General features: G+C 41.6%; 2 protein-coding genes and 1 pseudogene across 4 annotated transcripts; 1 reads left to right on the top strand and 2 right to left on the bottom strand.

Annotated features, from left to right (window-relative positions):
- Window positions 1-5,318: 5,318 nt before the first annotated feature.
- On the bottom strand, window positions 5,319-22,751 carry IL26 (interleukin 26). Its single transcript, XM_004006486.6, has 5 exons — window positions 22,524-22,751; window positions 22,381-22,437; window positions 22,073-22,207; window positions 5,797-5,862; window positions 5,319-5,711 (listed from the first exon to the last, which is right to left on the bottom strand). Exons 1-5 carry the CDS (start codon window positions 22,692-22,694, stop codon window positions 5,625-5,627), a joined length of 516 nt encoding a protein of 171 aa, XP_004006535.1. The 5' UTR covers window positions 22,695-22,751; the 3' UTR covers window positions 5,319-5,624.
- A 17,813-nt stretch (window positions 22,752-40,564) lies between these two features.
- LOC101107009 (small ribosomal subunit protein uS5-like) lies at window positions 40,565-43,531 on the top strand (annotated as a pseudogene).
- On the bottom strand, window positions 43,127-48,189 carry IL22 (interleukin 22). Of its 3 annotated transcripts, NM_001260478.1 has the most exon segments (5): window positions 43,127-43,381; window positions 45,698-45,763; window positions 46,687-46,833; window positions 46,942-47,007; window positions 47,961-48,156. In NM_001260478.1, coding segments are annotated over 5 exon segments (573 nt in total). In that variant the 5' UTR covers window positions 48,147-48,156; the 3' UTR covers window positions 43,127-43,273.
- Window positions 48,190-72,089: the final 23,900 nt, after the last annotated feature.

The raw sequence follows: 72,089 nt of genomic DNA, 5'->3' as shown, positions 1-72,089 counted from the left end.
GGGGTTGCAAAGAGTCAGATACAACTTAGCAACTAAGTACACACACTCACACACACACAGAGACATGCTCCTAGGAAGTCCAGATTTCAACACATTTCTGTCTTGGCGAAAAGGAGATGCTAGAATCTCAGTACCGTTTATTTTTCTGAATCCTTATTTACACTGCATGCCTGCTTGCAGTGCAATGCACCACTTCAGGGGTGTCTGACTCTTTGTGACCCCATGGACTGTAGCCCACCCGGCTCCTCTGTCCATGGGATTCTTCAGGCAAGAATACTGGAGAGGGTTGCCATTTCCTCCTCCAGGGTGTGTTTACCTTATCAGTTGAAAATGTAAAATCCTAGAATCATCCTAGGCTATTTCCTCAGCACTGATTCCCCGTAAACCAGTTGGTCACTGAGTTATATCAATTTTACCTCCTAAATACCTCCAAAATCCATTTCCCTTCTCCAGTCTCACTGGCATTGTTGTTGTTGTTTTTGTTTTTTTGTGTTTTTGTTTTTTTGCATTGTTCCATTCCAAAAATACTTCCTGAATGTCTGCTTTAGGACAATGCCATACTCAGCACTGAGGACACGATGTTGAATAAGACTCAGTCTTCAAGAAAGATATGTGAGCAAATAGAAAATTACAATATGATGTGGTAAAAGCTATGCTTTGCAAGAGACCTATAACCCAGCCTGAGAGTCAGGGCTTGGAGGAGAGAACATAGAAGGCTTCCTGGAAGAGGCAACACCTGAGGTGAGTCTTAAAGGCTTAATTATCGAAAACTTCATCCGTTAGTGCCGTGTGTCCTGACCTCCACTCCACTGCACCTTCTCCACGGCTCCATTATTGCTTATATTTCACCACATGATTGTTTACCTATCTCCATTCCCAAGTCCCAAATTGCTAAAAAGTAATCATGAGTTTCATTGATAATTATGACCCCACTCATGACCACGAGGCCAGCAGACACTAAGCATTTGATGACTATTTACAGAATTGATTGGTTTTCATTTTAGTGAGCAACTCTCAGCCCTAACGAAGGATACGATTCTCCTGACTTCTTAGGATGGGTAGTAACTCATAGCACCGTTCTGAAAGTACTTTTTAGTTTCTGCAGCTCCTTCTACTCAGCCTGACAGAGCTTTCACTTTTTCTTCCTGGCGCTGTGTGCACATCTGACCTCTCCAGAACCTCCCTAACAGGGACTCCCATAGCTTCCCTCTCTGGGAAGCCGTGTGGACCATGGCTACCTGGACAGAGACTGTTCTCCCTGAGGGTCGACAGGGGCAGGACCAGGGCTGCACCACCTTCTAGCATCCCTCGTGGTGAGCCACAGTCATCAGCCCAGCGGAATGACTGACTGGGTGAGTGTGCTTTCGTACCACCGTCTCTGGAAACAATGACAGGAGCTCTGAAACCAGCTTGAAACCTGAACATCGTGGCTTGACTTTTTCTAAACTGGTCTCTGTGGGTAGGTTAAAATGATCATGTTCGAATTTCCAACTATTTTTCTAAGTTGGACCAGAATGAGGCAGTGGAAATTCATTAAAATGCAGTGTTTCCCAGTGACTGAGACACGCTCCGCCTGGGGTTAGGAAGATGATTCTGCAAGGTACACAAGGGAGCATGTTTTAGTTGAGACTATCTTTGTTTAAGTTGAATGACCTGTGTTAAAAGTCATATATTTATTTGCAGCCGCCTCTGAGTTGGGGCGAGTAAAAGAGTGTGTTGATTTCAGTTCCTTGTTGATGTAAATAATGACACAGATGCACTTAGAGGACATGGGTAGAGAAGCACTGTTCTATCACAAGCTTCACATTTCATACCAACCAGTGATGATCCTGGCCGCTCATATGCCAGAGCTGAAAGAAACCTTGGAAGTTATCTGCTCCAATTTACTACTTTATTCACTTATTCACTCAACGAATATATATCCAGCACTTACCGTTTAAAAGGATCTGGGTAGAACTGCAGTGAATCAGAGAGGGACAGTCTAGTGGGAGAAACAGATACTAAATCTCAAAGGAATTATAAAGACAGGTTCTGGGAAGAAGTAAAAAGTGTATGAAACCATTAATGGCAGGATGATATCTGAATGAAACCTTCAAGGATTAGGAGAAATGAAGCAGGCAGAGCAGGGCTTGAGGGTGGTATTGGGGACAGGTGGGGGAAGAGAACGGAGTGTGTGAGGTCCTTTGAGGGCATGTATCTGGCGTAAAGGAAGACCTCAGTCCCTCACTGGGCGGATATCTGTACCGATCACCCATGGTAGCTAATTTCAGTCAGGATTCATCCAGAAACACAGGCCCAGGAAGTGAACTGACCTGACATTACACCTCCTGAGAGAAGCAGGGCGCAGGCCTCGGTCCAGTCTCTCAAGAGTTCACGCGTTCACCTTGTGCTGATGTCGTGCCCTGCATTTAGACCCCCTTCTGGGTGCTGGAGACCCTCCAGGGAACACAACAGATAAAGGTCTTGCCCCCACAGAGCCTATATCCTGACATGGTGGAGAGTCAGTAAGTAAACAAGTCAAGCCGAGCACATCAGTGAGAGAGAAGTGGTTTAGAGAAAAGTGAGGAAGGACGTGGCTGATGCTTTGGATGGATGGCCCTCTGAGGATGCATGCAGAGACTTGAAGGCAGTTGGGACAAATCAGGTCTCTTGGTCTCACTGAGGGCTTGATTTTACCACTCCAGGCTGTGTGGTAGTACTCAGGCTCTTTCTGCTCTCCCCGTGCTAAGAGCAGAGTCAATCCCTTAGCTCTGATTATATGCTGCCAGACAAAACATTTTAATAGGAAATGTAGTCTCCTAGGTGTGATCCAGGAGGGATCTGCCAGAAGGAATCTTCCCCTGGGAATGCTAAATTGCTTGGGGATTCTAGAGCATCCTGTGGGCATTTGGGGTATGCAGCTACTTCCCAGTATGCAGCCATCACTGGTTCTGGTAAAGTCTAGAGTGGGACCTGTAATCAGAGGGAAACTCTTACCCTAAGCCCACAGTGACGCACCCGATATAGTTTCCTCCCTGTGCACCAGGACACCAGCTCCTCTCTTCTTAACTGCCTTTTCAAAATACTAGTCTTTACTCAAACACACTAAAAACCATGCTTTTCCCTTTGGTATTCGAAAAAAAGTTTGTGATTAGACACCAGCACAAAGATATTGCTTTCTTGTTCAGTGATGATGTTTAAAATCCTACAGCGCTTCTGAGTTTAGCAGCTTTTTAACTGTTCTAGGCAAGCAAAAGAATTTAAGAAACAAGAACATCTAATTCATCAACAGGGAAGGGACATACGTCTACTTGTGGCTGATTCACGTAGTTGTACAGCAGAAACTGATACGACATCGTAAAGCAATTATCCTCCAATTAAAAATAATTTAAAAACAACTTTGAATTCAATTACTCCAAAGTATTAGAACAGAGGTGAAATTTTATCCCGAAGGACCTAAAGTTGTCTGATTGGTACATGTAAATATTTCACATCCCCTCCAATACCTGGAGTTCCAAAGTAATGAAACAGCCTAAGAATGGTAACCAAGATGGGAGACTCTCAGCTCTGTGGAAAGTGAAAGTGAAAGTGAAGTCGCTCAGTCGTGTCCGACTCTTTGTGACCCCCTGGACTGTAGCCCATCAGGATCCTCTGTCCATGGGATTCTTTTTTTTTTTTTTTTTTTTGTCCATGGGATTCTCCAGGCAAGTATACTGGAATGGGTTGCCATTTCCTTCTCCAGGGGATCTTCCCGACCCAGGGATTGAACCCAGGTCTCCCGGATTGCAGGGAGACACTTTAACCTCTGAGCCACCAGAGAAGCTGGGCTCTGTGGAAGCACAGCACAAATTCAGCTGTGAGGGTGCCTGTTCCTGGAAAACACGGAGGGCCCTGAAAGTGAGGCAATGAGAGGCCATGGATGGTTCACCACTTCCTCTTGGGTCCATGGGAAAGCCAGGGGGCAGATTCCTGACCCCCAAGATGCCAGCTATTCCAAATATTTCTCAACAAGGAAGGCTGCCCATTACTGATGGCCTCAGAGCCTGCCCTGGGAAGCCCTAAGTCAACAGCATGAAATGAAAGCAGAGTCCTCCAGGCTCCCTACCCCCAAACCCCTCCACTCACCACACCTTTCCCTGCCTGTGGACCTGTCTGATAATGAGGTCCCCAGTGGGATTCAATTGAATTCAATTACTCCAAAGTATTAGAACAGCGGTGAAATTTTATCCCGAAGGACCTAAAGTTGTCTGATTGGTACATGTGAATATTTCACATCCCCTCTAATACCTGGAGTTCCAAAGTAATGAAACAGCCTAAGAATGGTAACCAAGATGGGAGACTTGTGCACCCAAGGGGGAAGGCAGGAAGGAGAAGGGACAAGAGACAAAGGGATAATTTTGGAATATGAAAGAGAAGGTAGTCCCCAGTGGATAGATACATGACTGCTGCTGCTGCTGCTGCTGCTAAGTCGCTTCAGTCGTGTCCGACTCTGTGCCACCCCACAGATGGCAGCCCACCAGTCTCCCCCGTCGTTGGGATTCTCCAGGCAAGAACACTGGAGTGGGTTGCCATTGCCTTCTTGTGACTGAAAAGACTGGATGGTGGGAAAACAAGAGAAGAGATCCCAAGGATGAAAACCACAAAGGCCTTCAGGACACCCTGTCTATTCCTATCACAAAACACCAAGTCCCGGAGTCGTCCGTGTGCAGCAGAGGCAGAATGGATGCTTTGTGGAAATGGATTAGCCATCACACAAACTGCTCTCTGAAACTGCCCGTGATTACTATGCTGAAGCAGGGCCCGTTTGGTGTAAAACAATACTCGGGCTGTATGACTCATTCAGCTGAAGGGCTGGCTGTATGGGTAAGGTTTTTAGATAGTGTGGCAAGTTTCCTGTGGTAGAATCTGAACTGCATTCAGACTTCTATTTGGCCTCTAATAACATTCTTAACTGCATGGCACCTGGAAGGAACATAATCAAGCTTTAGCATCATTTGCACTTAGTTCCTTGTAGTCTATGCAGCTTGAGTTATCTGTCGAAAATGTGTCTAGTAAACCATTCCAAGCAGTTAGTTTACATGTGCAACCATTTGATCTGATCTGATGCTTACCCACTGTACTGAATGAAATTCTAGCATACTGTCTTGGAAAGGACATCCAGAACAAAGAAACACGACTTATTTCATTAGAATCAAAATCTGCTAGGGGCTAAGATCACACTGGGCATAATTAATTATCATCAAGCCCTATGCTATGCTATGCTTACTCCTTAAGTAGACAATAATTATATACATGGCATCTATGTAAGTCTCACTATATTGTATCCCAGAAATCTGTCATTTTCTTTGAGCAAATACTACATGATTTAATTATGGTTATACACTTTTAGATTAAACTCATACAATGCACTCGGGAATGACAAAACATGTTCAAGATGAAAGCATTCTTTGAAAATACAGAAAATGTGCCTATTAATGACAACTTATCTCCAAAATGTTATTGCATTAAATTCCTCTAGTCATCTAACTTGCTGTTAGTACTATGTACAAAATATTTAAAAGGAAATACACTGCTGTAAATTGATTTCTGGCTGTGCTCATTATATTTCAAAATAATAATCAAATCAATCCACTTGGCTCCTTGAATTACTTAATACTTTCCAAGAATTGTTTAATCCAGGAAAGAAGAATATCCAGTTCACTGATGGCTTTGTAGATTCCTTTCTTTCCCATCTGCAGATAAAGTAGAAATATTAGAAGCAGAAATATTTCATATCTTAGAAAAAAGTGCTCAAAGACAAGAATTTGGTATACTAACCTCATAAAATGTTCTTTTCATCCTGGTAATAGATTTCATCTCTCTAGTTGATGAAACACAGGAAATCTAAGAAATTAGCAGTAAATACAGAAATATTGCTGAAGAAGGACTAGTATTCACTCTTCCATCCACTCAACCAGCCATTTTTGAGCATGTTGTGGGCATGAAATACGCTGGCAAATAAATAATACCTGGCCTCTGTCCTAACAGAGTTTACAGTTTCATGAGAGAGAATAATGATAAATTTTTAAAAAACAAATGAAAAATTAAAATTTACAAACTGAAACTAAAGCTGTGTTTGTAATGCACGACTCTATGATAGGGATCTACAGAAATGACCCTCTTTCAACTGGATGGTCAGAGAGGGTTCTTTTGAGGAATGACACTTAAATTAAGGTCTGAAAAGGGGGTGTGTGGCAGGTGTATGAGGAAGTGAAGAAAGAAAAGAGGGATTTGGAAAGGATACCCAGGTGGAATAATTAAGGGAACCTGAGCGAAAGGTGTGCAAATGTCCTGAGGCAAGAAAGACTATGCCTTCCAGAAACTTAAAGAAACCGTGGCTGGAGCAAGAGAGATGCTAGAAAACACAAGAGATGTGGGAGTGATGAGGAAAAAATTCTACTTTTTGAAAAATTGCCCTGGCTATTTAAATATTGATGTTGATTCCCAGGAGAAAGCACCAGGAAATGAATATTAGTTTCTACATTAGGAAGAAGAGTAAGCTAGTGTCTTGAGAAGACAGCATGTAGCCTGACTTGGGGTGGAGAGATTGGGATATGCTGGTCTCCTTTGAGGAGGTGAGTTTTCAAATATGAGCACAAGAATCACTTAGGAGTCATGGAGGAAGAAATTCTCCATCCTCCTTTCCTCATCTTCTTTCTCCCATAGATTCCCATAGGGAACACCTTGCATAGGAAGGTAGAAATTCTTCCTGTGAAAGAGGCTTTCGTGATGAGGCATGGAAGAGCTGCACACAGAATGTGAAGGTTCCGTCTGCAGGACTCACAAGCACAAGGGCTGACCCTCCCTGTGATAAGAGCAATCAATTCAGATCAGATCCTGTGAGGCCGAAATAACGTGGAACCGATCCAGGACAGTGGGAGCCAGAATCAGAGCATACAGTCAGAAAGAATTCATTCCTTTATTAAACAAGCATTCATGAAGTGCCTACTAAGTGTCAGATCATGTGCCAGGCACTAAAGACATAATAATGAGCAAAACAGCTAGCAAATAGATAGTGGTAGATGGGAAAATCAACAAAATACAAGATCAAAAATAGAAGATAAAAATCCAGCAGTTCTTCTTTATCCCAATTTCCCTCCATGTGAAGATTGTTCAAAATAATAGTAGTCAATGTGTATTTTGTTAGCATTCTGTGTCAGGCACTAATATGAAGGCTTTGGTCATATTAACTCATTCAGTCCTCAAAACAACCTTATGAGGTAGGTACTATTATCACCCTCATTTTACAGGTTAGAAAACCCAAGCATTGAAGTTAATATTCTGTCAATGTTCACATAGTATTAATAAGTGGAAGAGCTGAGATCCAAACCCAGGTATTTTGACTCCAGAGTATGTATTTAAAAGCCACTATATTACCTTATTTATACACTATTATACTATTTTTTATGTTAAAAATCCTGTAAAACTTGGAAAAGATATTCCAGCCAAGCCATTCTCCTGTTGAAATTTTTAAATATCCAGTTCCAAAGAAAGATTAGTTCAAAGATCTCTACTCTGTATTATCCCAGGGGAAATACTGGGTATGCCTCTAAAAGCCTAAGCTAATTGACAGATCAAGACACACAGAGACAGAGACTCCAACCTGAAAATGCACAGTGTGATAATAAACAAAAGACAAAAACCTCTGTGTGTATGTGTTTGCTCCCTTTGTTCATTTGTTTTCCAGATTGGAACTGCAAAAGTAAATTCTAGAAATACCGAGTCTAGGTCCAGCCAGGAGAGTAGTTCTGGAAATAATTATTATAGAGAAGACTGCCTATCACTTTTTAAATGGAGAATTTGGCTAGATGCTAAATCTGTCCAGTCAGAAATTATCTAGTATAAATGTAGTTGGCCCAAACATTGCAACTGGAAGAGAGGACTTCATGAGGATAATCAATACTTGCTGATTCCAATATATCCAAAGTTCTTAGATGCAGAGAGCAGTCACAAGGAACTGAATAAGCAAGTCATAGGGCACAACACCAAATATGGCTGTGTCAGGATTTAAAATTTTAACACTAGAATCCACCTGCCAATGGACCTCTCATCCAGGAAGATCAGCAACTAAGCCCATGAGCCATAACTACTGAGCCCTGCGCTCTAGAGCCCAGGAACTGCAACCACCGGAGCCTGCGCACCCTGCAGCCCTTGCTCTGCAACAACAGAAGCCACTGCAATGAAAACCCTGTGCTCTGCAGCTAGAGAGTAGCCCCCACTTGCCACAACTAGAGAAAAGCCCGTGCAGTAACAAAGACTCAGCATAGCCAAAAAGAAATAAATATTAAAAAAAAAAAAAAAGATTTAACACTGAAAATGTGAAACCAAAGAAGCCAACCAAATTCTGGACATTACAGAAATTAAATGTCATTAAGGTATTCCTTAATGACGAGGCCCTCTCCCCAGACAGCTTGGGCCTACAGGGCCTCCCATAAATAGGGTAGGAATTACAAGAAAGATTTCTGACTTCACTCCATCTAAGGCACACGCTAACCTAAGAAGAACAAAGAGAGTAGAAGAGGGGAAAAACAAGGTTTGGCAAAAAAATAAGAACCCATCACTTAATAGCGGCAGTGTTTCCTCTAGAGCTCTGTAGGTTTATGGGATTCTTTCTGGTGCCTTGAGATCGTTTACTATAAATGACCCCTAGTAAATGCAAGAGGTTTTCATTTTCCTCACTGTTATAAACATGTCTATAGACCCAGTAGGATAGCCTGATTTTACTGCTAATTCACATTCTTTGCTTGGAAGGAGGAATTCACAAAACAGTGATTCCCTTTACCTTATATTTCAAGGTATAGTTCCATTTGCAGAAAACAGCATGGAAAACCAAAGGGCAGCAGTTTTGTTCTAAGAATGGCTGCAGGATTTGAGAGACTCAGGCAAAGCAGTTATGATCTGGACAAGAGGAAATGTATTAGTAGGGCTGGAATAACCACGGCCTGGCTCAAAAACAAAAAAATAATGCGTGTGTGATAGTCACAGAATAGCAAACACAAGGCAACAGCCTAATCATTCACCATTAAGTCAATGGATATTTATTGCATACTTACTATACGCTAGGCATGTAATCGTGTCTCTGACCACATAGCATTGATTTTACTTAATTTATAAAAGTGCCCTAAATGCTGAAAACCGCCTTGGGGCACAAGCAATGGCTCATAACTGTCAGAGACAGTGAAGGAAAATCACAATACTACGTGATGAATACTGTGATTTAAAAAAACAAAAACCCGTTCTGGGGACACAACAGAGGCCATCCAACTGTGGGATCCCAGAAGGCTTCCAGAAGGAAAAAGCAAGAGAGTTGCATCTTGAAGGGTGACTAAAATGAAGTGGAAGAAACAGAAAGAAGGGATGAGTAGGCAGAGGAAGCCTGATGCTCGAAGGGTGGAGAGAACAGAGATTATTTATTGTTTAATTTGTGATTACTGTTATCATCTGGGGGCCACACCTGGCAGCATGTGAGATCATAGTTCCCTAACCGGAGATCGAACCTGGGCTGCCTTCATTGGGACCGTGTAGTCTTAAGCACTGGACAACCAGGGAAGGCCAACAATAATAATTCAAACACCTTCTGGTCTCAGGTTCAGTTACCTGGATATGGCCCCCGACCTCTAGCCCTCAGCTTCCTCTTGTTTGCCCCCTTCATGGCATCTATCAAAATCTGAGAGTTGCTGAAACTGACTGAGAGCATTCTCAAAAGAGTTCTGTACAGAAAGAGATATTATCTATCAATTTTTGTGGAATTTCCAGCATCTGGAATAGTGTTCAGCAACACTAGATACTCAGTGCTTGTTTAATGACTGAATCACTGAATGAAATGCAAGCATCAGCTTAGAGCTTTGGGGTTCACAAAGCCCGCTGGTTTAATATTAATAGCAGTCTGAAGTATATACTGGGCATTAGGGAGCTCTGTTTAAAACAGTTTGATGAAAAAATGGATGCAATCCTTAAATTTGAATGCCTAATATCCAAAACATGTTTGAAAAATCATGAAAATATGTATTGTGTATTATATGCTGCTGCTAAGTCGTTTCAGTCCTGTCCAACTCTGTGCGACCCCATAGACGGCAGCCCACTAGGGTTACCCCCGTCCCTGGGATTCTCCAGGCAAGAACACTGGAGTGAGTTGCCATTTCCTTCCCCAGTGCGTGAAAGTGAAGTCGGTTAGTTGTGTCCGACTCTCAGTGACCCCATGGACTGCAGCCCACCAGGCTCCTCCGTCCATGGGATTTTCCAGGCAAGAGTACTGGAGTGGGGTGCCATTGCCTTCTCCGAAAGCAAAAATGAATAATCCCTCTCCACTGATAATTCTGAGGAAATGAAGTAGCTTGGCCAGGGAGTGGACAGCTGTACATGTCATAGTCTCTCACCCTGAATTGTCACAAATAATGACCTCAAATTCTTCCTACAAAAAGACTTTTTCTATACTATAGTCTTTTATGAGCATGTACTATAGTCTTTTATGAGGCTTCCCAGGTGGCACTAGTGTTAAAGAACCCGCCTGCCAACACAGGAGACCGTAAGAGATGCGGGTTCAATCCCTGGGTTGGGAAGATCCCCTGGAGGAGGGCATGACAACCTGCTCCAGTTTTCTTGCCTGGAGAATCCCATGGACAGAGGAGCCTGGAGGGCTACAGTCCGTAGGGTCGCACAGAGTCGGACACGACTTAATTGACTTAGCACAGCACAGCACAACTAAGGAATAACTTTGTCAGAAAAGAAATTCTATAATATAATTAGAAAATATATTTGCCAAAGTTAAAACTGATGACTTATAAATGATCTCTTTATCTTTCCCTTAAAGTAGCAGCACTAATATTAGGCTCTAAGTAAAACACTAACATTAGGCACTAAAAAGATATTTGACTGTTTAAGAGAATCTCTCCTTTGGAAATTGTTGAGAAAATGTAATTGGAAGAAAATTAGTGTTCTGAGTATGGAAAACAGTAAGGAAAGATACGAACAGTTTTACAGAACTACTACGTATTAGGCACTTTGACATAGTATCTTATTTAATTCTTCCAAAAACCACATGATGATATTATTAGTATTGTTAAAGACAAGTTTAGGACTTCATAGTCAATGAAAGAATAAACCAGGATTAGTCTTACTTCCTGCTTCAGTTTTTATCAGTTCAGCCAAATATGATTTTTAAAATATTCAAAATTGCAAACATAAATAATTGGCAATGCTTCACAACTTGATAAGCTAGTTGCAACTGATGATACAAATTAGTTATCAAACATTCTACAAGAATTAGAGACACAAATATTCTATTTGACAAGACTTACAAACTTAAAAATTAATCACATACAATTAATGTAAAGAAACAGAGCTCTCTAATTACCAATTACTATTTAGACTCTCAAAATATTAATTAAAGTAGATGATGAATCTTGAAAACTACTGTACTCTTTTTCCAGTTTCAACTTGGAGTACTAGCAATTAGGCGAATTATCCTATGAATTCAACTAAGCAACTATTAAATTCCCTTTCAAGTCTGAGAGTTTTTCTATAAGAATCTTTAAAACATCTTTTTACAAAGAGGCACTTTCTAAATATCATTTAGACAAATACCATGGAATCGCAAAGAGTCAGACACAACTGAGAGACTTCAACTTTCACTTTCACTTTTCAGGGCTAACAAAGATTAAAAATAAAAATATGTATGTTATCCATTGTTTTTTTCTTTAAACAATTATGCCACCTGAATTATCCAAATCAGACTTATTAAAATGTATAATATTTTACTAGGTGCTGCAATACCTAGAATGTTCTCAGAAAAAATAAGATGACACTCAAATATAGTGGTGCTGGGAAAAGAATGGCTCAGAAAGATGCCAGTTTCAGTGGATTTATAGAGAAACCCTAAACTTTAAAGACCATCCCCATGTAAAAGATGTAAAAAAGCAAAATAGTTGTCTGGGGAGGCCTTACAAATAGCTGTGAAAAAAAGAGAAGTGAAAAGCAAAGGAGAAAAGGAAAGATATAAGCATCTGAATGCAGAGTTCCAAAGAATAGCAAGAAGAGATAAGAGAGCCTTCCTTAGCGATCAATGCAAAGAAATAGAGGGAAACAAGAGAATGGGAAAGACTAGAGATCTCTTCAAGAAAATTAGAGATACCAAGGGAACATTTCATGCAAAGATGGGCACGATAAAGGACAGAAATGGTATGGACCTAACAGAAGCAAAAGATATTAAGAAGAGGTGGCAAGAATACACAGAAGAACTGTACAAAAAAGATCCTCATGACCAAGATAATTACGATGGTGTGATCACTCACCTAGAGCCAGACATCCTGGAATGTGAAGTCAAGTGGGCCTTAGAAAGCATCACTATGAACAAAGCTAGTGGAGGTGATGGAATTCCAGTTGAGCTATTTCAAATCCTGAAAGATGATGCTGTGAAAGTGCTGCACTCAATATGCCAGCAAATTTGGAAAACTCAGCAGTGGCCACAGGACTGGAAGAGGTCAGTTTTCATTCCAATCCCAAAGAAAGTCAATGTCAAAGAATGCTCAAACTACCACACAATTGCGCTCATCTCACACACTAGTAAAGTAATGCTCAAAATTCTTTAAGCCAGGTGTCAGCAATATGTGAACCGTGAACTTCCAGATGTTCAAGCTGGTTTTAGAAAAGGCAGAGGAACCAGAGATCAAATTCCCAACATCCGCTGGATCATCGAAAAAGCAACAGAGTTCCAGAAAAATATCTCTTTCTGCTTTATTGACTATGCCAAAGCCTTAGGATCACTAAAAACTGTGGAAAATTTGGAAAGAGATGGGCATACCAGACCACCTGACCTGCCTCTTGAGAAACCTATATGCAGGTCAGGAAGCAACAGTTAGAACAGAACAGGGAAAAACAGACTGGTTCCAAATAGGAAAAGGAGTACATCAAGGCTGTATACTGTCACCCTGCTTATTTAACTTCTATGCAGAGTACATCATGAGAAATGCTGGACTGGAAGAAACACAAGCTGGAGTCAGGGATGCCGGGAGAAATATCAATAACCTCATATATGCAGATGACACCACCCTTATGGCAGAAAGTGAAGAGGAACTAAAAGCCTCTTGATGAAAGTGAAAGAGGAGAGTGAAAAGTGGGCTTAAAGCTCAACAGTCAGAAAACGAAGATCATGGCATCCAGTCCCATCACTTCACGGGAAATAGATGGGGAAACAGTGGACACAGTTTCAGACTTTATTTCTGGGGGGCCTCCAAAATCACCGCAGATGATGACTGCAGCCATGAAATTAAAAGACGCTTACCCCTTGGAAGAAAAGTTATGACCAACCTAGATAGCATATTGAAAAGCAGAGACATTACTTTGCCAAAAAGGTCCATCTAGCCAAGGCTATGGTGTTTCCAGTGGTCATGTATAAATGTGAGAGTTGGACTGTGAAGAAAGCTGAGCGCCAAAGAATTGATGCTTTTGAATTGTGTTGTTGGAGAAGACTCGTGAGAGTCCCTTGGACTGCAAGGAGATCCAACCAGTCCATTCTAAAGGAGATCAGCCCTGGGATTTCTTTGGAAGGAATGATGCTAAAGCTGAAACTCCAGTACTTTGGCCACCTCATGCGAAGAGTTGAGTCATTGGAAAAGACTGATGCTGGGAGGGATTAGGGGCAGGAGAAGAAGGGGACGACAGAGGATGAGATGGCTGGATGGCATCACTGACTCGATGGATGTGAGTTTGAGTGAATTCCAGGTGTTGGTGATGGACAGGGAGGCCTGGCATGCTGCGATTCATGGGGTCACAAAGAGTTGGACACAACTGAGCGACTGAACTGAACTGAACTGAAACTTTAAAGAACTAGAAATACTTCTCAAAAATGAAAAAAGAATTTATGTCCGTTAGTTAATAGTGAAGCTAAGAGAAAATAACAACTCATTGATCACCTTGAAAGAATATTAGAAAAATCAATCCTTATATTGAAAACTGATAAATAAAGAAAAAGAATTACATGTTTCTTTTTAACAGTACAGATGGAATTGTTGGAACAAATAAAATGACAAGTTTTAATTAAAAATATAATGTCATCATTTGGTAACTTAAAAATATCTCATATATTTGCATAAACAGTTGACCATAAATAAAATTGCACACTATCTAGAAAATCACAATCTTTAAAACAGTAAGAAACAGAATTACATGTTTATTCTGACTTTCCTATATGATAAGGTCCTCAGGACAGCAAAACAATTAGTTAGGGGGAGATTCTCTTTACATAATTATCCCTCAATTCAGTTCAGTTCAGTCGCTCAGTCATGTCCGATTCTTTGCGACCCCATGAATCGCAGCACGCCAGGCCTCCCTGTCCATCACCATCTCCCAGAGTTCACTCAGACTGACGACCATTGAGTCCATGATGCCATCCAGCCATCTCATCCTGGGTCATCCCCTTCTCCTCCTGCCCTCAATCCCTCCCAGCATCAGAGTCTTTCCCAATGACTCAACTCTTCGCATGAGGTGGCCAAAGTACTGGAGTTTCAGCTTTAGCATCATTCCTTCCAAAGAAATCCCAGGGCTGATCTCCTTTAGAATGGACTGGTTGGATCTCCTTGCAGTCCAAGGGACTCTCAAGAGTCTTCTTCAACATCACAATTCAAACGCATCAATTCTTCGGCGCTCAGCCTTCTTCACAGTCCAACTCACACATCCATACATGACCACAGGAAAAACCATAGCCTTGACTAGACAGACCTTAGTCGGCAAAATAATGTCTCTGCTTTTGAATATACTATCTAGGTTGGTCATAACTTTTCTTCCAAGGAGTAAGCGTCTTTTAATTTCATGGCTGCAGTCACCATCTGCAGTGATTTTGGAGCCCAAAAAAATAAAGTCTGACACTGTTTCTACTGTTTCCCATCTATTTCCCATGAAGTGATGGGACCAGATGCCATGATCTTCGTTTTCTGACTGTTGAGCTTTAAGCCAACTTTTTCACTCTCTTCTTTCACTTTCATCAAGAGGCTTTTTTAGCTCCTCTTCACTTTCTGCCATAAGGGTGGTGTCATCTGCATATATGAGGTGATTGATATTTCTCCCGGCAATCTTGATTCCAGCTTGTGTTTCTTCCAGCCCAGCATTTCTCATGATGTACTCTGGATATAAGTTAAATAAGCAGGGTGACAATATACAGCGTTGATGTACTTTACCTTTTCCTATTTGGAACCAGTCTGTTGTTCCATGTCCAGTTCTAACTGTTGCTTCCTGAACTGCATATAGATTTCTCAAAAGAAATAGAATTTTCAAAGCATTATTTTGCAATGCTTTATGAATTAATATATCTAAACAGTAATTATCAGAGACTGATAAGAGAAATAGAGGTGATATAGTACATTCTAGAAGCTAAAGGATGGAGAAGGAAATGGCAACCCACTCCACTACTCCTGCCTGGAGAAGCCCAGGGACGGGGGAGCCTGGTGGGCCTCCGTCTATGGGGTCGCGCAGAGTCGGACACGACTGAAGTGATTTAGCAGCAGCAGCAGGAGCTAAGGGAAAGGTGGATCATGTGAGGCAGGAAAAGGGAAAATATTAAAAAGAACAAATTCAGACTTCTAGTAACAAAGGCCATGATGTCTAAGACGAAAAATATACTGAATGGGACTAACATAGGTTTGATATTACAGACTAAAAGATTTGTAAATTTTGTAAACTTGAAGATATAGCAATAGGAACTATCCACAATAAAACACAGAAGAACATTGCCATTGACCATAAAAATGAGAACAAGGATGCGGAACAGTTTTAACTCCATACACTACTGGTAGAAATGTAAGCTGATTCAGCCACTCTAGGAAACAGCTTGGCTATTTATTGCATAGTTAAACACACACCTAACCTATGATCCAGCCTAGGTGTTTACCACTGCTACCTCTCAAGTGTTTACTCAACAGAAGTGTGAATCTCTCTCCAAACAAAGACCTGCATGGCATTTCTCCAGGCAAGATTACTGGAATGAATTGCCATTTCCTTCTCCAGGGGATCTTTCCCATCCAGGGATTGAACCTCTGGTCTCCTACACTGCAGGCGGATTCTTTATTGACTGAGCCACTGGGGAAGTATATAAATATTAATAGCAGCTTTATTTGTGATAATGAAAAACTGGAAAAAATAAATAGCCATCAATAGATGAATAGATAAAGTGTGGTATATCATTACAGTGGAATGCTAATTGGCAATGAAAAAGGGAGAAGTAATTGATACACTCAATAAATGAATGAATCTCAAAATAATTATACTGGGTAGAAGTCAGACTTTAAAGAATATGACACACATATAGATTTTTCACCTTATAATTGTCTCAAGTCCTAATAAACCTATTGTTAGTTGAAAATATCTTAAGTCAAAAATGCATTCAAGGGACTCCCCTGGATGTGAGAGTTGGGCTATGAAGAAGGCTGAGTGCCGAAGAATTGATGCTTTTGAACTGTGATGTTGGAGAAGACTCTTGAGAGTCCCCTGGACTGCAAGGAGATCCAACCAGTCCATTCTGAAGGAGATCAGCCCTGGGTGTTCTTTTGGAAGGAATGATGCTAAAGCTGAAACTCCAGTACTTTGCCACCTCATGCGAAGAGTTGACTCATTGGAAAAGACTGTGATGCTGGGAGGTATTGGGGGCAGGAGGAGAAGGGGATGACAGAGGATGAGATGGCTGGATGGCATCACTGACTCAATGGACGTGAGTCTGAGTGAACTCCGGGAGTTGGTGATGGACAGGGAGGCCTGGCGTGCTGCGATTCATGGGGTCACAAAGAGTCAGACATGACTGAGCGACTGAACTGAACTGAACTAGCAGTCCAGTGGTTAAGACTTCTTCTTTCAACGTAGGGAGTATGGGTTCAATCTCTGGTCAGGGAGCTAATATCACACATGCCTCAAGGTCAAAAAACTGAGACATAAAACAGAAACAAGGTTGTAGCAAATTCAATAAAAACTTAAAAATACGCATAGTATACCTAACTTTCCAAGCATCATAGCTTGGGTACAGAGCAGTGGTGAGGGAGTTGGTTGTTTACCCTCGTGATCTCATGGCTGACCAGGAGCTGGGGCTGCCTCTGCTGTCCAATATCAAGAGAGAGTACCATGCCAGGAATCACTAGCCCAGGAAAACTGGAAACACATACCTTTTGTACCTCTATACAGTCAAAAATCACACCATTGTAAGTTAGGGATCGTCCGTAAAACCTTTTACATTAAATCCTAGGAAATGCAAATAAATCTACAGTGACAGCTGATCAGTGGTCCTCTGGAACCCGTGTTGGGGAGGGAGAAGGAAGGAGATCACCAAGCTACACAAAGAAACTTTGAGGGGTGATGGATGCGTTCATCATCTACATGTGATGGTGATTTCACAAATATACACATATGTCAAAACTACCAAATAACACACTCTAAATCCATTCAGTTAACTGCATGCTAATTATATATCAATAAATCTGTTAACAAATACAGCATAAATATAAACATACAACATAAATATAAACTTCATAAATATAAACAACATTTTCACTCCTATGATTGTATTTATGCATGGGATTTGTCAAACTTTTAACAGACCTAAAGCAATTTATTAACCTTTCTCTAAGCTTTTTCCTTCTGATCTCATAGTGAATGACACCACCAACCAGCCAGCTTTCCAAGTAGAAACCTTGGGCTCATCTCAGTCTACTGCTGCTGCTGCTAAATCGCTTCAGTTGTTTCCGACTCTGTGCGACCGCATAGACAGCAGCCCACCAGTCTCTTCTGTCCCTGGGATTCTCCAGGCAAGAACCCTGGAGAAGGTTGCCATTTCCTTCTCCAAAGCAGGAAAGTGAAAAGTGAAAGTGAAGTTGCTCAGTCGTGTCTGACTCTGTGCGACCCCATGGAGTGCAGCTCACCAGGCTCCATGGGATTTTCCAGGCAAGAATACTGGAGTGGGGTGCTGTTGTCTTCTCCGCATCCCAGTCTGGGCTTCCCTAATGGCTCAGATGATAAAGAGTCTGCCTGCAATGCAGGAGACCTGGGTTTGATCCCTGCAGAAGGGAATGGCTACCCGCTCCAGTATTTTGCCTGGAGAATTTCGTGGACAGAGATGCTTGGCGGACTATAGTCCATGGGGTCAAAGAGCCAGATACTTCCACTTTCATCCCAGTCTGCTCTCTTCCTCAGACTCTCCTTGTCCTTCCTTATGGCACTAGTGTGCACACTTTAGTCCAAGCACATTATTGCAGTGCTCTTTTCATTGTTTCTTTTGCCTGGAGTCTCACCCCTGCAGACATACAGATGGCCAACAGGCATGTGCAAAGATGCTCAATATCACTAACCATTAGTGACATGCGAATCAAAACTATAATGAGGTATCACCTCACACTGGTCAGATGGCCATCATTGAAAAGTCTATGAATAATAAATGCTCGAGAGGATGTGGGGAAAAAGGGATCCTTCTACAATGTTGGTGAGAATGTAAATCGCTGCAGCCTCTTTGGTTTTCCATTTTAAATACAGCAGTGTGTACATGTCGACCCCAAACTCCCTGACTATCCCTCCCTTCCCTCGACTCTTTCCCCCTCTGTGAGTCTGTTTCTGTTTTGTAAAATAAGCTCATTTGTATAATTTCTTTTTGGATTCCTATAAGGGATATTATACAGATATTTCCAGAGATTCATTCTTCGGTCAGAATCACCACACCTAGGAATGTCTGCATCCGATAAAAAAAGAATATCCACTGGAGTGGATAATAGATGCTATTTCTGGTTTTCTTTTTCTAACTCCAGATTCTATAGACCAAGACATGGATTTAGTCTCAGAATCAATTCCTCGAAAGTCTGCCCAAGATTCAGTAAGAGAGTGAGGAGGGCTTTAAAGCAACCAGCAGAGCCACATGGAAGGGGGAGAAGAGTTTCTGCAACTTGCAAAGCTTTGATTCATTGGCATATTCGAGAAGTAATGCTAGCCTGAGGTCCCTGGCTGGAAGGGGGAAAGAAGAGACAAAGCGACAGTCACACATCCGGCGGAGGGCGCGGCTGCTGGGCCTAGGAAAGCTGCCCCCACGCCTACCTCCCCAAATTAAAGCAAATGTTCCAAAAAGAAGAAAGGGAAATATCACACGGAAATAAATGTCACCTACTTCGCATTTTATAACTTCTCGCTCCTAACCTCTGCCCCATCCACTGATTCAGAATTCCCCATAGAGCGGCAAATGCCCAGTTAATTTATATTGCACATACTTGCTTCTGTAGCCAAGAAGGAAAAATGGTGATTGACAGAGAAACTAAATGCAAGCCTGTTACTAAAATCAAGCCTGATATTGATAAAATTAAACTGATAAAATTAAACTCAGATATTGCTAACTAAAGCAATATCCGAGGCGACTTTCTAAAGCTCAGCTTAATCCTTCGACTTTCTTTTTCACAGCTTCACGGAGGCGGTTTGTTTACTCCAGCACATAAACTCCTCACCTTGTGAGCCAAATTAACGAAAGCTAATAAGGGTTGTATTGGGAGGGGAGATTAGAAGGAAAGACCAGAATTAGGTGGCCCTCAGGATGGTTGGCTAGGCGATGTGCTCATATTTGGCCACAAGGGGGAGCCAGCCGCCTAGGAAAGCATCCACTATCAGCCTGAGAGGTTGTGCCGCCCTACTTTGTACCACCCTACTCCCATCCCGCAGTAGCCAAAGCCTCTCAAGAAACTCTCTTGACAAATTCAGGTCCCTTTAGGAAATGACTTCTTCCACAACAAGTCAAGGAAAAGCAGAATTCCTAGATAGCTCTATGGTTTCTAAGTTTTTCGTCTGAAATATTTCTCAGTTTAGGTTGTAACTATTATGTGGTCTTTAGCTATATGAGCTGAAGAAATAAAATAAATGATCAAAGCAAACGTGGCTTTTGGGAGTTCCAGGTGTCCAGATATACTGTACTGTATCAGACAAGGATTTCTAGTACCTCAGCATCATTAACAAACGTCATTTACAATAATATTATATTTAATTGGATGGCTCTGTACCTTATTATTTTAATGGAATATGAGAGTTTTGGGGAAACTATGCAGCTTATTTAACTTACATGAAGAGTACATTATACAAAATGCCAGGTTGGATGAAGTACAAGCTGAAATCAAGACTGCTAGGAGAAATATCAATAACCTCAGATATGCAGAGGACACCACCCTTATGGCAGAAAGTGAAGAACCTCTGATTTAAGGAGCCTCTTGATGAAGATGAAAGAGGAGAGTGAAAAAGTTGGCTTAAAACTCATCATTCAGAAAACTAAGATCATGGCATCTGGTCCCATCATTTCATACCAAATAGACGGGGAAACAATGGAATCAGTAACTGACTTTATTTTGGAGGGGCTTCAGAATCACTGCAGGTGGTGAGTGCAGCCATGAAATTAAAAGATGCTTGCTCCTTGGAAGAAAAGCTATTACCAAACTAGACAGCATATTAAAAAGCAGAAACATTACTTTGCTGACAAAGGTCAGTCTAGTCAAAGCTATGGTTTTTCCAGTAGTCAAGTATGGATATGAGAGTTGGACTATCAAGAAAGCTGAGTGCCAAAGAATTGATGCTTTTGAACTGTGGTGTTGGAGAAGACTCTTGAGAGTCCCTTGGACTGCAAGGAGATCCAACCAGTCCATCCTAAAGGAATCAGTCCTGAATATTCATTGGAAGGACTGATGCTGAAGCTGAAACTCCAATATTTCAGCCACCTGGAAAAGACCCTGATGCTGGGAAAGATTGAAGGCGGGAGGAGAAGGAGATGGCAGAGGATGAGATGGTTGGATGGCATCAGCAACATGATGGACATGAGTTTGAGTAGGCTCCGGGAGCTGGTGATGGACAGGGAAGCCTGGCGTGCTGCAGTCCATGGGGTCACAGTCGGACACAACTGAGCGACTGAACTGAACTGAATGCAACCCAAGTCCCAAAGGAGGATATAACTTAAATACAAACTAACAAAAGAGAACATAAATCTGATGTATTTTTTACCCTACTGACCAGCTCACCCTGATAAAAATTCTCTGCACTGTAGGCTGGAATTTGGATTACTGTGTACTTTCACGGACCACAAGAAAAAAGATGTCCTGATATTTTAAAACTGAAAATCTGCTACCAACAGCCCAGAGTTAAAGTTTCATGACCCTGATGCCCAAGGATAGAAAGCTCATTACCTTCTGGCGACCCAAGGACTGTAATAACCTTCTCTACCCCCTACTTTGTACCACCTACCAGTACAACCACAGGAGACTGGAGACGGCATACTTAGAACAAAATCCACGCCACAGAAAAGACTCAACACTTCTCACAGAGGCAAGCCAACTAATATTGCACAGATCCTGGCTTGGTTGCTTTGCTTTGTTTTGTTTTCTATGCTGATCTTTAATATCATGGGTGTTAGAAATATGGTCACTTCTGCCTTCTTAATTAGTGCCCCATTGCTCAGGGTGATGGTGGCCATACCACAGCATCAAATAATTTAGGTGCCAAAGAAGAACACGCTTCTTTTATCATTTTCTTTTGATTGAGACTTTGCCTTGTAAAGGATACAACTCTATACTTACACAAATAAATAAGAAAAAGTCAATCTAAAAGCACTTATCAATATGGAAAAGAAAGAGAGAGAGGAGGTAAGAGAAAGAGAAAAAAGAGAGAGAGAAAGGAAAAAAGAAAAGAAAGGAAAGAAGAGAAACAATGACATTCTAGAAAAGTGTTTGGCACGTCATTGGTGCTTCAGAAATATCTGTTAAATGAATGAATTAGTTGGGATTTGCACAAAGAAAGACTGATCTGAAAAACTAAATATTGACCTGAGGCGCATCTCATGTTCATTTAGCTCTCTTCAACTTATTTTACATGTCATTCCTAAAGAAATAGTACGTAGTGGCATGACAAGTTACACAGGATTATTTGATATCGTTTCCCTGGTGATGGATTCTCCATTTGGACTACAAGCCAACAATTAGAAAACCCCTTTACTCACCCTTTGGGGTGAAGACAAAATATGCTATCTTCTAGCTGGATGTCTAGGATCAAAATCATATTTGCTGTGCATACTTACACAGCGGCTCAATTTCTGCCTAAGGCTATGAAAGTCTTCCACAAAGTGCGTTTCCTTGCAAACTTGTAATTGGAGTTGACCAAAAACATCTTCCATGAAGAAGGACAGAAGTTGTTCCTGGAATCTGCAGTTTTTCTATAAATAAGATGGGGGGAAATTGTATAAGGTAAACCATGAGCAGCTTTTGTAAAATGAACCAAAATATCCCCCTGATTATTACTTCATGACCATCTGGAAAAATTAAAAATGCAAGGAGAAAAGCATGCGACAAGTAGAAATGTGAGAGAGAAAAGCACCCCCTGGCTTACCATAAATAGCTTCTTTGTTTTCTTTTTTAATAACCGTATATTTTTTATTCGATCTTCCTACAATAAAACAAAGAGAAATAAGATTTATCCAGCATTTCAAATGTCCCTTAGGTCTTCGTTTCTAAGCAGAGCCTAATACTTACTGGAATCGTTGCTCTGAGGCTTGCTGCCTTGACATAGAGAGTATCAACGGCTTGGGACAGGGTTCCCACTGGGTAACAACTTTCAGCAAAGGATGATTGCTTGTGCTTAGCAATGGCAAGAGACAGAGTGACAAACAGCAACCCAGATCTCAAAATGCAACTCACCCACATTTCCCTCCACCCCACTCAGCTCGTGTCACTACAGTAACCAGACAGTTACTTCTGCTGGCTAGACGGGAGGGTAACCTACTTACTTTAGCCCTCAAGGTCGCCTCTCCAATGAGATGCTGTGAAAGATAACTTACAGTTTAGAAAGAGGAAGATCACTTTAGTTCTAATTTTTTAGAGCTTGCTTCATAATCAAAAAACATTGACCACACCATACTGTGACATTAAGTAAAAGCTCAAATTTACTGGCAAGGTTGGGGCCCTGTTTCCAAAAAGAATTCAGAACCTCAGAGGTGTCTCACAACAGATTTCATTATTTTAAAAGCCAAGCAATGCCAGTAAAAGAATCTTGATCTCCTGGAGGCTGTGTGACTGTTTTTAAATATGAAAAAAAAAAAATCTGCTTTTGTAACTAGTATCCCAGAAAAAGTGTAGAATGAGCAGCCCTGGGAAGCCTGCTCATGGCCTCATATGGGTTTGACATTTGTCCTTTGCCAGATCCTTCACCTGCCCGCCCGTACCCCACCAGAAGCCACCATTCTGCAGCCCACCATCAAGACTCAAGAGAAAAATTTTCCAACTGTTTTCAAGAATTTTTCCACCTCATACATTGTAACTCCCTCAACATATTCAAGATTTTTTTGAACCAGGACCTGGAATTAAGACCTACTTAATTAACCTACCTAATTAACCTATTAATTTAATAGGTTCTCTATCATCTGTCCATGGGATTCCCTGGTGGCTCAGATGGTAAAGAGTCTGCCTGCAGTGCCAGAGATCCGGGTTCTATCCCTGGGTCAGGAAGATCCCCTGGAGAAGAAAATGGCAACCCACTCCAGTATCCTTGCCTGGAAAATTCCATGGAAGAAGGAATCTGGCAGGCTTCAGAGTCTGACACGACTGAGTGACTGCACTTTCTTTCTATCTTTCTTTATCATCTGTCCAAGCTAACCACCCAGACTTTTCCTTTAACTCTAAATTTCCAATAGAGTGAAAATTCCTTACCTTTCCATCTCTGAATTCTCAGTACCTACTGTGATGCCTCAGGTAAAGAAGCAGCATGTTCAGTATTAGCTGAATAGTACTTCCCTTTCCACATTATGAGATGCTGCTATAACTGCTTTATTTTTTCGTTTATTCCATTAACAAATTTTTACCAAGCATCTATCTGTACAAAGAACAGTGCTTGGAACCATGGGCCCACATGCTAAAGTAGACGCTCCATGGACTTCTGTCCTCTGCTCTGTCCCAGTTCTTCCCATGGCGATAAGTATGGTTCCTTTTGCATAGCATCCCCAGGATAAGACGTGGACACAGCTCAGAATCACATGCTGAGAAGCAGCGCTAGGTCACCAAAGCCCAGACAAATGGCACCAACCTCAATCTGGGCAAGTTAACACTAAAACTCTGGTTGTGAGTAAGAGATTCGTCAAAACTAGGAAGAATCAGTAAACAGGCATCAGAACACAAAAGTGAATCCAGGGCGTCAAAGGAGGAAAGAGAAAGTATAAAGTAAAAATTCCAAACACACTCCCAAACACCGAGAGTATTTTCCACTGTTTCAAAAAGTAGGTGGATCAGGACTTCCTTGGTGGTGTAGCTGCTAAGACTCTGGGCTTCCCAAGCAGGGAGCATGGGTTCGATCCCTGGTGAACTAAGATTCCCACATGCTGTGTGGTATGGTCACAATAAAGTATAAATTAAAAAACAAGCATGATTCTAACTTATGAACAAGGTCAATTTTTTAAAAAGTGACTTAAAAGAAATAAAACGAGAGTTGATTTTTAAAAAAAATAAGTGGATCTCTTTGGAGAGTCCAAATGTCATTTCCACAGAAGCGCCTCTGCTAATTAAGGACACTCCCTGTGAAATGAGATACGAACTCTTCCCAAAGACCTACCAGAAGACTGTCGATCAGGAGTGCAAAGTGGATTGACTGAAGTTTTATAAGAGTTCAGGAAAAGGAAGAACGGGTTTTTTTCTTTTTTAACTAATTAATTATTTTAATTGGAGGCTAATTACTTTACAATATTGTAGTGGGTTTTGCCATACATTAACATGAATCGGCCGTGGGTGAACATGTGTCCCCCATCTTGAAGCCCCCTCCCAACCCCCTCCCCATCCCATCCCTCAGGGTTGTCCCACTGCACCAGCTTTGAGTTTTTAACTGGGAGTAGCTTAAAGGATGTTGGAACTGGGTATGGAATATCTTAAGGGTTTCTTGGTTTGGTCTTGATTTTTCAAGCAGAGTGATGCCTACTATTCAAAGTTCTTTTAGACAAAAGAGTGCGATCATTAGGAATCAAAACCCCAAGTGCTTTCAGCAGGCGTGGGATTAACACACTGAGTGGGTAGACATAGACCTCAGGGACTTGTACATGGCCACCAAACGTACAGTCTACCCAGTCGTATAGCCTGTAGCAATAGAAACAGCGTACAGAATACTGCCAGGAGCCATACACTGCCTTGAGCAGCTAAAATCTGGGGGCCCCGATATGTCCCAACAGAACATACATGCAACTCCAGTTGCTAATATTGACAGTCAGCGGGGTTGCTGTTTTTTTGACCTCTGATAGTTGCACTTCCATAAATATTTTGTCTCTCAAATCCTCATGATCCAAGAAAGATCATATATGTCCCAAGAGTGCTTCTGCTTTAGCTTTCAGCCAATTTAAGAAAACCAGTGTTTTCATGACTGAAAACTGTGTCACCCCAATGATCACAGTTATCCTACACCTTAGTCAGCAGACCTGCCTCGTTAGAGTGCATTAAAGGCTCAAATCTGACCTCACAGGATGCCTAGTGAACAGGGTACTCAAAGCACAGATCCTGAAGACAGTTCCCAAGGTGTGTTCCAAAAGTCCTAAACTGTAGAAGAACCATTAGAAGGAGTACACAGTGTCCTTCGGGTGCCAATTTAAAAGAGAAATTTCTGCTCATTTGGATTTATTTTTATTACATCGCTTCCACAATTTTCTTCTACAGACTTGCATAAAAATTGCTGCTAATTACAAGGAGATTTGGTTTTGAAACTCAGATCCACTTCTCATTAGTTATTATGGCATTGGGAAAGTTACTAATCCTCTCTAAGCTTCAGTCTGTGTCATCGTTAAAACAGGACAATAATTACACCTACTGCAAAGGGTTATCATGAGCAAGAAGTACAACAGTATGAATAGAATGGTTAGCACAATGCCAGCGATAGCAGCTCTCTGAAAGTGGTAGCTACTGCATTATTATTTTTCAAATAATAAATATGTCTTAGTCCGTTCAGGTGTTCTAACAAAACACCACCCTGGGTAGGTTTCAAAGAACAGAAATTTATTCCTCACAGCTCTTCAGGCTGGAAGTCCAGGATCCACAGGCCAGCATGGTCACTTTCTAGGAAGGGTTCTGTCCTGGGTTGCAGTCCGCTAACCTTTCACAGTGTCCTCACGTGCTGGAAGGAGTGAGGAGCTCTCTGGAACCTCTTCTTTAAAGGCAGGAATCCCATTCACCATGGCTCTGCCTTCATGACCAGATTACCTCTCCAAAACACCATCGCCTTGGTGTCTAGGTTTCAACAGACAAACTGGAGGTAGGGGCAGGGGGTAAAAACCCAAATATGCAGACCATGGCAAAATGCACGTGTAACGCTCTGAATAACGTTCATGTTCATTACAAGCCTTGAGAAGCCCTGAGAAACGGGTGAAGAAAGTGAGAAAAGTGAAGGATGAACACCCATCTGACAGCATTTCAGAATGTGTGCGCTTGAAGCATTCCATTTATCCCACCCACACCCAGAGGGCAGACTAGGACCAATGAAGTGAGTATTTCAAGGCTGCCACTCCTACATAATACACAAGAGACCATTCAAACACTTTATCTGCCCCAGTGCACAGTGAATGCCCCAGTTCCTAAAGGCCGACATGACAGCCATTTCCCTTGAAATTTAAGTCCCTTCCCTCCCAGAAGAATGCTAGCAGCTAGCAGCTTGATTTTCAAACATGTCCAATAAGCAAAATGAGCTCACCAGCTCCTGCGGAGAGTCACAGCTCACTCTGAGTGCTCAGTGGTGCATCTGCTCCTCTGTAGGAGGAAAAAAAAAATGGGGATTTTTAATTTGCTACATCGTTTTGTTGACTCTCAGATGCTTTGTTTTCACATGTTAATATCTCTGAAATCCTAGCTTGTTTTCTAATCCATGGAGTCTTACAATTACATCACTGAATCAGAGTCTGTACAGTCGTCTCTTTCTAATGGCGTCATCACTTCAGTTGAACTGTGTGTGTAGCTATTACTGTGGGTATTGAACTTAAGTGCTGTTCAAATGCCTTTGGAGAGGTTATCCTAAGATTTGGCCTTGACACTAAAGTTAATGTGTTTATAGAAAGGCGCAGAGCAACAGTGGACTACAAATCTGCTATTAGAGAAGTAAATATTTGTCTTTGGAAGAATGACCAAAAATACATATTTTCTTGCAAAGCAACAGCCACATGCTAAAAGTTAAGAAAGCATTATATTGTAGTTTATTCAGCAACATGTTTTTTCCCTTTCTCTCCATGGTGAATGAAAGAATACTGCCACTTTCAATATATTGCATCTTAAATTTGTTGATATTTGATGTTTAACGACCACAAAGATTGGTATGATCCTCAGGATCATAAACCCTAAAATCAACACAGACGTGAATAAGAAGCAGATAGATCTATTCAAACCAGTCATTCAAAGAAAACCAAAAGACACTGAAATCCAATGTTTTTCCCAGGATAGAGTCAGAAGATACAGACATGAAATAGTTATAGATAGATAGTTTGTTCAGTACAATGATAGCTTGATTTTTGTCCCCTCAGAAATGGTAGGTCCTGCTTTACTGAACCATCCAAGAAACCTGTTTATCTTATATTTACATCCTTATAGGGATGGATGAGAACAGGTTAGAGGGAGGAAGAAGAGTGCCGCCAATGGTGTGCGTGGAAGAAAGGCGGCTATTGACATTGGATACATGAGCAGCATAAGGAAGAATCAGCTTGGAAATTCACTGAGGGTCTCCCCCTATGTTCCAGGCGTTGTGCCAAGCAGCTGGTATTCTATGTATTCACTCTTCATCATTAATTCATTCATTCACCAGACTCTTAAACTGAGTGCTTGTCATCCCCCAGGCTTATTGGAGGTTGTTGGGAGAAAAACGATTTTATATCCTAATGTTCAGGGTATAACTAAATACTTCCCATTATACTTGAGAATGTAGTTAGTCTTAGAGCATCTGGTGTTGCTCCATTTTACAGAGAAAAAAATCTGAGGTCCAGGGAAGTTGAATCACATGCCTGGTGACAGTTCAAAAAGGCAGAGAATTCCACCCATGTTTGTGAGACTCCAAAGCTCATGTGTTTTCCACTCCGTGTGTGGGCTCCCTCCACACCAGAGAGCGGGACACAAGGAGTGTTGGAGGCTGTGGTGGACACCACAGGAAACGGGAGGTGGGAAAACAGTGACCTAAGGAGAAAAGAACAAAAGACAAAAGTAAGGAATAATATAACAAACCTTTGTGACATTGTATAACCCTTGCATATTCACTATAGGAATATCTAATCTTATATCTAACCATAAATATTTTCCTTTACTTGATCTTCCCAGTACTTCTAAAAAAGGTAAAGGAGCTCTTCTTTTTTTCTTGGTTTACAGGTAAGAGAGCTGAGACTGAAAGAAGTTAAATGACTAGTCTGAAGGTGCAAAGACAGGAAGCAGCAACCTGGGCTTTGACCCAAGTCTTTGAACAGCAAATCCAATGGTATTTCCACTGTACCATTTTGACTCCAGATTAATAAAAAAACATTATGTATGATTGAGTTCAAGATCTTTTGATGGACAGTGAGAAAAAAACAACACACCAATCAAAAAAAAAAAAAAAAGTATTATCCATCCCAATAGCTATCAGGCAGTATCCCATAGCTTTGAAGGGCTTCCCTGGTGGCTCAGTAGTAAAGAATCCACCTGCCAATGCAGGAAATACAGAAATGTGGGTTCAACTTCAGGTTCGATCCCTGGGTGAGAATGATCCCCTGGAGAAGGAAATGATAACCCACTCCAGTATTCTTGCCTGGTAAATCCCATGGACAGAGGGGCCTGGCAGGATACTCCCATGGGGTCATTAAAGAGTCAGACACAGCATAGCGACTAAACAACAGCAATAGCTGAGTTCAGTTCAGTTCAGTCGCTCAGTCGTGTCTGACTCCTTGCGACCCCATGAATCACATCCACCACCAACTCCTGGAGTTCACTCAGATTCATGTCCATCGAGTCGGTGATGCCATCCAACCATCTCATCCTCTGTCCTCCACTTTTCCTCCTGCCCCCAATCCCTCCCAGCATCAGAGTCTTTTCCAATGAGTCAACTCTTCACATGAGGTGGCCAAAGTACTGGAGTTTGAGCTTCAGCATCATTCCTTCCAAAGAACACCCAGGACTGATCTCCTTCAGAATGGACTGGTTGGATCTCCTTGCAGTCCAAGGGACTCTCAAGAGTCTTCTCCAACATCACAGTTCAAAAGCATCAATTCTTCAGTGCTCAGCTTTCTTCACAGCCCAACTCTCACATCCATACATGACCACTGGAAAAACCATAGCCTTGACTAGACGGACCTTTGTCGGCAAAGTAATGTCTCTGCTTTTCAATATGCTATCTAGGTTGGTCATAACTTTCCTTCCAAGGAGTAAGCATCTTTTAATTTCATGGCTGCAGTCACAATCTGCAGTGATTTTGGAGCCCCCCAAAATAAAGTCTGACACTGTTTCCACTGTTTCCCTATCTATCTGCCATTAAGTGATGGGACCGGATGCCATGAATTAGTTTTCTGAATGTTGAGCTTTAAGCCAACTTTTTCACTCTCTTCTTTCACTTTCATCAAGAGGCTCTTTAGTTCGTCTTCACTTTCTGCCATAAGGGTGGTATTATCTGCATATCTGAGGTTATTGATATTTCTCCTGGCAATCTTGATTCCAGCTTGTGCTTCTTCCAGCCCAGCATTTCTCATGATATACTCTGCATATAAGTTAGATAAGCAGGGTGACAGTATATAGCCTTGACGTACTCCTTTTCCTATTTGGAATCAGTCTGTTGTTCCATGTCCAGTTCTAACTGTTGCTTCTTGACCTGCATATAGGTTTCTCAAGAGGCAGGTCAGGTTGTCTGGTATTCCCATCTCTTTTAGAATTTTCCATAGTTTATTGTGATCCACACAGTCAAAGGCTTTGGCATAGTCAATAAAGCAGAAATAGATGTTTTTCTGGAACTTTCTTGCTTTTTCCATGATCCAGCGGATGTTGGCAATTTGATCTCTGGTTCCTCTGCCTTTTCTAAAACCAGCTTGAATAGCTGTGTAGGTGTTGGTTATCTTAGCATTTTCAGTTTTGACATGTTGGTAGGGTACATATTGGTTATTTGTTCTCTGGCAATGAAAGGCATGACATCCATAAAACCTGCAAAGAATATAGTACCCTAGCCATGATTTCAAAATAGAAGAGAAGTCATAAGCAGATTTCTTATAATAACCCACCACAACTGGGATGAGAGAAATACACCTCTGCCACTGTCCGCCTCACCCTTAGCCCAGAAGAAGAAAAGAGAGAGAAAGGACACACCACGATGCACCAATCCGAGCCTCCTCCAAAGTTTTATCAAAGCACATGGCTTAAAAAATAGCCTTTCTGACTCATTTTCTAAGTGCATCAGAAAGAAAGTTGACAGTGATAACTGCAAGAATTGAGACAGAATTTAGAAAGTGCAACAGTGAGAGCCCTAGAAATAGATGCATCCTTTCCATCCAAAAGGGTTCATCGCTGGTCCTTCTCAGCACTAAGGTTCTGGGGCAGGCAGCATAAGTGCCTGATAGATTGATTCTACTCAGACTAAGCAATGCACTTGAATTTCAACTTGCAGGCCACTAGAAGCCTGATTTTTCCCTTACAGACTTCTTCTCACATTCAGCAGAAAAGTGAAATCCTTTCAATGGCCTAAGGGCCTGATTTGCTATTCTTTTTTTCCTCTCAGCTTTCCTTCTATTTCCCCCATCCCCCCATCACCCCGCACACCTCTTTAGCCACGAAACCTCCATTCCAACTCACCAAAATGCCTGCATCTCACAGCCTTTGCACTGGCTCTTCCCTCTGCCTGAAATGCTTCCCCCACTAGATATCTATATGGCCAGCTCTTCTAAGTCTTTCAAGTCTTTGTTTAAATACCACCTTCCCAGCTGGTCTTTCCTACGATCCGTTAAGGGCTCAACTTTGTCCCCCTAAAATTCATATGTTGAAGTCCTAACCCCCAGCACCCCAGAATACAGCTGTATTTGGAGGTATGGCCTTTAAAAAGGTAATGTTATGTGGCAACCTGGATGGGAGGGGAGTTTGGGGGAGAATGGATACATGTGTATGTATTGCTGAGTCCCTTCTTTGTTCACCAGAAACTATCACAACTCACAACATTGTTGCTTAATTGGCTATAACCCAATACAAAATAAAAAAGTGTTTTAAAGAGAGGTAGTCAAGTTAATTACCTGTCTGGGCAGGTCCTAATTCAATGCAACTCATTCCCTCATGAAAAGAGATTAGGACACAGACATACATAGAGGATTCTTCCCTGGTGGCTCAGACGGTAAAGAATCTCCCTGCAATGCAGGAGACCCAGGTTCGATCCCTAGATCAGAAGGATCCCCATTCCAGTATCCTTGCCTGGAGAATGCCATGGACAGAGGAGCCTGGCAGGCTACAGTCCATGGAATTACAAAGTGCAGGACATGCTGCGGCTCCTGCTGCTAAGTCGCTTCAGTCGTGTCCGACTCTGTGCGACCCCATAGACGGCCGCCCACCAGGCTCCCCTGTCCCTGGGATTCTCCAAGCAAGAACGCTGGAGTGGGTTGCCATTTCCTTCTCCAATGCAGGAAAGTGAAAAGTGAAAAGTTAAATTGAGGTCGCTCAGTCGTATCTGACTCTTAGCGACCCCATGGACTGCAGCCCACCAGGCTCCTCCGTCCATGGGATTATCCAGGCAAGAGTACTGGAGTGGGGTGCCATTGCCTTCTCTGAGTAGGACATGACTGAGAGAATACCACGACGATACATGGACGAGGGCTTCCCAGATGGCGCTAGTGAGACAGAGGAGCCTAACAGGCTGTAGTTCATAGGGTCACACAGAGTCAGACACGACTGACGCGACTTAGCATGCGCACACACACACAGAAAGACCATGTAGAGAAGGTGGCCGTCTGTAAGGCAAGGAGGGAAGCCTCAGAAGAAACCAATCCTGCTGGCATCCTGAGGTCAGACCTCCTCTCCAGAACTGCCACTCAGCCTGTGTGCTACTTTGTTACGGCAGCCCTTGCAGGCTAATACAATGCCCTGATGGGAGTTAACCCTATCCTCAGCTCCTCTGTCTCCGTTTTCTGTTTTATTTTTTTCCAAATCTCTCGTCATTATCTAACGTACCTTTCAGTTATATGTTTTGTTTACTGTCTATCTCCTTTTGCTAAAATCTAAGTTCTATCAGGGCAGGGAATTTTTTTCTGCTTGGTCATTGCAGTTACTTTAATGCTATTAATAAATATCAACTAGTGTATAGCATATGCTCAATAAATACTGTTGGATTACTGATTACACTCCCATCATCACCATGGAACACTCAGTGGGGTGAGAGAAGACCAAAAGACAGTCAGGGCTCTAAGGAGGAAGGAGAAAGAAAGTGGGTGCTGACCTAAAGATAATAAACTCTGCCTCGGCAGCTCGACCCACTTCTAAGCTATGTCGGGCAGCCACAAGCAGCTCTTTATCTTCTCCTTTTACCTATAAGATCTGCAGAAGCCACAGTGGGCTCCCCTTCCGCCTTCGATATTGTTTCCTGTCTCTCCTCTGCATTTCACACCAAACCAGACGTGTAGGAGGATCCGATCAGCTGAGCATCTCGACTTGATGCGAACCTCTCATGCAGCTCTGCGTTGGGGGATGCTAGCTACTGCTTTTTGTTCTGTGTCTTTCTCTCCTACACACCAGCTGTTCACTTTTCTGTAGTTAAATGCATCTGTGTTTTGGTATTACCAGCCTGAGTGTTCTCACTAGCAGGAACCAGCTAATGAGAGATCTCTTATTCCCACAAATTTGTTTTTGATGCTAGTGTCTTCCAGGGATTCTGTCTGAATCAATGTATTTGTTAATTCCTTCAAAATGCCATATATATATATATGTACTATATATATGTATATATCTATATGTATAGTATATATGTGTATATATATACACTATATATGTATTATATATGTATACATATATGTGTATATATATACACTATATATGTATTATATATGTATACATATATATGTATATATTTAGGATATATATACTATTCTACTGTTCATAGCAGATCTTATCCATGAGATAGGCAGTATTAATTTATATACATATTAGCTCCCCAGGTGGCTCAGTGGTAAAGAATCTGTCTGCCAATATAGGAGATGCAGGTTCAATCCCTGAGTTGGGAAGATCCCCTGGAGAAGGATGGCAACCCACTGAAGTATTTTTGCCTGGGAAATCCCATGGATGGAGGAGCCTGGCAGGCTACAATCTATGGGGTTGCAAAGAGTCGGACATGACTTAGGGACTAAACAACAACAGGTGATATTCCAGATGCTAAGCAAAACAAACCAAAATGCTAACCCTCACAGAGCTTAGATTCTAGTAAGGAATTGGCTCAGCCCAGGTACCTCATGCATCTGCCCTGACAATCTGTTTTCCAGCCACACTGGGGACCTGTGATCTTCCTCTGAGCACTCTGTCTCCTTTCACGTCTGTTTGTTTTGCTCATCCTCTGAAATAGTGCCTGGAACATTGCTATAGTTTAGTTCCTAAATCATGTCTGACTATATGCTTCCCAGGTGGCGCTAGTGGTAAAGAACACGCCTGCCAGCGTGGGTTTGATCCCTGGGTCGGGAAGATCCCTTGGAGGAAGGCATGGCAACCCAATGATGTATTCTTGCCTGGAGAATCTCATGGACAGAGGCGCCTGACAGGCTACAGCCCATAGGATCACACAGAGTCAGACATGCTGGAAGCAACTTAGCATGAATGTGTGTGTGTGTGTACATATATGTCATTTTGAAGGAATGAATCAGAAAATGAGCCAGACATTTAAACCCCATAGAAATAAGGGAGGCACTGTGACTCAGACAGACATTCTTGCTGAACGTCATTGGCAGCTGTAACAAGAAAAGAGTTGAAGGAAGGGTCACACAAAAGAGAAGCAACCAATACACAAAGCTGAGAGGAGTCAGCATGACTTGGGTGTAAATAGCTCTCCCATCCTCTAGTGGGCACAATAGCCTGACTTGCACGGGGTTCTCACGTGCCAGGTGTGGAAGCAGCAGGGAGAAGGGGGAGGCTCAGAAGGAAGGAGTAGGCGTACTCCTGGGCCAAAAGGGAGAAGAAAGCCTTTTAGGTACTTCAGGTAATGCTGCATGGTGACCTAAATGCCCCTCTTTCCCGTGGAGAAGTCTATTGTGGAAATAGGAATTTTTAAAATTAAAAAGTATGTTTATTGTAGAAACCACTGCTTTCTATTTTGCTTCATTGCAGGGTCATACATTTCTGCAACTTAGATATGCCAGAAACTGGCTTTATTTATTGTCCATGAAAGTGAAAGTGAAAGTCTCTCAGTCCTATCTGATTCTTTGTGACCCCATAAACTATACAGTCCATGGAATTCTCCAGGCCAGAATACTGAGTGGGTAGCCTTTCCCTTCTCCAAGGGATCTTCCTAACCCAGGGATTGAACCCAGGTCTCCCACATTGCAGGTGGATTCTTTACCAGCTGAGTCACCAAGGAAGCCCTTTATTGTAAAAAAAAACACAAACCCCGATATCTAAACTAGTAGACTCCATCCTGCTACTGGGCAGGAGTTGGGAGGAGAACAGAAGAGAGAACAGAGACATACAGGTCAGAATTCCAGTGGAAAACATACTCAAGCTGGGTAATGGAAAAGAGTTATTCTTTTAATTGATGTATAGGTGATTTACAATATTGTGTTAGTTTCAAGTATACAGCAAAGTAATTCAGTTAATAGATAGATAGAGATATATAGACATAGATAGATATGGGCTTCCTAGGTGATGCAGTGGTAAAGAATTTGCCTGCCAATGCAGAAGACACAAGAGATGCAGGTTCGATCCCTGGGCTGGGAAGATCTCCTGGAGCAGGAAATGGCAACCCATTCTTGCCTGAAGAATTCCATGGACAAGGGAGCACGGTGGGCTACAGTCCATGGGGGTCACAAAGAGTTGGACATGACTGAGTATACACACACACACATGATAGATATAGATATTTCATATTATTTTCCATTATAGGTTATTACAAGCTATTGGATATAGTTCCCTGTGTTATACAGTAAAGTCTTGTTGCTCATCTATTCTGTATATTGTAGTGTGTATCATTAATCCCATACTTCATTTGTTCCTCTTCTCCTTCCCTTTCCCCTTGGTAACCATAAGTTTTGTTTTCTATAAGTTTCTGTTTGGATTCATTTGTATTGGTTTTTTAGATTTCACATATTCACAAATACCAGGTATTTGCCCTTCCTCTTCCTGACTTCTATCATTTAGTATGATAATCTCTAGGCCCATTCATGTTGCTGAAAATGGCAATATTTCCCTCTTTTATATATGTATATACTGCAGCTTCTTAAACAAATCATCTGTTGATGGGAACTTGGGTTGTTTCCATGTCTTGGCTATTGTAAATAGTGTTGCTACCAACATTAGGGTGCATGTATCTTTTCAAATTAGAGTTTTCATCTCTTCCAGGTAAATGTCCAGGAGTAGGATTGCTGGATCATGTGGTAATTTTAAGTTTTTTAAGAAACTTCCATATGTTTTCCATAGTGGTTGAACTAATTTATGTTTAAAAAAATGTTTTGCTGATGTACAGTTGATTTACAATATTGTGTTTGAAAAAGAGCTTAATAAGGGATTGACTTTTGTAAGGTGTGGAGAGAGTTTAAGGAACTCTGTAAAGAAGTAGTGTGATGTCCCAAAGCTAACAATAGCTGGAAGCCCATTAGGGACCAGGATTGAGAGCAATTTCCAGATCTAGGAAGGAGAATTATATGGACGAGAACTGTCTGCATGAGCTGAGGTTTTGGGAGGAGTAGACAACCAACCTGCACGGCAACTTGGATGGAGGGTTACAGAGGAATATGTATTTTACCTGTATTGTCTTTTTTCAGTCTCCTAACTTATTTCACTTGCCAAATGAAATCAAAATCCAGAAAGGCAGCACATATAGGGAGCAATTCATGTATGTCAATTTCTCTGGAGACAAAGCAGAGTGGGAAAGAACAGATGTTGGATCTGGAGGGCCAAAATAGCACAACCCATTCCTCGTCTCTTCAACCCCCACTCTTCTCTTTGTTCAGATGAGAAATGCTTGTCTCCAACACAGGAAATACTCAGAATCTCATCAACAACACCATATGGAGGATGTCAATGTGGTCACAGTCCCACCTGAAAACTGAAATTTCAGCCCTCCGTAGTACTCTTCATATAAGAGAGGAGGGAGGAGGAAAAAAGAGGACAAAGAATGAATTAACAGAAAACATATCTACTATAATTCCTGCTTTTATAGCTGTTCACAGGACTTCAATACTCATGAATTCCTTCTTCCACCACCTATCCCTTTACCGTCTGCCTGCCCCTTCCTTCCATGTGGTCCTTCATCTGATAAAGAGACTAAACCTCATTCCTTCAGAAATGGAGGTCTTGAGGATCCTGTCTCTTTGGGGTTGATGCAGTTTTTCATTGACCAGACTGTTGGGCAAGTTGGCAAGACAATCAAGCGAACCTCTTTAGTCCAGTTACAGTCTACCTACCCCCCAGGGTATAGCAGTAATACAGTTTCCTCTTGGCAATTGAGGCCTCTCTTGTGGCTCAGATGGTAAAGCATCTGCCTACAATGCGGGAGACCCGGATTTGATCCCTGGGTCGGGAAGATCCTCTGGAGAAGGAAATGGCCCCATTCCAGTTCTCTTGCCTGGAAAATCCCATGGATGGAGGAGCCTGGTAGGCTGCAGTCCATGGGGTCGCAAAGAGTCAGACATGACTTAGCATGAAGCACAACAACAACAGTCCAGACTTGTCTAGCTGTTTTGTCGACAACAATAAGCAATTCCTTGAAGTAGATTTTAAAGATAAAGTCACTATGGTGGGGGTTGCCTCGGGGACAATAGGACCCTGGCTTTCAACCTTGGTATCACTGCATTCTCCTTATTTGATGTAAGTGTCTGCACTCAAATCTTGAAATCTTAACCTCCTTTCAGTACAAAAATCACTGTCTTTATCATCATTCCTATATGAAGCACTGCATGCTACTGAATATTATGGTGTAAATGAAGGGACAGGAGAAAAACTAAAGGCTCACATTTCCTGTTAGTGAATCTGATCTATACACAGCTCTTAAGTCTCAGGCCACCAAGTCGCTGAGTCACACTCACACACAGTCACACTGGCTCTAACCTCTTCTATTTCAGTTCAATCACCACTTTCCTTTAACAAAAATTTTATTTATTTTAATTGGAGAACAACTACTTCACAACATTGTGATGGTTTTTGCCATACATCAGCATGGATTGGCCACAGGTATACATGTGTACCTCCCATCCTGAACCCCCCTCTGAACTCCCTCTCCACCCTAACCCTCTGTGTTGTCCCATCGCACCAGCTTTGGGTGCCCCTCCAATGACTGCGCTGGCCTTGTTTCCATTCTTACCCTCCTAGGACTATTCTCCACCCAACAGTCATGAGTCATATCAAGTCTTCCCACATTTGAAACCCTCAAGGGGCATCTCCTCAATCCTAAATGCTGGTTAGGGTCTCAGGGGGCTTGTGTCTCGTACAAGCTCACAGATTAGTCTTCTTAAATACCTGAATGTTGCCATCTGCTGCTGGAGAAGTAGACACCCAAGGCTTCTGCCAGTGCCAAGAACAAGCCATGCCAATAGCACCAGCCAAATGCTAGTCATTGCCACTGATGCCAAAAAAATAAGAGTTGCTACAGCAACTGCCAGTGATTATGTCAAGATTCCCCATGACGAATTTGGACTATCTCATGTCACTGTCACATTTCCAGCACTGCTCTCCAGACTTGGACAGGATCCTGGCACCTTACTCCTTATATCCATTGGCATTCAGAATTTTTAAATCTCTTCATTTCAGACTCCCTGTCATAGGATGGAAGCATCTGTGAATCCAAGCTTAAAGGTATTCTTCCACTGATGGCTCGATTTCTAGAAGATTGGTCAAAAACAAGTGCAGTACCAAATTTTTCTCAAGTCATTACCCTGAAACTTATTTGGAAGAAGAGGAAAAAGAGTCCTAAAACTCAGCTTAACCCATAAATAATTCTCATCCCATCATCCTAGAAGCTTAGCTTCAGTACCTTTCAGCATTTGGAGCCAACACCAAAAGTATTAACTCTGCTTTATCCACAAGTGAACGTGCAATTTACATACGTGTTCACAATCACCATTTGTCTTTTTTTTTTGAGTGAAGTACAGTTGCTGTAGTTGCTTATTGCCAAATTCAGACTGAAATTGAAGAAAGTGGAGAAAACCACTAGGCCATTCAGGAATGACCTAAATCAAATCCCTTATGACTATACAGTGGAAGTGAGAAATAGATTTAAGAGACTAAATCTGATAGACAGAGTGCCTGATGAACTATGGATGGAATCATGACATTGTACAAGAGACAGAAATCAAGACCATCCCCAAGAAAAAGAAATGCAAAAAAGCAAAATGGCTGTCTGAGGAGGCCTTACAAATAGCTGTGAAAAGAAGGGAAGTGAAAAGCAAAGGAGAAAAGGAAAGATATACACATTTGAACGCAGAGTTCCGAAGAATAGCAAGGAGAGATAAGAAAGCCTTCCTCAGCGATCAATGCAAAGAAATTGAGGAAAACCACAGAATGGGAAAGACTAGAGATCTCTTCAAGGAAATTAGAGATACCAAAGGAACATTTCATGCAAAGATGGGCACAATAAAGGACAGAAATGGTATGGACCTAACAGAAGCAGAAGATATTAAGAAGAGGTGGTAAGAATACACAGAAGAACTGTACGAAAAAGATCTTCACGACCCAGATAATTACAATGGTGTGATCACTCACCTAGAACCAGACATCCTGGAATGTGAAGTCAAGTGGGCCTTAGGAAGCATCACTACAAACAAAGCTAGTGGAGGTGATGGAATTATAGTTGAGCTATTTCAAATCCTAAAAGATGATGCTGTGAAAGTGTGCAGCAATATGCTGCACTCAATACGCCAGCAAATCTGGAAAACTCAGCAGTGGCCACAGGACTGGAAAAGGTCAGTTTCCATTCCAATCCCAAAGAGGCCAAATAATGCTCAAACTACCACACAATTGCACTCATCTCACACGTAATGCTTAAAATTCTCCAAGCCAAGCTTCAGCAATACGTGAACCATGAACTTCTAGATGTTCAAGCTGGTTTTAGACAAGGCAGAGGAACCAGAGATCAAACTGCCAACATCTGCTGGATCATCAAAAAAGCAGGAGAGTTCCAGAAAAATATCTCTTTCTGCTTTATTGACTATGCCAAAGCCTTTGACTGTGTGGATCACAATAAACTGTGGAAAATTCTTCAAGAAATGGGAATACCAGACCACCTGATCTGCCTCTTGAGAAACCTATATGCAGGTCAGAAAGCAACAGTTAGAACTGAACAGGGAACAACAGACTGGTTCCAAATAGGAAAAGGAGTACGTCAAGGCTGTATATTGTCACCCTGCTTATTTAACTTCTATGCAGAGTACATCATGAGAAACGCTGGACTGGAAGAAGCACAAGCTGGAATCAAGATTGCAGGGAGAAATATCAATAACCTCAGATATGCAGATGACACCACCCTTATGGCAGAAAGTGAAGAGGAACTAAAGAGCCTCTTGATGAAAGTGAAAGAAGAGAGTGAAAAAGTTGGCTTAAAGCTCAACATTCAGAAAACTAAGATCATGGCATCTGGTCCCATCACTTCATGGGAAATAGATGGAGAAACAGTGGAAACAGTGGTTGACTTTATTTTTGGAGCTCCAGAATCACTGCAGATGGTGATTGCTGCCATGAAATTAAAAGACACTCCTTGGAAGGAAAGTTATGACCAACCTGCTGCTGCTGTTGCTGCTAAGTCCCTTCAGTCACGTCCTACTCTGTGCGACCCCATAGACAGCACACCACCAGGCTCCCCATCCCTAGACAGCATATTAAAAACAGAGACATTACTTTGCCAACAAAGGTCCATCTAGTCAAGGCTATGGTTTCTCCAGTGGTCATCTATGGATGTGAGAGTTGGACCATAAAGAAAGCTGAGCACAGAAGAATTGATGCTTTTGAACTGTGGTGTTGGAGAAGACTCTTGAGAGTCCCTTGGACTGCAAGGAGATCCAACCAGTCCATCCTAAAGGAGATCAGTCCTGGGCGTTCATTGGAAGGACTGATGTTGAAGCTGAAACTCCAATAGTTTGGCCACCTGATGCAAAGGGTTGACTCATTTGAAAAGACCCTGATGCTGGGAAAGATTGTGAGCAGGAGGATAAGGGGACGAAAGAGGATGAGTTGGTTGGATGGCATCACCGACTCCATGGACATGAGTTTGGGTGAACTTCAGGAGTTGGTGATGGACAGGGTGCTGCAGTTCATGAGGTCACAAGGAGTCGGACACGACTGAGCGACTGAACTGAACTGATAGCTGCTGTACAACATTATATAAGTTACAGGTGTATGATATAGTGATTCATGATTTTTAAAGGTTATACTTCGCTTCTTCTTCATTAAAACACCAAATGGTGGATGACGCCGGTTCTTCGGGAGGGCCCGGAGGCCCCTGGGGCCCCGGGGGCCCTGGAATGGGAGGCCGCGTTGGCTTCCGCGGAGGCTTCGGCAGTGCGTCCGGGGCAGGGGTCCCGGCCGGGATCGGGGCCGGGTCAGAGGCCGTGGAGTTCATGGAGGCAAGGCCGAGGACAAGGAGTGGCTCCCGGTTACCAAGCTGGGCCTCCTCGTCAAGGACGTGAAGATCAAGTCCCTGGAGGACATCTACCTTTTCTCTCTACCCATCAAGGAGTCTGAGATTATTGACTTTTTCCTGGGAACATCCCTCAAGGATGAGGTTTTGAAGATGATGCCCATGCAAAGCAGACCTGTGCTGGCCAGAGGACCAGGTTCAAGGCGTTTGTTGCCATCCAGGATTACTACGGACATGTCGGTCTGGGTATTCTAAGGAAGTAGCTCCTTCCATCCGTGGGGCCATCATCCTGGCCAAGCTGTCCACTGTCCCCCTGCGAAGAGGCTACTGGGGGAACAAGATCAGCAAGCCCCACACGATTCCTTGCAAGGTGACTGGCCACTGTGGTTCCGTGCTGTTGCGCCTCATCCCTGCCCCCAGAGGCACTGGCATCGTCTCCACCCCTGTGCCCAAGAAGCTGCTGATGATGGCCGCCATCAACTACTGCTACACTTCTGCCAGGGGCTGCACCGCCACCCTGGGCAACTTAGCCAAGGCCACTTTTGATGCCATTCCCAAGACCTACAATTGTCTCACCCCTGACTTCTGGAAAGAGTCAGTGTTCACCAAGTCTCCATATCAGGAATTCACTGACCATCTTGTGAAGACCCACACCAGAGTCTCCGTGCAGATAACCCAGGCCCCAGCTGTAGCCACCACATAATTTTATAAAGAGAATAGTAACGTGAATGAAACCAGAAAAAAAAAAAAATAAAGGTTATACTTCATTTATCGGAGAAGGCAATGGCTACCCACTCCAGTACTCTTGCCTGGAGAATCCCATGGATGGAGGAGCCTGGTTGGCTATAATCCATGGGGTCGAGAAGAGTTGGACACAACTGAGCGACTTCACTTTCACTTTTCACTTTCATGCATTGGAGAAGGAAATGGCAACCCACTCCAGTATTCTTGCCTGGAAAATCCCAGGGACAGGGGGAGCCTGGTGGGCTGCCGTCTGTGGGGTCGCACAGAGTCGGACATGACTGACGCGACTTAGCAGCAGCAGCATACTTCATTTATAGTTATAAAATATTCACTGTGTTTCCCATGCTGTACAATATATCCTTGTAGCTTATTTTATACCTAATAGTTTGTAAATCTTATTCCCCTGAACATTGCCCTTCTCCCCACAGGTAACCACTTCTTTGTGCTCTATATATTAATCATCATCGGTCTTGACCTCATCCTTCAGGAGCTTGGCAAACTATTGGTGAGTGCCCTTAAAATAATTCCTGGTTTTTTGAAGAAGAAAGCATTTCAGACTGCTGACCACCAACTTTCACCTTCTATGGAAAGACCTATACAAGCTTCAGTGCTGGTGTTGTTTGTCCAGTCTTCTAGACAAAACTAGTCCAACTTTTATCTCTATTCTCTTCTCTGTACTGCTGCACAAATCTTGACAACATCCAGCTTTTGCCCTCATGTATGTTTCATCTTCCACTCACATGATTTCTCTATCAGGGCTAAACTCCACTAGCAGATGAGACTCCCCAAACTCAATCAGCTTCCCCTTTCCTTCCTGACTCACAGGCAAACTGGAGGATGTCCTGCCTAACAAGCTCAACCTAGAAATAAAAGCAATTCATCTATATCAACAGAGGCAATATGTATTTCCCCTCCAGCATCATTCTTTTCTTTTATCCACAAACTGCTAATGATGCAGATGAATTCTTTTAAATTTCTTACCTTTTTACTTTCAGAATCACATGCTGAATCAACACAATAAATCTATATAGGCAACACAGAAGATCCCCTAGAAATCAGATAGACCTAGCTTAAAAAGATTTAACTACTCATAGTGACGCAATATTTTAAACATGTTTCTGATTCAGTTTTCTCACCAGTAAAAGGGGATAATACTAATAGCACCTCATTTGCTTAGAGTCAGGAATAAAATCATTTATATACAGCTTTTGGACCCATTTAGCAAATAGGAATGATTACTTGATGATGATGGTGATGATGGTAGTGAAAACATTAAAGGGGAAAAAAGTCACAAAGCGACCAGATTTAGGATATCAATGTGTTTATTGAGACTAAATAATAGCTCCATAATTATTATCATAAATATTACTATTCACCTTATAATTAAGTAGAAATATTTTATAATGCTTCCATAAATAAACTCATATTAGTAAAGTAACATAAATAATAAGACATATATTTGTAACAATAAATTAATTCATAAATATAAAGTATTGATTATGGAAATGAAGTTATTTAGGGGCTTTTTCTAAAGAGATAGAAAGTAATCTTTTTGTGGGGAAATAGTTACATTTCTGTGTATAAAACACTGACTACAATAAAAAGTTATTAATATGCTTGGAAGGTCTAGCTTCTGATCTTATGGATACAAGTGACATTGTTCTCATTTTGAAGCTAAGCCAGGGGTTTTTTTAGAATTTACACAGGACTGTGGAGTTTGGCTTCCCCTTTTCCTTTTGATAAAAGAAAACCTCAGGGGATCTTATTGTTTAACAGGTGAGAAAGGTTAGTAATCCATTTTCCAGCCTTGCTCTACTTGAGCACATTCACGTTTCAGGGTTATAAACAGCAAGTTCAGTTCTCCAATGACTTTGATCTCTCCACTCTCTCCAAGCTGTGAAAATAAGAACACACAAGTATTTCAGCATTTATACCATGTTTTCTAAAGAGAAACAAATTAGAGAGAGATGAGATGGTTAGGTTGTTGGAACAGAAACCAAATTTTAGCCTTTTTTAAAAGATTAGTGATAATACCCTTTTTCAAAAGTATATGACCTGATCTGAGAGGGCACCTATGAGCATCAGTCTCAGCTGGTTGATGTGTTAAATCACTGCTGAACCAGAGCAAGCAGGTAGAGCCTGTGCTGGGATCCAGGGGACCCAAGCACCACTCATCCCTCCTTGCCCTGCCTCTGAGCCCCACTACTATGACCAATAGTCTTGAATCAAAACTACCACATTTACCAAAACATGTGGACTTTTTCTGTTTCCATTTTCTTGACCAAGGTGAGGGAAAACAAGTTTTCACTTTTGTGGGGGAAATATCAAATGCCTCCTATCTAGTTGCTTTAACAGTGAAAGGCCAGATACAGATCCTAACACACTTTCTTTTCTCCTCCTTCCAAGTAGTAGGCAAAAGAGTCTTTTAAACCCCATGGGAGAGGGAACACAAGTCTAAATCCCCTCCTCTGCAACTTGTCTAATCTATTAAATGTGCTCAAGATTATTTCAAAGGAAACAGCAGCCCTAAGTCACCACCGTCCTCTAGATTTTGGTCTTTCTCTTCCTGCTTTCTTTCATCTTTCCACCTTCCAATACTTCCTTTGACATAATGACAGCTATTTTTTTAATATCTCAAAGACTCCCAAGATGATAAAGAATTCTACTGTCTGTTCTCTGTTCTGCTACAGCCTGCTTTCTGCTTTTCTTCAGTGACAGGGGATTACTATCCCCTCAAGATGCCCTCCCATTTCACAGTGCTGACCAGTGTTTACGCATGCTGAGATTTCTCTGAATAATATTCCTCTCTCACTAGGCTTTCTGGAACTACAGGGTAAAAAAAAAGTATAACAACTCATCCACATGGCAACTGATTGCTAATGTGAAAGTCAATTCCCTTAAAATGGATTAAGAGCTTTAAAATCTGTTTTCCCACACAAATCCCCATCAGCTTTTTCTCTCCCACACTCCACTAAAGACAACAAAGTAAGCTCATATGAGGAATTTTTCACACCAGAAATGCAAAGTACTTCTTGGCCATGGCATGCTAATATTCAGCCCTCTGTGTCTAGCTAATAATAGTTCTATGACAAGAGAATTTATCTTCACAATGAAAAACAACAAATCCTTCAGTTATCAAAGGAAGACATTGACAATGTTCATTAAATCACATTCAGGAAGAGATACTTTTTATAAAAAAAAATCAAGATGGAAAAAAGAGGGAATTGAGGTTACGCTGAAAATTCCATCAACCAGAGCCTTCTTGTTTCTGAGGTTTAATTGTACCTGCTTGCCAAATCATCACTTTTGCTGCTGCTTTTGGTAGCTCTGGTTTTTGAATGAGTCACAGCAGCTGAGCTGAACCTTCCCCTGTTGTTCTTTTCCCCCAAATAGGCCACCTGACCATATCATTCTCTGTCAAAATATACACTAACCTATATCAGATAGATGCTCACTAGCACATTGTCAAGGGAAGGAAGAGACCAGGAAAGAAGGAAAAGGAAAGAGGAAGAAAGAGGGCTTCCAGTGTGGACATTCATTCCCCTACAATGAGTCCATTACTAATAGTAATATTTCTATTCTATTTGAAACTGCGTGAAAGAAACTGGGGGGTCATTCACTCTCACTTTTAAATTAAAACCAATAGCTGCTGGGTATTTTAGTAGTTAAATATAAGTATCAGACCATTCCAGAAATTCACCCTGTGTGCAAGTCCAGCTCTTTTATTATGGCTGTTCTAGGTATATTTCTCCAAGTTTTACATCATCATGTGAATGACTTCAAAATTATTTCAAATAAGTTTTACCCAGTTTTCTGGTTTTGAACAAATGCTTCTTCAGACTAAATGAATCAGTAGGTATCTTAAATTTCCCTAAGAACTGACGAGACTAACTATAATATCCAGCACTTCTGGCCTGGATGGGATTCAGAGGTCCTGCAGTCTATTCTGACTCTGACACTGGCCATCCCTAGCACATGGGTGACAATATTAGATGACTTAAGTTCCCAGCCAGTTCTAGAATTTGCAAAATTTGAAAACCGACTTATAAACATGTAGACACATCTATGTATGTGCACCTAAATAATCAACCCAGTGGCAGGAGAGGCAAGTAAAAAATCATGACATGGGAGAAAAAGGGAAAGAAAAGGAAGAAAAACAATATTTGCCTCTTCTATCAAATGATTTAGCGCTAAGAGTTGTTACTAGTACCTTTTTCACTGTGTTCTTCAGATTCTGTACGTTTCTCTGGATGTGCTGGTTGTCATTCTCAATATGCTGCAAAATGGAAGTGAGAGCAACAAGTTTAACATTGTTGTGCTGAAGCTTTTTGAGACTCAGCCTTCCTAACTGAAGCATGTTACACTTCATCTGGAATTAAAGTTCTTAGCAATTTTGCCCACAACGACCTAGATATCAATAGTGACCTAGATTCTCTGACCTCCTCAATCCCTGGGACACCAAAATCCAGTCATTTCCCTTACACGGAACCTCACTTCACCTTTGGGAAACCCTACTGAGGTTGAAGTTTGTGGAAAGAGCAGAGTGGTTTATGCAAATCCTGTCAAGAATAAAACCATAACGGCACCTCATCAAAAACACGGGCTCAGAACAAGAAACCTACATAAAATATCTCATGCGAACAGGGCCCTCCTCAATAAATACTAGGCCCCCTTTGCTCAGCCTACTCCACCAAAATATTTTTCTTAGTTTTCAATATTCAGAGGCATCAAGCTCACGCACCTCTGATTTTTGTCACTTCCAGTATCAAAAGGGCAGCAGTCTTCATCCACCCACCCACTGCCAAATATCAAATCTTCTTGTTTCTCCCTTTCTCTCTTTCCCATCCCCTCCCTCCATCAACTTATATTCAGTGAATCCATTTGCACCATTTGTATTTTTCCTTAAAGCTCCCAACACCTTTCTCATCTCACATAGTCCGAATTGCTTTTTCCCAGGGACAAATGAGTCTCCTGTGGTCTTTCAGACCCTGCCCATCACAATCAACTCAAAATGTGACTCAATTAAAGCAAAAGCAAACAGGTTGTGCTGCCAAATGACTTCAGTAATGGTGTGACGGAGGCACCTCTTACTACCAGCTTGGAAGGGGCACTGGGGTGGGAAGGAAGAGGGTTCCGCACAGAAGAAAGACGAAAGGCAGGCACCTGGGAGGATCGGACTTTGGCTGGAGAAGAACTTACGCATTGGCTTAGCTTTTTGCTGAGCTTGGAGAAGAAGGGCACCACCTTCTTCATATGGGGGTGGAATTCATCGGATCGGGGGAACAGCACCTCTTCAAGAATAAAGTTCAGCACCTGCTTCAGCACATAGCAGCGCTTCGTCACCTGCTGGTGAAAGTGAAAGAGCAGGGCTCAAGTTAGGCGACATCCACAAGACCCGGCCCATCCTCACCACCGCTCCAAGTCACCACAAGTGGCATCATGCCTCTGGCTTACATTGATTCCCTGGAACAATTTGTTTCCAATGAGACGAACATCTGTGATGTTATCTGCCAAACTAGCCTGCAAGAGAAGAAAAGACTAAGTGCCTGGACATCATAAAGCTAGAAGAAATGTCTGTAAGGAGAGCTGTACTCTGTCCCCTCTTCCCAGAGCAGCACTGTGAGGACTAAAGAAAGGGCTCTTTAGTTCATGGGTTTAAAATGATGCTCAGGGGTTGAGGGGAGGGGTAAATTAGAAGTTTGGGGTTAACATATATACACCATAATGTATTAAATAGATAACTAACAAGAAGTTACCATATAGTACAAGGAACCATACTCAATATTTTATAACAACCAATAAGGGGAATGAATATATAAAAGAATATACATATATTTTATATATACACATATATAGGTATACTTATACATATATATAGACTCGAATCAGTATGCTGTACACTGGAAACTAACATGACCCTGTAAACCAACTAAACTTCAAAATAAATTTAAAAAATAAGATAAAAAAGTATAATGTACAGCATAGGTAATATAGCCAATATGTTATAATAACTATAAATGGAGAATAATCTCTAAAAATTGTGGATCACTATGCTGTATACCTGGAACTTAAATAATACTGTCAATGAACTATACTTCAGTTAAAAAAAAAAAAGAATGGATTTAAAGCTCCTAGAATAGAGCTCATAACATAGTAAGTGCTCGAAAATGTGAATTTCTTGCTCTTCAGAAAATAAAAGAATGCTTAGAGGAGTAAAGGGAACCATAAACAGTCAGATGGGTTACTACATGGCTCCTTTGGGGGCAAAACTGAATGTGCATCTCCTAAAGGGCAAAATGACAGGTCTTGAGGTAAAGCTTGAGCTCCAAAAAGTCTTAAAAGAGACATAAAGTGATGACAGGTATACCAGTAGAGATTAATGTTCGTCTGGAGAAATGTCCTCTGGAGAAATTTTAAGAACTATTCAGGTTCCAAGTAGATAAGATGCATAAGAGAAGGACTGAGATGAGTACCTCCTGAGCCAGAGTGAAGGTGTGGTTGAAGATGTAGGGCTCCTGGAAGTCGGACTTGTTGAGCCTACAGTGCGACGTGATGGGTGCAGCCGCTCCTCCCTGGGCGCACAGCACCATGACAAGGAGGCAGCCAGCGGCCAGAGCGGCCCCGAGGGGAGAGCTCACGTACTTCTGCAGGGCAGCCATCGTGGACAAAGCAAACCTGAGCAGTGGGTGACTAGGGAAGAAGAACCTGGTATCAAGAGAACAAGAAACAAAATCAACATTAAGGGGAAAAATTAAGTATCCAGGAGTAATAGACCCAGCAAGCCAATCCTACCAAGTTCGTTGGAGGACTTACCTGTTTCGAGGCTTCTGCTTGTGATAGGAAAGTAGAAGCTGCTGCTTTTATAGCCCCCAGGACACCAAATTGTGTGTGTGAAAAGTATGACATCAGCAATTATCTAATTTCCAGTGCTGTCTTCTGAGAACTACCTAACCACCATAGGGGACCACAGAGCACCACCTCCAAGCCTTCCCACCTTGATACGCCAGCATTTCCCTAAAACGTCACTATTAGGCCCGGTGCGTGCTTTTACAGACAAATCCCAGAAAGTTTCTAAACCCTACATACTTTTCAAAGAAAATGACTGCTTTGTCTTTGTAGATTCCAGGTTTAGTTTAAAATTTTCTGATCTCTTGTAGTGAGTAAACATTTTGGTCACGGACTCATTTTCCTAGCAGCTTCATAGATTCTTATCTCTTTAGAGGTGATCAAAAAAAAAAAAGGACCTATATCCTTTACTTTAAAATAAGCAGTAATGGCAGCTTGGAGACAATTCTATTTTTTAAAATGTTATGTCCTTTTTAAAAAAATATGATGAATGCTGAAGAAGACTTAAATTTTAAAATAGCAGTATTGGCTAACATAACTTTCCTCCCATTCTATGGCATTTTTTAAGTGACCAAACAATTACAATAGATGCAAATATATCTTAAATTTTTCATTAAATCATAATCAATATTGATTTAAACTTGAAAATATTAATGCTGAACAATCTGATCTGTATTTTTCTTAACATGCAAGTATTTTGAGAATACAGTCAAGTAGTTCATTTTACCTGCACTCATTCTAAACAACACACAAGTCCCCCCCTCAAAACATTTCCAAAAACCTTATAACACTTTTTATTAGATACATGAAAGTCTAAAGAAGAGAATCTGGCAATTTAATGATTACAGGTGGTTTTTATTAAAATACATTGAACTCTAAATAATACCTAAACCTGAAACCTTCCCAAGGAGGTGGGATCAGGGGACAAGGGCACTGATCTATTGCTAAGGGAAGGAATGTAAATTCGTGCAGATTAGTTTGATCAGATTTTTCTTTTTGCAACAAGCTTGGATCAGGCGCATCAAAGAAGGCATGTGAATAATTGTAGAAATCTGAGCATTTTGTGAGATTGCATGGGCCTTCGGCAAGGGGCCACAGTGAAGAGTTAAGACAGCATGAGAACACTGAGCATTTGGGAAGGTAATTAAAAGGGAAGGTTAGGGGAGGACACAAAAACCATACCCACTGCACAAGTTTACTCGAGCTGATTCATGAATGCCAGATGAGAAAACTCTTCTTTTCCAATTTCCTATTATATATGATATAACCACTTTTGTCCAAAATGCTATATAATTATATCAGCATTCGAGTTAAGAGTTAAGCTCTTAACTCTATGCATAGTTAAGCTCTCTATATAGAGTTAAACTATATAATGGATTAAATTAAGCTTCTGTTGGTTTGCCTGGGAACCCTATAAACATACATAATTTTGTTCCCAGCAGAAAATAAATTCTGACATTATTAAATTATATGCTCTTGAGGGAGAAGTCTATCTCTCTCTTTCATCTTTGTACCTCCAGCACTTAGAACAGTGCTATACACATAGGAAGGACTTGGTAAGAGCATATTGAATGAATAGATAAATAGATTAAATAATTTACTAAGTGTCTTTGGGAACCTACATGGAAGTAATTTGGGAATTGCCTTCTTATGTTGGGGTTTGACCCAGTACTACTTGCCAGCTTCATTAGTGTTCCTGTATAAGGAATAAATAGCTGTGAAACAAAAATAGAATGCCAAAGAATTGCAAACCAGTCTTTAGTAGCAGCAATACATCTATTGTTCATTATGTGGCCCTGATGAACAACCATCTTATTAGTAAGATAGTGTTAATAGAGCCAAGATCTTCGATTTTTTAGTGAGCTTGACAAGGCCTACTAAGGGGAAAGTCTGCTCTAGGGCTGTATGTGGATTTCCAAACCATCATACAAGGAGTCTCACAGGTATGTGCTGTTAGGAGAGATAGTAGATACATCATAAAACTGCTTCTGTGAAAACAACTATTCATAGAGACATATGTGTGCTAAATAATTCCAGATTATTAATGTGTCTTCTCTGAAGTTATTTCTTTGTGAATTTTCAAGTCTCTCCCAGAAGCCACACTGGATAAAGGGCAACCGCAGCATCATGCTCCCTGGCCCCAGACAGATAGACTGTACCCGTGGTTGATCTTAGCTACATGGAAAAATCTGCCTGGCCTAATGCAGACTGGCCAAGGGTAACCAGAGTGTGAGCGACAGATTAAGAAAGAGAACCATTTCTAGTCTCCAGCCCGAGGCAGGCTTTGTGTCTCATTCAAACACCATCCCAGCACCTAGAACAGTGCCAGACACGCGGCGGGTGATGAATGATGACTATCGCTGGCTGCATGATTACACTCCTTCCTGACTCATTGGCTGATGCTTGGAAATCCAGTCCATTCCTTTAAAGTACACATCTCTCTAGAAGCAGGACTTTAGGTAGCTCAGGTAAGATGTTTTGTATTCATCATACTCCTCAGTACAACTTACATGAGCGTTGTTCCCTATGAGGTTCCTTCTGTGTGTGTATGTTTGTGTGTGTGTGTGTGTGTGTGTGTGTGTGTGAGCTCCTACCCTCATTGTTCTCCTTCCCTCTGCACCCATCACCCACCACCACCCCTAAGCCTGCTATAAACAACTGCTTTCATGTATTTGGCATACATTTGTAAATATATATTCATCCTTGTAAACTGCTGTTTAATGGGGGTACAATTTTTGTTTTATAGAAATTGTTCTCTTTCTTAACCTTTCACTCACACTGTGTTCTTGCAATCTATTTGTGTTGCTGTGTGTAGGTCCTGTTCCTAACATGACATTCTATCCTGTGTCTCCACGTTTTATTATTGGTTCCCACGTTTTATGACTTATTACTTGTAAACCACCTCTGCTTCACTGCTCTACAGACATCATAGCACTGCTGCTGCTGCTGAGTCGCTTCAGTCGTGTCCAACTCTGTGAGACCCCATAGACGGCAGCCCACCAGGCTCCGCCGTCCCTGGGATTCTCCAGGCAAGAACACTGGAGTGGGTTGCCATTTCCTTCTCCAGTGCATGAAAGTGAAAAGTCAAAGTGAAGTCACTCAGTTGTGACCCCATGGACTGCAGCCCACCAGGCTCCTCTGTCCATGGGATTTTCCAGGCAAGAGTACTGGAGTGGGGTGCCATTGCCTTCTCCCATCACAGCACTAAGCAACCTCATTTCATCCAAGCCATTTTAATGGTAATTTTGGGGAGTATTTTTGAAATAGTTACCCAGGAATAGGTCTACTGGGCCATAGACATAACTTCATTTACTAGACACAGCAGAATCAGTATTGATTTATTCTCTCATATCAGTGAAGTAATATTTCTGTTTTCTAAGATCCACACACACACTTGACATCATTCAGATTTTTTTAGAGGTTTAAAATGGCATCTCATTGTTAAAATTAGCATTTTTCATATGTTTGCAGCCACTACAGTCTTTTTTATAAATCGATTGTTTATATCAATTGCCCATTCTTTAATGGGCTTTGGTCTTTCATTGTTATTGTTAGTGATAATTTGTGAGTGTACCCTATATATTTTATGTATTATTTTCTTTTGGGTTGTACACATAACAAATTCTTCTCCCAGTTTGTGTCCTGCCTATTAACTTTGTCTACTTCTCCTCTGTTGAACAGAAAATGTGATTTGGATGTCATCTTAAATTTCTTTTTTTCATTGTATGATTTGTACTTGCCAAGGTTTTGTGGAAAAAGTCTCCCTTCATCCTTAGGTCACAAAGGACCTTAGACACATTTCTCTGTCTTTTCTTGTATTTACCCTATAATTTTGCTTTTCACAATCAGGTTTTTAATGCCTTTTGTATATGATGGAAAGTAGGGAATCGGTTTTATTTTTTCCACTTAATGAGACAGTTTTCCCAACACAGTTACTAAAACAGTGAGTCCTTTATCATATGTGAATTTCTCATTAATAAACAGTTATCTTTGAGCTCTCTGCTTTTTTCCCATTGATTTATTTGGTTTTCTCTTTTTGTTCTTGAGCCAGTTCCATATTTTATTACTGAGTCTTTATATCTAGACATCTACCCTCTTTTCTCTACTTTTTCAAGGCTGGCTTAGCTATTCATGAACTTTTGGCATAAATTTTACATAAATTTTATAACAGATTTGTCAAGTTCCTGGAAAAATGCTGCAGAAACTTTAGCATATCGTTTAAGTTAAAGACTAATTCAGAGAGAATTAGCATCTTTACAATATGAATTCATTCCATTCCAGAGCATTTACCATCTCTCGGCTACATAAATAAGATCTTCTTTTATACCCTTTGATAGTGTTTCCAAATTGTCTCCCTGAGGTCTGGTTATATTTTTAATTCCCAGCTACATCACAGTAGAAGATGTTAAGCTGTTATTAATCACTTTCCCTTGGTTGTGAATGAATACCAACTTGGCTTGGAGAAAGAGATTATGGGATGCTTATTTCCTAAAAACAAAACAAGTATGTGGTTTTCTTCAAGGTCACTAGAGAGGAGAGCTAAAAGTACACAGCAAAGAACAAGCTGGAGACTAGCTGCTGCTGCTGCTGCTGCTAAGTCACTTCAGTCGTGTCCGACTCTGTGCAACCCCATAGACGGCAGCCCACCAGGCTCCGCCATCCCTGGGAGACTAGCTAGTGTTCCTAAACATGAACTTTCTCTGCTTTTCAGTTCTGCTCGAAGATAACCCTGTCAGCACCCAGGACAACTTCCTACCATGTCCACCCTCCTTCTTAACACTTTGCCCACAAAGACACTTGTTAACCATAGGCACCTTTCTCTCCTTCCTGAGCACTAAACCTTGTAAATCTGTACTTTACTTCATCTTAAAGGGAACACTATACCCACGGGTATATGTCATAATATAAATGAGTACAGGTTCCTCTCTAGTAATACCAAGTGCTCAAACTGACTTAAATGATAAAAGAAAATAATGTTTACGCAATTTCTCACTACTCTAGGGCATAAACACAGAATTTGTTATGTCTGTCCTTAACATCTGTCCTTTACTAGCATAGATTTTTAAATCTGTAGATCCATCCCAGTCTCTCTTTTCATTGCTTATTTTAACTAGTAAAGGGAAGTCAAATCACTATTAAAAATCCTAATTCACATTTGCTTATGCCACCAGATATTCGAAGTCATTGCTATTTGCCTATTATCAGTGAATCTTTTATCCCAACTCTCCAATCAGTTTTAGGATTATCAGTTTTTCTCACAATCTTTTGCCCAGGTTAAATTGTATTTTTAAATGTTGCTTCAAAAATTCATATTGAAAATTCTGTGTATCTTAGTGCAGTTTTACCAAACTTTCTGTCTCTGATGAGAAAATTGTGGGCCAAGTAAACTAGACCTTTCCTAGGTTTTCTTGACCTTGTTGAACTTGTTAAAACACAACTGATAAAATACAGTTCCAATTCTGGGGTGATTTGGTTTTAAAATGTCACAAATGTCAGTCCTGAGAAAATGCCCCCTTTCCCTTTTCTTTGTCACTGTCCTAATTCAAATGCTGTTTGTGCTATAAATAGGGTGAAGCGTCACCAATTCAGGTCAGTTAGACGAGATTTCACTCTAAATCAGCAGCAAGTCTGAAATGCAGTATGTTTTAAAAAGAAGTGCTATTTTGTTATTACTTCCAAATTCTTGACAACCAGGCAAACTAAGCTAATCTATTTCAGTCTCTTAAACAAATACCTGTTTTGGTTCTATTAGAATATAGTACCAAGTCAGGATGCTTGAACCCATGTTTAATACTTTTAAAAAATGCAGTAATAGTTAACGTAGTAATTTGGTTTAGTGGCCTTAGGATTCATCTGAAGTGGGAGGAAGTACTTTTGAGAGGAAACAGAAGAAGTAACTGAATACTAACTGGAGAACTAGAATTGAAATTGACCTTGTGTTAGTCCATGAACGCAGATTTAGAGAAATTAGAAGTACCTACAGGCCCTTCAATGAGTAGGGAGGGAATTATATACAAGAACCAGCTGGAAATAGTATTGTAATACTTAAAATGCTAGAAGAGAGGGGAGTTAACAACAAGTGACCAACAAGTGGAAACATACAGTTGATTGGGTCAAAGAGGAAATATCTGAGTGAGGCTTACCAGGAAGTAGAGCAGCGGCAGCACCGTGTGCTGGATGAGGAAAGGGGGAATCTGCATTATTTATTCACTTATTCATTTGCCCATTGTAACATCAGCTCCATAAGAGCACAGGCTCTCTGCGGCACTGTGCTTAGAACATAATTTTCTATGTGTATGTTACAGTAATGAAAGTTTTAACATCACTATGCCTCAGAATCAGTGACACCTTTTCAGCAGTGACCCTGTCCACATTTTTCTCTAATTTGGACAATAATTTCCAGGGCTGTTTCTGCTCAGTTCTATACTTCTCCAGAAGGGTTGATCTTCACTCTCCATTCAGGTTCCTCTTCTTAGGTTATGGACAAAGCCAAGGCCATACTTGTTGATTTCTAGAGCTCATCCTACACATCCTACATTTAGTCTCTCCAAGTATGATAATTCCTACTTCTTTATCTTGAGAACTCAGTGCAATAATGAGAGCTGAATATCTGCCATGTGCCTAGTACTGTCTTGGGCTTTGGGGGATGCAAAATGAATAAGACATGGCCCTGACCTCAAGATGCTTATTAATACAATTGATTTGATAACATTTTTAATTCAAGTGCTATGTCCCAGGCACGGGACGGACACTAGGGGTGCACAAATGAATAAGGGGAATTTCTTGCTTTCAGAGCACTCAGAGTATAATGGAGATGGTGATTACTCAAAGAGAAAAATAATATTCTATGTAGTGTTAACCTACAAGTTAACATTAAGGGAATAAAACGTTATAATAGAATTACAACCATTCCAGTAGAGGTGTCTGATTAGAAACTGATACTGGAAACTCATTCAAGACTGCAAGATGTTGAATCTGAGTAAAACTGTTAATATTATTAATTTTGTGATCAGTTTAAAGAATGGAAGAGGGTTTCCTAAGAAGAGGAAATGGGAGGGAAAACAAACCCTGGAGATGGAGCTTATAGAACTGAAATGACTAGTTAGATTAGAATGGAATGGTGTTGAGAAATGGTGGCAAAGGTGAGGTGGGGGTAGGTAGGGCAACAGCAGCTTTGAATACCAGCCAGAACAGTCTGGACTTGAGACAGTGGGCAATAGAGAGCCATTACCGATCCCTGGGTGGGGAAGATCTCCTAAAGGAAGGCACAGCAACCCACTCCAGTATTCTCACCTGGAGAATCCCATGACTGAGGAGCCTGACAGGCTACAGTCCATGGCATCTCAAAGAGTTGTACACGACTGAAGTGACTTAGCATGCACAGACAGTTGTGCATGGAAGGGACTTGTATAAAGCAATAACCTAAAAAGATACCCTGAGAGTTATTGGAGCATGAATCCAAGAGGCAGAAACTGGCAGCAAGGAGACGAGCTAGGAGACTGTGACAGCAACAGCTGGGGTGCTGGTGCCATAAGAAACAAGGAAGACAGGCCAGGGGTTAGGACTCCAAGCTTCCACTGCAGGAGGCGTGGGTTCTACCCCTGGTCAGGGAACTAAGATCCCACATATCCTGTGGCATGGCCAAAAAGTATATAAATAAATTGTTAAATGTTAAATAAATAAAATTTTAAAACTTTTCAAAAACACGAAACAAACAAACAATGAAGAGAATGGTCAGAATCCAAATATACTTGAGCCACCAATGGGTAAGATTTAGAGTTAATGCTAGTTTGAGTTTGTGACAAAAAAGATATTTAATATTTTCAGACAATTCAGCATAAAGAAAAAAAATGTCAGATACTTAAAATGTTTTAGGAATGAGTGATCTGTGAGGCATAATCCCATAGAGTGCTGGTGATCAGCCTGAATGGTCTGCCTAACAGTTGGCATATCTAGAGTGTAGAGGTGCCATATGTGGGGGGAGAGGGGCCCTGAGAAGCTGCAGCCACTTAGGAGAAAGAGATCAATGAAATAGGAAACGGTGACTCTGAGGGAAACTTAGGCCAAATTTAGAAGCTTTGGAAGGACTCACTAGACTGCTGCCATTGATTATATCTCAGTAGCCCAAAGGCTTCTAACCAACTTTCTCCTTTTAGTCATTTCATGAGCCCAGCAGGCTCCATTCTGTTCTCAGGGATTACTCCTCCTCCTCTGCTCCAGCTGAAATGACTGGGCGGGGGGGTGGGGGGGGGGGGCAGAAGTGGATGGGGTGATGGGGTGGGTAACTAATTGGAATAGAGATGACACATGGCTTCCCCTGTGGAATGGGGTGCAGTGCGGGGAAGGGATAAGAATGGCATGCTGGGGGCACAGAGCCTGTATGTTTTGGAGAGAGGGGTAAAAGGGAATTGTTGGCTCCTGGCTCCTCATAGAATTGACCTTCTCGTCTAAGACAGAGATCTGCTAAGTGAAAACTGCTACAAAACAAACATTCTAGTTGCTTTGACAGCTTCTCAACAGAGCCTGGGAAGGAGCATGAACTGAGTAAGACCAAAACCCTTCTACACAGACACTCAGACATCTGGAGGCAACTGAGTAATGAAAACGGACATCCTCAGCTTCAGTGTAGACTGTCCTCATCTCCACACGTTCTCAACAGAGGAAAGCACGGATGAGAATTGTTTATGCTGAATTTGACCCCAACGCAGGACTTTATCCAAAAGCATCAAGGATGGGACAAGAGACATTCTTGCTTGAGGAAGATCTTTGGCACGACCTTTTAAACTCTCTTGCATACAAACACTCCTTGCACTTCACTGTTGGGCTCTTCTCCCCATTCCCAATCCTCCAGCCCCACCCAGAAGCTCTCTTTTCGGGCTCCCTAAGAATTGAATTAAAATTCTTTAACCTGGATTCCTCTTGGTCTCTGAATCTTATTTTTTCTGCTAACCACTTAAACATTTTCAGGCTGTTAGCCAACCATGAAAATATGCCCCTGTTGGGCTTTCAGAAACTCTACCAGATCCTGCTGCTGCTGCTGCTGCTAAGTCGCTTCAGTCGTGGCCAACTCTGTGCGACCCCATAGATGGCAGATCCTGAGACTGAGAAAAAAAGAAAGGACATTTGATGATGTCAGTGTAGTTTCTGTTGGAAAGAAAAGAGGCGGTTTATCCATGGACAGCATGACTGACTGAGTCACACGTTCTAATTTTTCTTTCCTTTTCCTCATTAATAATAATGGGGTCAATTGTTTGCATTTCTCAAAAACTGTTATCTTCAGTTAGAATTGATTTGAAGCAAAACTGTGGAATAAAACAAGGGTGATTTGGAACCTTCATCTCTTCCCTTCCACATCATTTCATTCACCATCATCTCTCTAGCGTCAACCTCTTCCTCAAACTCTTTTACAAAGAGTCATAAAGCATAAAATTAGTATCATCCATAATTTTCAGCTGCTGCCTATATTTTATCTCATTTTCTCTTCATAATAACCTGTCAAATTATGTTATTCCAAATTCTGCAGAGAAGAAATACGAGGGTCAGAAAGCGAAATAACTTTCTCCAAGTCACACAGCTACACAATGACAACTTTGGGGCTCATGAAGGGTTTTTTCCCTCCCCATGCTATCTCAAAGTGAGGTGTCATGCTAAATGCATCTCTAATGATAGGATTTCAGATATTAGTGATCCAGGCAAAGCAAAGATTTGGTTAGCAATGAAAGTTTCCTGGAATCCATGAATCTATACCACTTTCTCTTCCACTAAGTCACACAGTACCTTGTGCTCATTCCTATCATGGCACATGTGAATTTGAATGTAAACTGCCTGACCATTTCTCTATCTCCCCAACTACATGGTTGATTCCACCAGAGCAGGGAGCATGGACAGGTAAGCTTTTATTTGCTTCCCCCTGTAATTCCATTAAATATTGTGGTCTGTCTGAGTCTGTCTGTCTGTCTCTCTCTCTCTCACACACACACATATTCTCCAACACTTTATAGGGATGGCCTGGAGTAAAATGAAAAGAACAAGAAGTGAGGTGATGGCTATTCTACATAACATCCAACAAATGACATGATTACTCAAACTGAACCAAGAGAGTGTTTTTAATAGGAAGTCTCCCTCTCCATTAGGAGCAGAGATTGAGAGAGAATGACAAGGAAATAGAAGAGTGCCATGGATATCAAAAAGACGTAAGGAACGAACCATCCCCTTCTTTATTTTGTGAAGGATAAAATCTGCACCTATGTGGTCCCAGCCTTGCTGTGGTTCATTCTCTGAGCTAAGAACAGACCTGGAATTTCACTCAAAGAAGTCTTCTCAAAAAGGATGCTGTCTTCATGGATCACAAAAGTTATCCAGTTCTTACCACCACGTGTAGACACACATGCCCCCAGAGTGACCCAGCTCCAAAGACTACCCAGCTTCACAGCTTTCCCACTCTCTGCACAGTTACCAGGTCATCCTGAGGCCACTCTAGACGAAAAACTGAAGCTGTGGGTAATAGTTCGTCAAATCCATTTCACCTGCCTTCACTATTCAAGCTCATTTTAAGACTTGCATGTCCTCCAAGTGTCTTGTAGCCTAAACAATATTTGCCCAAATAGTTTTCCAGGAACGTGGAATCAGCTGTGTCTAGTTGGAACTGAACTGGTTGAGACTAGTTAGGACCACGGACTCTCCAACTGGACATGCGTGAGGATCCACTCATGATCATTTGACCTCAGAGAGGCCAAAAACTCCACCCTCAGATGGTGCCAAGCACCTCTACATTTGAAGGTGCAGAGGCCTGGAGCTTAATTACACTTGCCCAGAACCACAACCACTGCATCTTTTTTCAATCACCTTTCCCCAAGCTTCCCATGCCTCAAACCACTCTGCAGCCTCATTCCTCATCCCATAAATACCCTGAGCCCCTCACTTTCAGGGAGCGTGGTCTGATACTTGTTCTCCCATCTCCTCTCCTGACTGCCTTGGGAATAAACCCTGCCTTTGCTCCAAACCCTGGCACCTCAGGATTTTGTCTTACTGCGCTCAGGAAAACAAACCTGGCTAACAAACCCACAACGGCAGCCACAACTCACCTTCTTTACTAGACCTGTTCTCTTCCACCTTATGTTGAGCCCAGACTGCTCAGGGTGTCCAGCATTTCCCTCATGGAGGCACAGCCTCAGCAGAAACATGCCATGCCCTGGACCTTACCTCTTGTCCCAAACCTTATCAAAGATTGTTCTGACCTTTGTTTCCACTACCCATTGTGGCAGCAGGTAATTATTTGAAACAATTTGTTGTTATTGTTGTTGTTTTTTCAGTCCCTAAGTTGTGTCTGATTCTTCTTGACTCTGTGGACTGTAGCCCACCGGGTTCCTCTGTCCAGAGGCTCTCCCAAGCAAGAATATTGGAGTGGATTGCCATTTCTCTCACCAGAGAATCTTCCCAAATCAGAGATCGAACCTGCCTCTCCTGCATGGACAGGCAAATTCTTTACTACTGAGCCACAAGGGAAGCAACTGAGACAATCATGGCTAACCAAGCACTAATAGCTAAGAAATTCTAACTGCCAATAGGCATTTTTGCATAAGTCTTTAACATTTTAGCTCAAAGGAATGACTAGTGGGAAGCTGATACAAAAAGACAGGCTTGTAGAGGAAAGATTTTGGATACGTGCCTCTAGGCAACTTTCTTTGCCTCTTATGAATGTGTTGGTCTAGGCCCTATCCTGACCCTCTGACTTTCTTATAACATTAAAATTTCTGTGACTTCTTTGGAAATATTTGTGGTTGGCTACACTCACTGTAGTTGAGACAGAGTAGAGGATTTTTCTTATATTCTCACACAAGATCCCAGAATGAATGACTGAATTATTTGGCACCAGGTTGACTTGGGGGACCTTATCACATGCATACCACTAGGCTTCCCTGGTGGCCCAGATGGTAAAGAATCTCCCTGCAAGGCGGGAGACCTGGGTTTGATCCCTGGATTGGAAAGACCCCCTGGGGAAGGAAATGGCTGCCTGCTCTAGTATTCTGGCCCAGAGAATTCCATGGACTGTATGGTCCACGGGGTCGCAAAGAGTCAGACACAACTGAGCGACTTTCAGACACTACTGGGTAGCCAGAATGTCCAGAAAATCTCTTCCAGAGACCTTTCTGAGAACATGTTCTACTATCATGTTTGCCTATGGGATTCCCCTGCATCACCCTGGTGGTTTAGTATTCTCGACAATGACATACACAATGAAGGGGATTGAGGGAAAGAGCTGGAAGCCAGCATCACTTAACCTCAAGAGCCACAAATGTTTCCTTCTTTCATTTTTTCACACCCACAAACAGAACCAAAACTCTACCTTGATCTTTTGAGATAATCCACTTTCCTAGATGTCTCTATTTGTCACACGATGTTGCTAGGTGCTGGCAAAAGCATCGTTCATCATAATGATTTAAATTAATTGAATTAATTTCAAATAAATGAAAAGTTCTGACATTCTGATAGAGGTTCTTCCTGAAATCCTGATATGGGCACCTACAACCTTTCCATAAATTTACTAAAAGTCATTTCTTCCCATGAGTCAGTCTCTCACAAGAGCGTTTATTGAGTGACTTCTGTGTGCCTGACGCTGGTCTAGTCCTCATTAGCCAGGAGGAAAGAAAGATAAGGAAAAACTTATATTTGAGTCAATGAGACAAACACAAAGAAGTAGCAAATTGGAAACATTAAAATAACAGATGGTGCTGACATTAAATATGATAGAAATTTAGAGCAGGATGATTGTTGGGCTGTACCCTGTAGGTCTACAAGCCCTGTGCTTGACCAGCCTCAAGACCGAAGAAAGAGCCCTGAGTCATCGACAAAGATGTAGCTGGTTGAATGGACGGGAATCTTACTTATCTGAAGCAAGGTCCTGGAGCAACACCCCACCATGTTATGAAGTCTTTGCTATGGGGAGCAAGCCAGTTATAGGGGTAGGTTGCCAGTTATAGATTGATGTCAGGTTGACACATTGGTTACCAGGGAAACCAGGAGAAGAGCAGACTCTTCACTGCCCCTTTGATAAGCTATCATAGTGGAACCTTTCTGATCTAAAGTTTAGAACAACCATAAACTGGTGCTGGGGGAAAGTTTGTAGGCATTTACTGATTCAGCTCTGTATTTAAGACAGAAATTTAGTCAGGTAAGTAGGGGGTAAGTGAAGTGGCACTGGTTGAGCAGAGGGTGTGCAGAGAGTGACAGAACAACCATCTTAAATGGCAGGATCATAGTGAGAAACATGTACAAATTTCTTGTTAAAAATCTCTCTTTTTATAAATCTTGCTATCTTCCTTTTTTTATTTCTATTAGAGAAGAGGAAGGAATTTGACCTTCAGGATCCTAAGTAAAGCTAGAGTTATCCTAGACTATTCACAGTTTCTGCTCTGAGACAGTCATAAAGAAATACAAATGCAGGGTAACATGACTTTGGAATATCAACCTTTTACACTAGCAGAGACTCAACCCAACACACAGGCACCCCTTTGGATGTCCATGCCCCAAACACTGAGAGAATAAGCCAGAATCATTTGAAATTAGGGAATCCCATTTTAGCAGAAATGGAAGCATCACAAGCACCGTGCACTGCTTTGAGTTGTCATCAACAGATAACTAATAGAAAGTTAAAATCTCTTGACTGAGGAGTGGGGGAGGTAGTAAGAAAGCATACGTTTGTCAAAACGCATAGAACAGTGCTTTGAAAAAGGATGCAGTTTACTAAACGTAAATTATATCTCAATAAACCTGGTAAGAGAAAGAAGGAAGGAGGGAAGGAACAGAGGGAGGGAGGCAGAAAAGAAGAATTTGGCTAATCTTTGACTCTTGTATTCTAAAACCTAATTGGGATTGAAAAATTAAAATGGGGCTTACCCAAAGAAGGTATTAATGCCCAGTTTTGCCAGTTTCAAGGCAACAGCTTTCTCCTGGATAAAACTGCCTGATAATAGAATAGAATGAACTGTCTTGTAAAGGAACAAATTCCTACCTCTAGACTGTGACCCATACTTATATAGAACTTACTCTGCTAGGTCGTTTGCATGGCCCATTTGTGATCCTTACCATAATCCTCCAAGAGAGGTATTTTACAGATGAGGAAACAGAGACTCAGAGGACTGATGTGATTGCTACTTGGTGATGGAACAGAATCTCTTCATGTGTTGGGTAGATACGCATTGATTCCAAAGAAGTGTCCATTGCTCTGTTGGACATGTTTATCACTGTCATGGATCTGGCCCTATCTTTACAGAGAGTACAATCTACCTAATGAACAACAATCACCCTAAAAGGCCATCATCTTACAGTGTGTCAAACGCTTACAGTGTATCAAGTGTGTTGGGATGCAGGGGGGGGCGGTGGTGAGAGACACAGGAAGCACAAGGAAGGTGTATTTATCCCCAGACTAGGGAAATATGAAGAAGTGGCATCTAAGCTAAGATCTGATGGCTAAATGAGGTCTCAGTGGGCGTGGGGTGGCCTGGGGTGCCAGGGAGGGGGTGAGGGCTTAGTTATGGGTGAAGGAAATAACATGTGGGAAGACCAGGGGTTAAAAAGGAAAATAGTGCATTCAAATAACTGAAGTAAGTTCCATATGACTTCAGTGCTATAGGAAGATTAACAAGAAATCTTCCCCAGATATGCACATGACTCACTCTGTCACCTCCTTCAGGGTTTCTTTCTCTCTCCCCCTCTTTAGGATCAGTTTTTCATTCCCAGGGATTTTCCATATATCTTCCAACCGCATGCTTAGGTTCCGCATTATCAACATCCCATACCAGAATGGCTCATTTGTTACCACTGATGAACCTCCACTGACACACTGAAAGTGAAAGTCACTCAGTCACGTTCGACTCTTTGCGACCCCATGGACTGAACAATCCATGGAATTCTCCAGGCCAGAACACTGGAGTAGGTAGCCATTCCCTTCTCCAGGGGATCTTCCCAACCCAGGGATCGAACCCAGGTCTCCTGCATTGCAGGCAGATTCTTTACTGTCTGGGCCATCAAGGAAATCCCCATTGACACATTATTATCACCCCAAATCCCTCAGATGTTTGCTATAAAACTCCTTCTCATAGAAGCCTCCTCCATCCACCCTGGCAACTGCAGACACCACCTACCATATAAATTCACTATTTTCTTTTTTTATTAGCCACCTCTTGCTATGCAACAAGGGCTACCCTGGTAGTTCAGATGGCAAAGAATCCACCTGTAATACAAGAGACATGGGTTCTATGTAACAAATTGTCCCAAAACGTAGCAGCTTAAAACAACAAACATGTTATCTCATATCATTTCTAAAATTCTGGCTCTAAAACTCATGAGGATTTTGTCATCGAGAGGACCAGGGCTGCAGTCATCTGAAGGTTCTTTTCCATGACTCCTGTTGAGAGCCCTTGAGTTAAAGAAGCTGACACGTCGTGGACGTCACAGAGGGATTCTTCCATCAGTTGCTGCATTGAACGCCAGTCCTCAATGAACTTTCTGACTCAGAGTGTGGTCCATATCGCCATGGCACAAGCCTCATCAGCTCCACTGCTGGAGGCACGGTCCAGAGTTCCACCCTCTGATGATGTAGTCCTACAATTTGGAAATTATTTGCTGTAAGCAACTGATAAATTTTAGCTGTGGGGGAAATTATGACTCACTGACTCATGAAAGTCTCAGACTTTTCATCATATCATTGAAGAACAAATGTCCCGGGACTTCTCTGCTGGTCCAGTGGTTGGAAATCTGCCTGCCAATGCATGGGACACAGGCTCAATCCCTGGTCCTGGAAAGTTCCACAGGGCAAGTAAGCCCATGTGCCGCAACTACTGAGACTGCACTCTAGAGCCCATGCTCTGCAACAAGAGACGTCACCATGATGAGCAGCCTGTGCACCACAGCTAGAGAGTAGCCCCTAATTGCTACAAGTAGAGAAAGCCCACAAACAGTGCCAAAGACCCACTGCAGCCCAAAAATAAATTTTAAAAAAACTTTAAAAAAAGAATAACATGTTCCAAAATGCGTAAACAAAAGAGACATACTAGGTCGAGCTATGATCTCAGGATGATATCCCACTCTGTTTTTAAAAATTGGGAACAACTGCTTAGAGAAGAGACTAAGAGTACTTCCGTTCTGAGGATGAAGAAAAGCAAAATAGCCCCCAGAATAAAGCTATAAATGAAAATATTCCAAGGATTTTCTGCACATTTTTGCATAGCAAAAACAGAAATCTGTAATGTGAAAAATGAAGCTCTCTTGTGATCCTGCCCTCAAGAAAAATCCTCTTTAACAGCCTGATGCATAGTCCTCCATATTTTTGCTCTAAGTATGCTAACTCAATCATTTTACAAAAGTGAGGTCATGGCATACACAGTTTTGTATTTTTATTTTAGCGTTTCATTTTTTAAGGTTCTGCTTAAGTCAATATATTTTTCTTAAAATGTCCTGCTTAAACCTGTTTATAACCATGTCTAAAAAATTATACCACTTTCTTTCCTTGGTGGTTACAGATTATCATCCAACAAATAGGGTATTTGAGTCCCTCAGGAGCCTGGTAGGCTGCAGTCCATGGGGTCGCTAAGAGTCAGAAACGACTGAGCAACTTCACTTTCACTTTTCACTTTCAAGCGTTGGAGAAGGAAATGGCAACCCACTCCAGTGTTCTTGCCTGGAGAATCCCAGGGACGGGGGAGCCTGGTGGGCTGCCGTCTATGGGGTCACACAGAGTCGGACATGACTGAAGTGACTTAGCAGCAGCAGCAGCTCTGTGATGATCTTCATCAGGAGGAAAAATGAATAAATCAAAATGTAAATATGGGCACATCAATATGATGCAACAATTCTAGCTGTAAGCCTGTCATTTTTCCACAAAAATAATCAATGACATAGAAACGTATTGCATTGTGCAAACATTATGCAAAAGGTGATCTGTCGCCTACTTTAGAGCTGGAATTTTCTTCAGTGCTGGAAATGGTTGTTGTTGCTGAAACTCAAGGAATGAGAGGAAGCAGAGCCAAGCTGAGATGTGTTTCTGAAGGCATAAGAAATGTAGAATGTTAAAAGATTCCAGAAACGTGGGATGAGGGGGTTGAATTTCTTTTTCCCCCAAAAATGGCAGTCTCTGATGTCAGGGGAACTATTTACTCACATGAAGGAACGAACTTTCAATTTTGAAGGGTACGATGAACTGGTCAATTAAATATATACCAAGTCATCATACCATTCAAAATTGAAAGTTCATTCCTTCACTCAGCAAACAGCTGTACCTTACTTCCTCCACGCTAGCATCTGGGCTATGTTCTGAGGATGGTACACAGTTCTTTTCTTCAGTGGGTTTAAAATGTACAAAGTTAGAGGCAGAGTTTTCTGAACAGAGAAAACACTCCAAACTAGAAATCCTCTGAGCTGACTTGTGAAGAGAAATACAACTTACGCAGCCCAAGAGGCAGGCACAAAATCACCTTTGAGTAACTGTGTGAAAATATGTGAAGATGAAAGGTTTATGTGAAAGGGAGAGCTAGAGAGAAACGAGGCTGGAGAGAAATGCAAGGGATATTAAAAGATCCTAATTCTTGCAAGCTTGTACTTTATCCTGAGGGCAACTGTACCTGAGCAGGACCCTGTGGGGCCCTCCTGGGACAGACCTTTCCCTCTACCCACCCACCGATGTCCCCTACCTCCTCTTGGCTGTAGAAATCCTTTAGCTTCCTAGACCTTCTCTAAGTTCCAAAGAATAAATTTATTCAGAGAAGTGAAATAATGTAGGAAAAAAGGGAGGTCAAGCTAGACAAAATAATGATAGTTTAACCATTAAACAAAGTCAAGGACCTTTAGTTCTTTTTTTAAAATTAATTTATTTTAATTTAATATTGTGATGGTTTTTTGCCATACATCGACATGAATCAGCCACAGATGCACATATGTTATCCCATCCTGAAACCCCCCTTCCACCTCTCTCCCTACCCCATCCCTCTGGGTTGTCTCAGAGCACCGGCTTTGAGTGCCCTGCTTCATGCATTGAACTTGCGCTGGTCATCTATTTTATATATGATAATGTACATGTTTCAATGCTATTCTCTCAAATCATCCCACCCTCGCCTTCTCTCACAGAGTCCAAAAGTCTGTTCTTTACGTCTGTGTCTCTTTTGGATCATATAGGATCATTGTTACCATCTTCCTAAATTCCATATATATACATTAATACACAGTATTTGTGCTTCTCTTTCTGACTTACTTCACTTTGTATAATAGGCTCCATACACATCATTAGAACTGACACAAAGGACTATGGATAATATTCTGAGCCACATCTTTTGAGGTGTTTTGCAGATGTTGAAACCCCCATCAGTGGAAGAAGTTACCTGTGTGCTGCTCATAAGCATGTAGACCCCAGACTGGCTGGAACCAGAAGACTGATGAAGCTGACTCCTGATTACCTCACCAGCGACCAATCAGAAGGATGTCCACAAGCTAATAATTCTCACTGCAACCCTTTCCCTCACCCTGTCTTTAGAAACCTTTTCCTGAAAGTCACTGGAGAGTTCAGGCCTTTCGAGCCTTAGCCATTCACATTCCTTGCTTGGCACCCTATATTAAATGCTGCACTTTCCTTCATTAAACCCAGTGTCACAGATGGGTTTCACTGCGCTCAGGTGAATGGACCCAAGTTAGGTTTAGTAACGCACTGTCAAGTTACAGAAAGGTTACAGTACCAGAAACCAATGAGCTCCTACTTGTTCTTTAGAAAGAGCAGTCTGATGAGACTGAAAAGAATAGTTTTGGCAAGACTGGAGATAGAGAAGCGAGTTAGGAGGCTGATGCGGAAATGGGAAGAGAGTGGGATAGAGCGGCTGATTTGGGTGGAGAGAAAAGTGATGGGTGCAAAAGACACGAATAGGAGGGGCTTAGGAGAACCAGAATCTACAGGCTGACAGCATGTTAAGACAGAGGCAGAAGAGAAAAGTTGACTGCTCTGAGTTTTCTACCTTGAGTAGCAAACAAATGGGGTCTCATTCACTGGGCATCTAAAAGAAGAGCAGCTTGGAGAGAGAAAATGATGAGTCAGTTTGGTTTGGACCACATTAACACAGAGGTCCAGGTAAGCTTTGGCTAGAAGGATAAGGATCTGAGCAGAAATACCTGATCAGCTTCCTAGATTATTATTGACTAGAAACTCAGCATCTTATTGATAGTTACTGAAGCCATGGGCAAGGATGAACTCACCCAGAGAAAAGATGTAGAGTATGAAGAGTTTCCATAGAGAAGCAAAGACGCTTAATCAGTAAATGTGCTAGCGTGATGCTGGAATTGCGACTTCTGCAGAGTATAGTGAGAACAGAAAGGGTGCGGTCAACTCTACTTAATCTGAGTGTGGCAAGTCGAGTAATCTCTCACACATGGACAAGGAAAGAAAGATCGCAGCAAGCAGAGGGCATAATTAAGAATGGCATGGAAATGTGGAATGGCACAAGGTGTTTGGGAAACCAGGGATAGTTTGGAATTGCTGGGGAGTAGGATGCACAGAGGGGTAAGAAAAAAAAATTTGTCAAGAAAAGAAGCTAATAGAAGTGAAGCAGACTAAGTCTTAAAGGGTCTTGTTCTACTGCTCAGGAGTCGGGGTATCATCACCTGTGGAACTCTTTGATGGCAAGTGGGTATAACTGTGTGCACTGTGAGAAGTATATGTAATGTGCATCAGCTCTCTAGCACAGCGCCTGGGACACAGAGGCATGAAGTAAATGCTAGCTTTGCTTTGATAGAACTCTCACTCTGGCTGTAGTCGGGAAGATAGAAGTCATGAGAATAGGGGTACGATACTGAAAACAGGCAGGAGAATCGAGAAACCAGTGCAACACTGTAGGTAAGCAGCAAGAGCCTAGCTCAAAGCAGGAGCAAAGTGAAGAAGGATGAGCTGAGAGATATCAGATGCAGAACCAACCCCCTGGGGGCTGGAGATGGGGGTATGGGATCAGAGAAGTCAAGAAGCACAGGTTCCCCTCCCTGGGTGGCACTGTTTGTGAAACTGGGGACCATTTGGGGGAGAGACGGCAGTGAGTACGGTTCAGGATGCTGAGTTGGGGAAGCCTGTGGCGTACAGTTAGGCAGCTGGATATACAGGCATAGAGTTTAGGAGAAGGTTTAGAGTCTCTTCTAGAAGAGAAAGGGGTTGTTTTGGAGCATTTATAAAATGAGAGGAGCACTGGGGCCAAAAAAAGTCCTAAACAATGCCAATATTTAAGGAATGATAGAGAAAGAGGAGCTGCATTTTAAAATACAATTGACTCTCACTATTCAAGGTAGTGAAACTCTTTCTCCCCCAAGTTTATTGAGATGTAATTGATATAAGATATGTAAGTTTAAGGTATACACATGCTCATTTGATACACACATGTATATACTGTGAAATGATTACTAAAATAAGGTTAATTGATACTTTTATCACTTTACATAATGACTGTTTTTTTGTGTATGGTGATAAGACTTAAAATCTACTCTCTTAACAACTTCCAAGTATATAACACAATATTATTAACTATAGTCACCATGCTGTAATTAGATCTTCAAAATTTATTCATCTTATAACTGGAAGCTTGTCCCCTTTGACCAAATTTCCCACACACCCCACTCACACCCCAGCCCCTAGCAACCACCATTCTCCTCTCGGTTTCTAGGAGTTCACTTTTTTTCTAGATTAGATACAAGTGGGACCCATATGATACTTCCTTTTCTCTTATTTCACTTAGCATGATGCCCTCAGGTCCATTCATGTGGTCACAAAAGACGGGATTTCATGCTTTTTGTAGCTGAATAATATCCAATGGCGTATATTTCTATGCATGTGTAACACATGTGCTTTTGTGTTTATCTGTTGAGGAATACTTAGGTTGTTTCCATGTCTTGACTGTTGTGGATAATGCTGTGGCGAACACAGGGGTACAGATATTTCTTCAAGAGAGTGATTTCATTTCCTTCAGATAAACCCAGAAGTGAGATTGCTGGATGATGTGGTAGTTCCATTTTTAATCTTCTGAGGAACCGCCATGCTTTTTCCATAATGGTTGGTGGTTATGGTCCATAAAGTCTCCGTGAACACTGAATTGGCAAATATGGAGCAACACTCTCAGGGAAAATACAGGGTTAGGTTCCTGCAAGTCTCTGGTCACAGCATTTTTATCAACATATCAATTATAGCCATTTTTTAAACCTGTGTTTCTGTTGAAAAACACCTTTTTTCATATATATATATATAGTTGATTCATTAACATTGAACTTGGAACCAATAACTCTATGACTCATGCTTGAAAGAAACTTATCTAACACACATGTTTCACATCACATATATTTTCTCCATAAGGCACATCACATCAACCTTCATCCGTAAGGTCTGTAAGGTGTCTTGCACTTAGGATCCCTAGACAGGACTTTAGCACTAAGCTGGGGGAGTGAGGGGCATGTGGTGGGCAGGCATTTTAAACTGCAAAGTTGTTAGTGTAAAGCATAAAAAAATTTTTTTAAAGTGGTACTAAATAGGAAAAGGAAACAAGTATATACCACGAGAGCTTAAATAAGAAAGCAGAGCATTCTACATTGGCTGAGAAGAAGCAAGTGGGGCAACTCATATTTTTCACTGTTCTACGCATGTTTGCAAATGACTTCAAAAGTACCATGTATTTTGGTTTAGGCATTACAAATAAATTTTAGAGTAGGTGAATTCACAAGTATGGAAACTTCAAATTATGAGGATTGACTATATATTCAGAAGAAGAAATAGTCATTTTCAAAAGAAAGTGTGCTGTGGAAGACTGTTGATAAAAGAAGAAAATCATAAAGGTGTTACCTTCCACATAGAGCGCAGGTAAAATGAAGACCAAATAAAAATCTGTTGGATGTTGTGAACATAAGGTAATTGCTGGCGTTTGTTAGAGTTCTTTCTTGGGAGTGGTTGAAGCAAGAACATGGTTTGCAAGAGTTGGAGAATAATTGGAGGGTGAAGAAATGGAGAGAGTGGAGAGAGAATTGTTTGAGGAAGCTTGGGTGGGCTCTTCAGAGGCAGGGGCAGGGGGCTACATTCAACACTGAAATGGAAGCCTTCTGAAGGTAGGGGTTTTCTTGTGTTCGTGGCTGCTTCCTCAGCACCATGTCTAAAACATGACCCTGCTGTTTTAGATTAATAAAATAAAAACAATCTAGCCAGCATACCTTTGAAAAAAATTGGTTTCCTCTATAAAGTGGCATTACAAAGGACTTCCACTTCTCACAGTATGTATTTCTGCAGTGTTTGGATATTTCTAAGAGTACTTGTTAGTTAAGAGAAAACTAAAACCAAAAAAAAAAAGTTTAATGCCTGTAGAGAAAAGTCCACCACCATTAACAATGGTTAAATATTGTCTAAGTAGATGAGTGGATCTTTAGTCAAAACACAGAGCAAGTTTTGGGAAGATACCAACCACAGCCTGGAACAACCACTGAAGTTTTCTTTAAACACCAGAGGGATCTAGGAGAATGAGAGAGGACAAAATTATTACTGCAAAGTGGGAGAAAGAAGGTGTGCGGAGACATTCCCACTATGGGGTGTGGTGAAGCTACCCTGAAACAAACCGCAGATAATCTAGGGATTGATAACATGGGCATCTACTGAGAAAATGACTCAGAGGTTGGCAGCATTCAGAGCAGAGGCTTCCTGCCCACTCCCACTCCCAGCGCCTCAGCCACCTCACATTCATCCATGCACGCATCAACTCTGCCAGGCTCCTGCTTGAGCACAGTTCATAATTTACTAAACCGCTCAGAACTAACTTCATCTGAGCTATTGGAGGACCTGGTGCAGTGATACATGCAGAGAAAAGCACAGCCGCAGACCCATAATAAGCTATTTTCACAGTGGCTGAATGAGAAGCAACCCTCATATTGCATATACCTTGGGGAAACTCACAGGATTTGTTTTATGCTACAGGTATACTTTCTCTTAAGAAAATACTGTTCTACAGCATTGTATGGAAGTGGGAAGTGCTGGGAGTACACAGGTCCTACATAAAGATGGTGCTGGAGACTCTCCCATATGGTGGTTCTGCTTTTTTTTGTTTTAGAACATAGTGGACAAGAAATGGTTTAAGAGTCATCTTAGCCGAAGTTCAAGGGGGCATTCCCTTTTCTTTTCCAGGCTCTAAAGTAACAGGATATTTTTGAAAGTCAATGAGCAAAAGATTTAGAACTCTGAGAGACATGCTTCAAGCATAACACTTTCAGCCTAGATTCTGTCTGGTAGTAATTACATTTTTCCTGTCTTAGTTTCTCAGAACTCCTCCAGTGAAGTTCCATAGTTGGAATTGTTTCAAACATCCAAATAGAGCAAGAGACCACCACCCCTCTTACCCCTAACCCCCTCACACTTCTCATGCCCCTCTGCGAATTAGGAGCATCATCCTTTATCTAGCTCATACATAACTGCCCACTGCTGCTTCCCTTGCTAGGAGACTAAGTGCTAAGGTATATTGACCTGTAAAAAGGTGAGACTTTCAGACTCAATATAATTAACAGGAGTGACTTTCTCATTTAAAGCACAAAGAGAAGGTCTTTCTCTCACCCCCTAAAAGAAATATTATAAGTTAATATTTACATTAATTAATATAATAGAAATATTATAAATTAATAAAGTGTTGTATATATGCAAAATGGAATACTATTCAGCCATAAAAAAGAATAATGCCATTTGAAACAACATGGATGGATCTAAAGATTGTCCTACT

The sequence above is a fragment of the Ovis aries genome, chromosome 3, assembly GCF_016772045.2.
Source record: "Ovis aries strain OAR_USU_Benz2616 breed Rambouillet chromosome 3, ARS-UI_Ramb_v3.0, whole genome shotgun sequence".
Classification (NCBI taxonomy): domain Eukaryota; kingdom Metazoa; phylum Chordata; class Mammalia; order Artiodactyla; family Bovidae; genus Ovis; species Ovis aries.
The sequence above is the reverse complement of the archived record's forward strand: the minus strand, read 5'-3'. Positions and strand labels throughout refer to the sequence as shown.

Excerpts from the sequence above, each read along its gene's own strand:
- IL26 (XM_004006486.6), bottom strand. The coding sequence starts at position 22,694 with ATGTGGGTGAGTTGCATTTTGAGATCTGGGTTGCTGTTTGTCACTCTG. Across the intron at positions 22,208-22,380 it reads AAACAAAGAAGCTATTTATG|AAAAACTGCAGATTCCAGGA; the intron begins GTAAGCCAGGGG and ends TCTTATTTATAG. Across the intron at positions 5,863-22,072 it reads GGCAGAAATTGAGCCGCTGT|ATTTCCTGTGTTTCATCAAC; the intron begins GTAAGTATGCAC and ends CTAATTTCTTAG.
- IL22 (XM_042245166.1), bottom strand. The coding sequence starts at position 48,146 with ATGGCTGCCCTGCAGAAGTACGTGAGCTCTCCCCTCGGGGCCGCTCTG. Across the intron at positions 47,008-47,960 it reads CCTTCACTCTGGCTCAGGAG|GCTAGTTTGGCAGATAACAT; the intron begins GTACTCATCTCA and ends CTTCTCTTGCAG. Across the intron at positions 46,834-46,941 it reads AATTGTTCCAGGGAATCAAT|CAGGTGACGAAGCGCTGCTA; the intron begins GTAAGCCAGAGG and ends CACTTTCACCAG.